Raw genomic sequence first — 71876 nt, 5'->3', positions numbered from 1 at the left:
GGCTGAAATCATCACATATCACTTGACTCCAGGAGCTGGGGCTTTAAGGAAAACAATAATCATGAGACTCATGACAAAATCATGAGAGTTGGCAACACTGCTTTTACTTCTGTTTAAAGGCTAGTTACTTTCCAGAAGGCTCTTAAACACAACACTACAGCGATTGAGTTGCAATTCTCACAGGAGAATATTTAAAACCAAACACCAAGAAAATGCTATATTTAAAGTTGAGAATAAAACAGACTTCTGAGGTATCTCAGGGCCACTGCAGGCAGGAAAGGCAAATAAACAGATACAGAAGCTCTGGGCAGCTCTTCCTTTAGAAAGAAAGTTGGAGGGTCAAATCTTCTAGTCCTTAATCAACTAAAACCTCTGTTGACATCAGTGCCTCCACTCATAGATACAAACATCACAGTGAACATGTGATAACATGTGGGGTCAGTAACTATATACCTCATACTTAAATATCTGAGCCATCTTACCCAGAATCACACAGCTTAGATGCACTGGCTCAGGGACTGGATTTTCTGGCATATTCTGAACAGTGCTAAGCACACAGATAGTGCTCAGTGAATAATGCAAATCATGACAATAATCGTTGACTTTATGGACTCTGTGGTTGCAGTTTCTGTCCTTTGTTCTGGAATTGGCCTGGATACAGCTGAAACCCTAAGAATTTGAGGCATAAACACATCAGATACTCATACGACACTTTCTCATTCCTTCCTTTTCTCAAACTCAGAACAAAAAATGACTGAACAAATTGGTTCTCAGTTGAAATGTAAAATTGCCCAGCAGCCATTGCTCTACAACCCAGCCTGGAGCAGAACCTGCCACCCCTTGGGAGTTGAGTGATCTCCTCTCATCTGACTCTCAGTCTCCAGCCTTCCTGACCTCTGTGCTGCTTTTCATGCTGTCAACCATGACATCCATCCTGGGACCATTTGCTGGAGTCTCAGAGAACTGGCCGCCTTAGTTTTGCTCCCATCTATCAGAGTCCTCTTTTTTTGCCACATGCAGCAGAGAGAGAGGCTGGTCTGCTGGATAGGGAGCTAGCACTGAAAGACCTGGGTTCTACTCCCCCCCATGGACTTTCTCTCTGACCCCAGGCCAATGCTTTAAGGACAGAATTTCAAAGGTTTTTAGGCACCCAAAGATGCAGCTAGGCATCTAGTGGGGTTTACAAAGCACCAAACCTTCTAGTGCATTTGAAAATCTCACTAGGGGCCTAAATACTTTTGAAAAACTGGCCTTTAGTCTGTGTGTGCCTGAGTGCCCCATCTGTGCAATGGTCTAATTGGCTCCCTTGCAGGTGTGTAGGACAGCTGCAGAGCACTTTGCTCTTTCTCGCACTGATGCTGATACATTTGTTGGGTCGCTGGACACATGCTTTGGAGCTGGATTTCTGGGCGGTTTTACATGCAGAAGATTCCTGAGGAATCCAGGCACCCTCTGCTAAGAGGGACTGGAAATCTGACGCCAGCTGCACAGGCTGTGGGGAGGGAGCTGCAGGGATGGGGGCAGCTGCAGCAGCTCATAGTCATTCTGCTTTCACGAGTCTGTGCAAATTTCCCTGCAAACACTTCTACCATCTCAGCTTTGGAGTAGAGAAGGAGCTAAAAACTGAAGCTTTCCCCCCTCACTCAGAAATTCTGAGGCCAGCTGTAAAGTGGTCACCAGTGGACAAGCTAGGGTGGTAACTGCGACATTCTTGCCAGCTAAGGAGACTGTTTTGCTGCCCCTCACTGGAGGTGGGGAAAAGGGATTAACAGAGAAGGACAATGGGAGAGGAAAAGAAAATCCAGGGTGAAGGTGACTTCAAGATTCCTGACCTGGGGAGCAAAGGTAGATGTCAGTGAAGGAGGTTGGAGCAGAGTTAGGGACATGGGACACAGTGGGGCAGGAGCTAAGTCCGGTGGGGAGAAATGGCAGAATTAGAGGGGTTCAGAGACAGGCCAGGAGGATGAGCAGGTGCCTGGAAAACCCCCATAAGGGAAGTCAGTGATTGTTACCTTACAAAGGAGTCTGTCCAACAAGAGGGACATAATAAAAGTTGATGAAATAATGCCTGGTCTAGAGCTGAGAGATTCTGCGCTTCCCATCCCATAAGAACAAGGGGACATCCAATGACATTGAAAGGAGACAAATTCAGAACAGAAGGAAATCTTTTTGAGTGCAGCGTGTAATTGGTCCCTGGAACTCACTATCACAGGATGTCACTGAGCCCAAGAACTGAGCAAGATCCAAAGTGGGACTGGACATTTCTATACATAGCTGGACTATCCAAAACCCATACTGTGTGATTGGCCCCAGGGCTGAGCGCCTCCCAGAAAACCTGCCTCCCCTCTAGGCTGGAAGATTGAAGGAGTCCTGTAAATGAAGTACCAGCTGATACTGAAAATTGTCCCGTTTCCTTCCCCTCTGCCGGCAGGCCTGTTGGCCCCAGGAGCATTCCTGTATCCTGCACCCAGCTACTCCGGAGCCACAGCTGCAGAAATACACGGGGTGAGGTTAAACAGTGAAAAGGGAACAAAAACGACCCAAGACTTTGCTCCCCAATAGAGTAGGCTTTGACACAGTCTAAACATATGGGGTGGGGTTGGGTGCTAACTTGGCTGCCGTGAAGGAGGCAGGGTAGCACGGGGCATGATGAGGCAGGGCCCACAGCCAGCAGATGAACTCACTTCCAGAAAAGAGAGGGCTAGAAACTGATCAGGACACTGGTGCCACCTCTCACAGGTTTGCCTGGGGCATGGGGACTTGTTGTTTGCTACCAGCTCGTGTGGGAGGTGCTCAGTGCCTGCTGATCCCCGGGGCTCAGGCGTGTTCCCACTGAGCAGAGCAGAACCTTTGCTATTGATGTGGGCAGTGGGCCATTGGCTCCAGTGGGAGCTGTGGGCACCCAGCACCTCCCAGGATCAGGCTGGAAGGCACAGAAGGACCCTTTCTCCTTCGCTGGCTGCTGGAAGGGGAAGGGCAGGAAGTATTGGCTCTGGTGATAATTAGGGAGATAAACGAGTTTGGGAATCCGAGCAGCCTCGCCCACTCTGCTCATTGTATCAACCAGGATGTTCCCACAGGCAGAAACACCTTCCAGCCTGTGCAAACCATGCCTGGTTTTGAAAGCAGTTCATTGTCCCCTCAGGCTTTCTGGCAGCCATCTTGGGAAGCTGTGGTGTGATCGCTGCGATTTAGGGACAGTGATGGTGGATCCCACGTCGGAGACAATAACATAAGAACGGCCAAAAGGTCCATCTAGCCCAGTATCCCGTCTTCCGACAATGGCCAGTGCCAGGTGCCCCAAAGGGAATGAACAGAACAGGGAATCATCCCGTGATCCATCCCCTGTTGCCCATTCCCAGCTTCTGGCAAACAGAGGCTAGGGACACCATCCCTGCCCATCCTGGCTAATAGCCATTGATGGACCTATCCTCCATGAATGTATCTAGTTCTTTTTTGAACCCTGTTATAGTTTTGGCCTTCACAACATCCTCTGGCAAGGAGTTCCACAGGTTGACTGTGGATTGTGTGAATAAATACTTCCATTTTTTTTGTTTTAAACCTGCTGCCTATTAATTTTACTTGGTGACTCCTAGTTCTTGTGTTCTGAGAAGGAGTAAATAACACTTCCTTATTTACTTTCTCCATGCCAGTCATGATTTTATAGACCTCTATCATATTACCCCCTTAGTCATCTTTTTCCCAAGCTGAAAAGTCCCAATCTTATTAATCTCTTCTCATATGGAATCTGTTCCATACCCCTCATCATTTTTGTTGCCCTTTTCTGAATCTTTTCCAATTCCAATATATCTTTTTTGAGATGGGGTGACCACATCTGTATACTGTATTCAAGATGTGGGCTTACCATGTATTTATATAGAGGCAATAGGATATTTTCTGTCTTATTATTTATCCCTTTCTTAATTATTCCCAACATTCTGTTGGATTTTTTGACTGCAGCTGCACACTGAGTGGATGTTTTCAGAGAACTATCCACAATGACGCCAAGATCTCTTTCGTGAGTGGTAACAGCTAATTTAGGCCCCATCATTATATATGTATAGTTGGGATTATATTTTCCAGTGTGCATTACTTTGCATTTATCAACATTGAATTTCATCTGCCAGTTTGTTGCCCAGTCACCCAGTTTTGTGAGATCCCTTTGTAACTCTTCGCAGTCTGCCCGGGTCTTGACTATCTTGAGTAGTTTTGTATCATCTGCAAAGTTCGCCACCTCCCTGTTTGCCCCTTTTTCCAGATCATTTATTTACTGCGGTTTGCAAGGGGACACGGTTTAATGCAGCCAGGGTTACTCGGACACCAGGTGCCTGAGCCAAAGCCCACGGGAGCCAATGGGGCTCTTCCACTGACTCCCACAGGATCTGGGCCAGGCCACACGTGACCTTGCTAAGCATTGCACAGAAATGGCCAGCCAAGGGTGAGCTCTGCCCTCAGGCCGCCAGGGGTGCTGGCTGCTCACTGAAATCTCGCTGGCTTCCCAAGGGCATCGTGGTCCAATCTGAAGCAGAGCTAGTCACTGTGTGAAGGGCCCCTTCCAAGCACTCCCGAATATCGGGCCCTTCTGCCCACGCTCCCAGCACCCCCCTCGACTCCCTGGCTTCTGCTCTGTGCGCCCTGGCTTGGGCAGCCTGTGCCATCCCAGGTGTGCGCCTGGCCAGCTGGAGGAGCACGTGGCCACAGGGTACTGCATGAGACGGAGAGAGAAGCCTGGGGTTCTGCCTGGGAGCCAAGCGGCACATCTTGGCTCCACTCCAGCCCACTTACTCCTGGTTCCACGCCAGCAATTCCCCCAAACCAGAGATTTCCGTGTGTGTGTGTGTGTGTGTGTGGGGTTATTGGACTCAGCTGAATCAAATAAAAACGGCTCCTGGAGCGTGGCTGGGGAGTCCACAGGAGCCGAGGCTGCTCCTCTCAGACTCAGTTGGCTGTGGGGCGAGGAAACAGCCGTGAGGGCTGGGTAGGGTGACGAGGGAAAGCAGGAACCCAAGACCAGCCTCAGCCAGGGCCAGGCCACACCCCCCCCTGCTCTAGCCAGAGCAGAATCCCCAAGAGATCTGCCGTCGGCAGGCTGGGGAGGGCTCCCTGACTTCCAGGAGCCTCCTGGGGAGAGCGGGACGTGCCCTGTCCCTCCCGCCTGCAGCGCTTGTGTTGCGTGGCTGCTGCATGCCCACAAGCCCCGGGACATGACTCAATCCCAGACCCCCGGGGGCCGGGACCACCATGGGAGCTGTCAATGAACACACAGCACGAAAGTGCGACCTAGTCCGTAGCCAGCAGGGAGCTCGCCCCCTCCCCGCAGCTCCCTCCAGCTGCTCCGGGGGTCTTCTGAGCGTGTGCGCAACGGGCCCCAGGGGCCGCCCCGAATCTGGCCCCCTGCTTGGATCATTCGCTTGCCCGGCCCGGCCGGGGACTGACCAGGAGTGCGAAGTGACGCCGATCCAGGCCCCCGGGTTGGGGGGCGACGCCTGTGCATGCAGAATCAGAGGCTCATCCAAATACAGGGGGACTGTGGGTGTGGTAATGAAGTCCAGGGCCCCGGACAGCCACCCCTCTGACAGGCCTTGGCTGGATCCTCCCTTAGTGCCTCCTCATCCTCCCTGTCACGCCAGCGCCTGACTCCTCCCCCTCCTTCTCCCACACGTTCAGGCTCTGTCCAAATCCTGCCTCGCCTTTCTCCATGACGCCTCTTCCTTTCTGCCCAGGCAGCTGCCGCTCTCACGGGGCCTCATCATCTGCTGTTGTCCCTGCTCCCCATGACGCCCATTGCCCCTCCAGCCCATTCAGCAGGTCATTGCTCTGAGCATGTCACCTCCTCCTCCGCTGCACCAGGCTGAAGCATCTCACTGCACCGCCACAGCCCTGCTCTGCCCAGTCTCTCATCCCCACCTGCTCAGGCAGCCTCCAACGCCCATGCACCTGCTTGTGCCCAGACCCGCCACGCTTTCCTCCCTGCCACCCCTGCACTGAGTCACATGGGCCACTGCCCGCTCCGCCTTCATACCCCTTGGGAGATTGGAGTGCCACGGACCAGCTGTCACCCCTCACTGTGCCTCAGTGTCCCCATCTGTAAAATGGGGATACTGACACTGCCCTCATCTATGACGTGATTGGAGATCTGTGCCTGGAGAGGGCAGTAGCAGAGCTGGGTGTCATTACCGGGCCAGCTAGGCATTATTCTGCCCCATGTCTACAAGTGGCTGGCTAGCCATGGCGAGATGGAGGAGGCAGGCATGGAGCATTTCTGTGTAATTCAAAGAAAGCCCGTGAAGGTGATGGGACCTGGTCTCACGGCACCCTCTTCTGTATGCCGCTCGCCTCCTTGCTTGTGGCTCTGCGGCGCAGAGACCATCTCCCTGCACATGGGCAGCGCTGGCACCAGAATCCCGTCAGTTATTAGTAACAGCAGGACCTCGCATGCACCGTACGCATGCCGACTAAGAATGTCACGGCCTGCCTGATGTTAGAATCTCAGCTCAGGGCCTCCTTGGGTGCTGCAGGCCTAGCCCTGGCCTCATGGCCTGTAACACGTCACCCCTCATCGCAGTCTCACCTCGTCGGCCGTTTTCTTATACACAACCTTTATTATGTCCCTTTTGATGCTGATGCATATTGATGTCTGCAGTCCCTCGCAGCCTGACCCAGCTTCAGGATGCCATCTCCCTGGGGAGAAGAGCCCTGCCGGCTGGGGACAGCAATGCCAGGAGCCACGGAGTGGGGGATGGGTGTAGAGAAAGCCCTCACTCTGTTTTTACCCTCCTTTGTCTAGCGACACCGAGAAGCCTCCCATGCAGCATTTGCTCCTGAAGCTGAGCTCCGCGCTGTTACCTGATGCAATATTAATGGGGCAGGAGCTGGAGCGGTGTTGGTGAATTTGTTACCCAGGGTCTGCAGCTGCTCCCTGCAAGGATTTCAGCTGACGCACCTGCAGCTTCCAAAGGACAAAGACACGGGGCGTTACAAGGCTGATTGTGTGGCTGGGAAGGACATAGCAAAGCTGACTGTATTCACGGCTCTGCCTGGGGGTGGCCGGCAGGGCTCCCTCCAGAGGAGGTATCAGCAGTGTCCCTGTTGGTGGCCACTCACTGCAGAATTCGCTTTCCATTTCCCAGTAACTCTAGAAGCAGACGAGATGCTCCTGCAGTGGGTGAGACAAGCGGGGAGGCACCCAGGGGCTTTGGCAGGAATCTGCCAACCTGCGGAATCCACCGTAGCAAGAAAACAGCCGCGGTCCTTGGGGGTGGGTTGGGCACGACACGGGGAGCATTGTGCCCAGGACCCCGGTGCTGCTCCTGCTGTGGGGAGACCTGACTCCTCCCCCTCCCCACATCCAAAAATCACCCGGAGCTCGTGTACCCCCATCAGAGAGTGAGCTCAGTGGGCAGGAGTCGGGCTCCAGGTCAGACGGAGAGAGGGAAAGGACTTGCTCTTGCAGCCCCTGAAAGAACAGCTTTTCCACTGAGCTCAACAGAGAAACAGAAACTGGGGCTTGGGCCCCTGCCACGCTCAGAGCGAATGCCTGGCACTGGCCCCGAAAATCAGGGGTGAGTCCTGATCCCCTGCACAGCCAGGACACATCGCTCTTCAGTTACATTCAGCATCATTGGCCCACTGGAACGCAGCCCAATTCACATAGCACCAGTGCACAGGGGAGCGCACAGCTCTGAGACTGGTGGGGCTGCCCCCTTGGGAGACAGCTGTGCTCTGTAGACATCCCTGGGCCCATGGGAGTGAAGGGCTAGGCATATACCATCCCCCTCGGTGGAAAGCAGGCTAAGGAGAGAGAGGGTTTAAATACAAGAGCTGCTGCTGCTCCCAGGGCCGCTGCTACCATTAAGGCAAACTAGGCGGTTGCCTAGGGCGCCAAGGTTTGGGGGCACCAAAAAGCAGTGCCCCCAATTTTTTTTTTACAGCGTTCCTACGCTCCCTCCCCGAGCATGCGGTCGCCGCTCCACTTCTCCCACCTCCCAGGCTTGCAGCGCCAATCAGCTGTTTGGCGCCACAAGCCTGGGAGGGGAGGAGAATTAGAGCGGGGGCGGCGTGCTCGGGGAGGAGGAGGAGCAGAGGTGAGCTGGGGTGGGGAGCTGCCGCACGGGGGGGCGCCTTAGGGCGGGGGGGGGGGGGGGGGGCGGGGAGCTGCCGCAGGGCTGGGGGGGGGGGGCGCAAGGTGGAAGTTTCACCTGGGGTGCAAAACTTCCTTGCCCCGGCCCTGGCTGCTCCCCAAATCCTCTGGCTGCCCTCAGTGAGACAGAGCCCAGCTCAGAGGGGAGCACCAGAAGGCAAAGAACACAACCCATGGCCCCTGGAGATGTTGTCTCCTCAACAGCAAAGCCCCCAGCACCTGAACTGGCTACACTGGCCATGAGTTATGCCCTGAGAAAAGTGGGGCAGGGGAAGCTGGTTTCAGCAGCCTGGAGTCCAGACACATCCTGAGTTCTCCATGCACATACATCACGGAGAGAGCAGAGATTACTGGCCAGAGAGTCACGGCTCGTGCAGCGAGCTGTTTGTATTCCCAGCTGGGCGGATCTCTGCTCTCAGACTGCATGGGATCTGACAGGGATTACATGGCAAACTTCTCTGCATTGTGCAGGGTGCATTGCTGATTAAGGGATAATTTAGAACCCCACCCCCTTGGGGCTCACAGTGCTACTTTATTTAATCCAGCGGATTGGAAAGCTAAAAGCCTTGCCTGGGAGCACTGTAGGAGGGTGCAGAGACCCAGGTTACTTCCTGTGCTCAGGAAAGGGGAGAAGCAACTAGCAAGGGGAGCAGGGAGAGGAACGTGGTCCCATGGAAATTCCCAGCATCAGCCTTCACTTAGCACTTCTGGGCCTGAAATGGAAACACCCTTGTACAGAAAAATCAACCCTCATTTGCGCAGGCTCCACAGTTGGCCTGGTGAAAAGCCACCAGGACTCAGCAGGTGCCAGACAGTCCCTGGGACGAGCTCTGGTGACAAAGGACAAACTTCCTGGCACTTTCCCACAAAGTAACAAAGTGAGATTTACCAGCTGTGGCTTTGCCTGTGCGAGAGAGCGAGTGTGTATGAGAGTGCGTGTGTTTGAGAGTGCGAGTGTGTATGAGAGTGCGTGTGTTTGAGAGAGCGAGTGTGTGTGCACGAGAGAGCGCGAGCGAGCACGTGTGTGTCGTGCCTGCGAAGGGTGAGGACACACCTGCAGCTCCTAGGAGCCCAGGACTCCCCCGTGGCAGCACCGTTTGCTGTCACGGGGCCTGTGCAAGGCCGGCCTCAGTTCACCTTGTGCTTGTTTTCCTGACTTGGTTGCATACATGATGAGCTCAGCTTTGACAGCTCTGCAGAAGGAGGTGCATACTTTATTAACTCCGCTACTTTTTTTCTTCACTAATTAAAATCAAATTACATCCGATGCATGTTGCACACTGCAGCTTAAGCAACCTGCTTTCCCACTCTGCTCTCTTCAGCCTTCTCCGGTGAGCTGAGACCAGCCCAGATCCTTTGCTGAGGTCGCTCAGAGCCGGGAACGCTACTGATCACAAGCCCCCTGGAGACTGATGCTTTAGGTTAGACATTGGGCCTGGACCAGGCTCGCCGATCTTGGGGGTCTGTCCAGTGTTCTGAAGAACAGAACTCCATTATCCCCCTGCGAAACCCAACTGGTCCCTCAGAGAGGGGCAGGACGGGCCCAGCAGGCAGACAATGGTGGTACCACACTGGTTACCACACTGGTGGTACCACACTTCAGGAGTTTCCCACCCATTCACTGCACCCTCTGTCTGTGTGGGAGCCAAGCACTGTCCCCCCTGCATCCTGCGGACCATGTATGGCGCATATGACCAGCAGTAGCTTCATCTCAAGGCTCAAAGTGGTACTTGCTCTTGCTAGAGCATCAGCTCAAAGCCACCTGGAGGAGTGAGCACAGGGCTGGGTCAGGCAGGGCTCAGCTGGATTCCCAGGCTTTCTGGGTGACCTGGGGCAAGTAATTTCCACTCTCCAAATCTCAGCTTCTCCCTCTACGAAGCGAGAACAGTAGCGCTTCCATCCGTCGCTGGGAGGATTCATCAGCTAATACCTGTGCCTTGTGTTGGACATTAGACGTGCTGTAGAACTGCACAGCGCTGTTAACTCTGATCGGCTGGCTCTTGTCACTTTGTGTTGCAGCACACAGCCGCTGTCAGAGGAATGTGGATTGTGAGTCAGTTTGTTCAGTGCTCTCCCGCCTGTTGTGTGTCACTAAGGTTTTAGTAACATGATGCAGGGCGCTAAATAAAAAGATTGCTAAGAAGGATTTTCAATTTCCCGCTGCCGAGCTCGCCCATCTATTACCAGGCACATGTTCCATCTCACCACCGATCAGATATTTGGGCAGCTTCCCATCCATCGACAAATGAACCAGCACATGTAATTTGACAAATGAAGTAGCAAATGATGTTAACATCTGTCAATGTCCTGTAGCCAGGAAGAACGAGCCGGCACAGTTATGTTTATTTTACAGAACGGTTGCATGTCTGAGAAAAATGAGCTGATGTGGCTCTGAACCCAGGCTGAGCAGAGACTGAGCCAGCCCCACGGCAGCTTGGCTGTGTGGGGAAAGTGGGGCAGGGCATTGAGCCCCATAGAGAGAGGTTCAAGAGCTAGGGTTCATTTGGCTTCAGTTTCCCTGTTGGACTGGGGCTAAGGAATGGAAAGGCCCTTGGACAGCAGCATGTACAAAGGCAGAGACCCAACGCGGGGCTCACCCTCTTCCCAACTACGCCTGCATCCTCCCTCCCCACACATGCGCACTCAGGGGCACGCACAGCTCATGTGAGGAACCAGGCAGAGAGGAAAGGAAAACAAAGCTACACAACAGCTAAACCCCAGACCCAATCCCACCAGCTACAAAGCCTTCCTGGGCTCCTCGGCAGCAATGACCCACTGAACACGGCGTAGTGTGCCTGGGAGCCAGTCAGGGGCAGAGCAGCTCACTCCCCCAGCCGGCCCTGAGCGAGCTGCCCCAGACAGCTGGCGGGTGTCAGCTCACTGGGCCAAGCACTGACTGGCATCACTATCACCTGGCTCAGAGAAAGGAACACACCTGCCTCAGGGAAACAGGCTACAGGATGGCAGCATCTCCAGGAACCAACCCGAGATGCCAGCGAGCTGGCAAATGACTGACTTCCCTCCAGAAAGTGGCAATAACGAGACAGCTCCAGAGCATCAAATTTTTGCCAGCCCCTGCTCCCCTTTGCAATTGGGGTACAGGCTGGGCCATGGCACAGAGATGGCTCCAATAGAACCATTGGATGATGTCCTCCTTATGGCTGTGCTCACAGCCGCATTGCTTGGGTGCTTCTGCTTCTGCCTATGGTTTCTCTATTGCACATACCACTATCCACAGCCGTCCCTGAGCATCCATCCTCCTTTGCCTTGCCTTGCCTTCAGAATGGAAGCTGTCTGGGGCTCTGTGCTCTCTGCTAGTCCCCCATTAACTTCTGGTACCAGTTCATAGTCCTGGTCTTAAATGCCAGAGCCCTGAATGGTCTGGGACCTGGGAGAGTGCCTCCCCACCCATGACCCACCAAGACAGCGGCGCCACAGAGACTGTTAGTGGCAAAGGTGTACTGCTGGGAGCCAGAGGCCAGCCATGCTCAGTTCTGGGCCCTAGACCCTAGGCGAGTGGGTCAGAATGAGGCTTGGTTTGTCTGAGCCCAGTGCATACACAGTGTCTCACTGAACCCTGCTCCCAGTTACAGGAGTAATTAGTGTAAATGGCTAATGCCTTGGCTGGCACGAGTGGAGCTGCCTCACCAGTGGGTTTGACGCTTGTCTTTAAATTGTGTTAAATCACATTTCCTACCAAGATGCTGCAGCGAAAGGCAGCCTTTAAACACCCTCATGGCTTGACAGGTAAGAGGACCATGCGCATCACTGGGGGTTGGTGCAAGGGCCTGCCCTTTTAGTGCTGTGTCTCTGTGTCTAGTTTATTCACTGAAATCCTGACCTTTTTGGAGCCCAGACAGGTAGATTCTTCCACTCTCTGACAATCAGGAAACAGTTCCTACATAGGGCTCCGGGTCTTCTGCTAATGCACTCGACAATCGAGTGCCCCATCCTGTCCTCCCTTAGCCAAAATACAAACACTACCACAGTACTACAAGCAAACAAATATTAACACAACACCCAAACGTACTTCAAAGTACAATGCTTTTGTAATATAAAATAGTTTCAACAATTATTCTAGGGTCCTGGCACTAACTTAAGAGTGTGCCCCATATTACATATTACCACTCTGAAACCTGTCCCCATAGTACAGGTATCATACAGAAAAACTAAACAACAACAACCCCAAGCCCCTCTACATTAAAGGAGTTAAAGTACCCATGCAATCCTGGTTCAGTCCCCTTGTGCATATGCATCATGATACAGTCTTTAATTATGTGAGCCCATATTATTGGGTGATAGGGGATGGATCACTTGATGATAACCTGTCTGTTCATTCCCTTTGGGGCACCTGCCATTGGCCACTGTCGGAAGGCAGGATACTGGGCTAGATGGACCTTTGGTCTGAGCCAGTATGGCCGATCTTATGTTCTTACTCTTTTCCCACACAGGTGGCCAGCAGGGTTTGGCTCGAGGACCTTCAGCCCAACCTCTTCCACTTGAGCTAAAGGAGTGACTGGTAGGAGCAGGACGCTGTTATCCTCTGTGTACATTAGCCCACAGTGCAGGACACAGCACTCTTGGCCTATGGGTTACACAAGCCTTTGAGAGTAAGCTGTGGGTGTTTGGTAGGCAGGGTTCTGAGTGCTGTGCCTGGCTCTGGGGTCAGACTGTGGCCTAGTGATTACAGCTAGCTTAGCTAAGTCCATAGCCAGGGCACATTCAATCGGGAAAGCAGCATGGCCGAGATTTGGCTCCGTGGTGGCAAAAGCCTGGGGTTCAAGTCTAGATCTGCTTGAGGTGACCTTGTGCAACCTCTCAGCTACCCTCGGTGTGAATGGGGGGCACGGCACTGGCCTGCCTGCTACAATGAGGGCACGAGGCCTTAGTCACCAGGACTATTTCTGTGCAGTCAGCAGACGAGATAAACCCAGAGCGCCGGCTCCCGGGCCAGTGCGCTTCCCCCAGGCTGAAGTGTGGGAGGCCTGGGGAGGGCACATGAGCAGGTGTGGCTGGGCTGCCAAATGCAGGACTCTTGGTCCCTTCTCCTTTTATATCCCCCACCCCTCGGGGAATCAGGTGACTGCTGCTGCCAGTGAGGTGCCCCAGCATCCCAGAGCAGAGGGCAGGGGCAGTTGGCTGTGGGTGTTTAACCCTCTGCCTGCCAGAGCCACTTTGAGGTCCCGTCACACTGTCACGCTGCCCTACAGACACTGCCATATTTTCTAGGCACATCCCGTGAGCCCCCCCAGGTTCCCAGGTCCCACAGCAGGCTGCTCAGCACAGAGCAAACATCATTTTCAAAGGCCCTGGGAGGGAGGCTGTGGGGCTCCAGGCCAGCCCGGCCTGGCCTCCCTTAATGAAGCCATTAGATTTGAACTTTTTCCTTAGGGGGAAGGGGAGAAAAATGCACAAAAGGAAAGCCTTTCCCAGTGGCCCTTGTGCGGGTGCTGGCAGGAGCCATGTTTGGAGCAATACATCATCAATGGGACAGTATCTAATGATGTATTGCCCTAATACATCACCATAGCAACACTGCTCTAATAATGTATTATTCTAATGTGTTACCCGAGCGCGCATTCTCCCCGATGATGTATGGCTGGGATCACGGTGCTTCGCAGAGCCCCAGACACAGCAAAGACTCTTCTGAGTCCAGACCACCAGGCTCAGGGCTGGGCACGCTGCCTAATGGGACCCACATCGCAGGCAGTGAATAGGTTCACCTGCTCGTCAGCTGCACTTGGGGACATTGCTGGAATCTCTTCGCTTTGTAATAAGCACCTTTTGCAGTCAAATGGGGCATTGGGGACTGGGTGGGCTATTTCAAACCCGTGAGTTGGGTAACCTTTCTAAGGGAGATGTGCTGGCTGGAGGGTGAGCAGGTGCTGTGCAAGTGGTCCCCTCCCCCCGCCCTTCCTCCACACAGCTCCGCTGAGGCACCTCAGCCCAGACCTACAGCACCCACAGCTTCTTCCAGGCCTGGGCTCTGCTGATGCCCCTCAGCCCTGACTTGCAGCCCTCCTGGCACTCCGCACCCTCCTGAGATGATTCACATTCTACCAAGGAGAGAGTCACACCCATGCCCCCTTCCGGAGGCCGATTAACCCCCATGCACCATGACTGGGTTCACACCTGTGCTGCCCACCGCCCAGGCTGGGTTAACCCTCGCTCCCACCCTTGAGGCAGAGCAGCAGGAAGGGGAAGATTTTCTTATTTGTGGAAATGTCAGTCTCAACTTGAAAAGAATTCCTCTCCTGGCATTTCCAAAGTTCAGAAGGGAAACTGACAGGCTGGCTTGTACATTTCCCCAGCCCCTTCCAAGGTATTCAGGGCTGCAGAGCCCTCCCAGCTTCAGTTATTAACAGAGAAAATACCAGCTGGAATTCTCCTGGCTCTGCTGTCACAGGGAAAGCATTGTTTTCGATTCACACTATCTTTTTGACCATTCAAATGCCATTAATTCAGTCACCCCAATGCGTAGGACAGTTATCTGAAATGTTTTCCCAAACAGCTTAGTGACTATAGAGCAACAATTCATGGAATTGCTAGCGGACATCTGTGTAAAGCAATCCACAGCAAAGCGCTTGTAGGGCAGTGAATGCTTTCTGTGTGGACGCTGGATTCCAAAAAGGAACAGCGAAGCCGAGAGACAGAGAGACTGAATGAATGGCAGGAGAAATCATTTCATCTATGCAAATTCGTGCCAACCTCTATGCCCAGCTGTCGTCAGCACGGAGCTCTGCCCCTGCACACTGACATGTCAGAGGACTTTATTGTGGCTTAGACTTTCCTTCCACCAGAACAGAAACCATTCATGGCTCAGTGAAAGCGTCCACTCAACAGTCCATCCAGCAGGCTCCTGCCTTTAGCAAGTTTCCTAGGAGAGTCTCACCACCAGGCTTCTTCCTTATGGAAGGGCCCCACACGGTTAAATGCAGCATCAGGGCAAGAGACGGCTAGGAAGTGTTTGCAGCAAGGTCTCCTGGATGATACAGAGGCCATCTAACAAGGCAGCTCCTCCGCTTTGAGATACAGAGACCCCTGCTGGAAGCCATTGATAGTTTGAGCTCACTTTTAGAGCTTATTTTGCTTATGGCTTATTGCTTCCTTGGCTGGGAAGGGAGCTGTAGAGAATCCTGCCTACCTGGAGCTGCATGAATCCCCATAGACATACTCACTGGTTAGCTGATTGCAACAGTGGAAAATAGAGCCAACTGGGGTCCCAAATCGGAGGTGCACAGCACTCCCTCCGCGAGAAGGCCCTGAAGCCTGGGCAAGGAACAAGCCTGGATGGGAGCCATTCCCAGGCTGAAACCTTTGTCAAGGGCAGTTTGCTGAGCTAGAGAACTGCTGCACAACCCTGGGATGTAATCATAATGGGGGAGGCGACAGAGGCAAGCTGCCTCACGTTCTGAACGGTTATCCCCAAAGTCAAACCCCAGTGCGGTCAGAATCGGTCAAGGCGATGTGCCTCATCTCAGTATTTATTCTCTCTACTACAGCAGCACCCAGGAGCCCCAGTCAGAGATCACAGCCCCATTGGTCTAGGTGCTGTACAAACACGCAGGCTAGCAGCTGTAGTGGCAGGAGTCAGAGGGGCGTGGCACGTGGGAGGATTCTGCTGAAACCCAGAATCATTTCCATGTTATAGCACATGGCGCTCACCTGGTGACATCAGCCATGTTCAGAGAGGCCCTCGGAGAAGTTCACAGCTGCCCCAGGTGCAATTGGGCTGGGCAGAGCTTGGCTCAGCCCTCCTCTGGGGAAACCGCTTAGCCACCTGTGACAGCATCACTGGCACTGGAGCATACCAGATTCCAGATCATTATTGCTCAATATCATGAGATGCCCACATAGTTCTTCAAAAAAGAACTAGAGAAGTTCGTGGAGGACAGGTCCATCAATGGCTATTAGCCAGGATGGGCAGGGATGGTGTCCCTAGCCTCTGCTTGCCAGGGCGACAGGAGATGGATCACTTGATGATTACCTGTTCTGTTCAATTCATTCCCTCTGGGGCACCTGGCCTTGGCCACTGTTGGCAGACAGGACACTGGGCTAGATGGACCTTTGGGCTGACCCAGTCTGGCCGATCTTATGTTCTAATGCCAGGAGCCAGAAAGGGTCTGCTATGATCCAGCACATACCAAGCTGGATGGATTTTATGGCCTCCACTGACAGGGAGAGAGGTCAGGACCAACAGTGGCTCAGCAAGGTGAATTTTAAATGTAAATGCCATTGTGAGAAGCAACATTCAAAATGAAAGGCCTGATCTAAACCTGCCCCCCAGCAAGGAGCCCAGAGTAGTGCAGAAGCATGGCTCTTCCTCCCCCTGTGTCACAAGGCAGGGGTGGCCTTGTACCCTCCGTAGGAAATGCTTTGCAAAGCACCAGCTTAGACATTGGCTGCAGGTAAAAGGCACCAGACACTCTGGGTTCAGTGATCTCCCAGCCAAGCACGGGACGGTGCAACCCGCTTTACTGAGAAGGGGGCTGTTGTCCAGGACACCAGGGTGACCCCCCTTCAGCTTTAATACCCTTCTACAATGTTCCCCCAGAGACGGGCAGAAGGGGCCTGGGTTCCAAAACCCTGTGTCAGGACGGCAGCCAATGCTGTACCACTGCACCCGCGGTGCTGGGCATGCACCTGAGAGGAGACTTAAACCTCCCACCTCCTGACCCTATGGCACAAATGCTGTTCTCGTGGACTAGCCTGGCAAGAACTCTGCCGTGCAGCCCCGTTTACCTGGCAGCCAGGGTGCCCAGGAATGCAGGGGTGCAGAGGAGAGCAGGAGTCCGTCCCAGCCCTTATATCTCCAGGACACCAGCTGGGCTCCTGTTCCCATCATGGTGGTTGCCAGGCGGCTGTGGAGAGTTTTTGGAGATTGCCCAAGATGTGAATCCTGTTTGTTGCCACAATCATGCCAAGTTCCTGGAGCTGCTTCCCAAGCGGTCATTTATTCTCAAGAGCCGTAAGTGGGGCTGGCTGCTCTCGGCGCCTGAGTGTACTTACAAGCAGTGACATTACTCTGTCTCCCCGGGGTCTGTGACAGAACTTTAGTGGGGTTGTACGAGAGCAGAGTGATTTCCAGCGTGTTACAGCCCTGTTCATAAGTGTTAGCTGTAACTAATGCAGGCCGCCTCCCTGAGCTGCATTTACAATGCTCCAGGAATCCACCTGGGCAGAGACTCCAATCTCTCACTGTTACAGGGGGACGGCAGTGACAAATTACAATGTCTGCAGCAGAGAAAAAGGGAAACGGAGGGACCCAAGGAGGAATGATTGCATTATCAATAACACTTCCAATAGCTGATGGATGAGGACACCCAAATGATTTTTAAGAGTTTCAATGGAAATCTTCCAAATGGCAGAGAGGGAGGTAGAGTGTATATTAATCCAAGTCCTGCTGAGGATGTCCTGTGGGGCTGGGCATGCCAGAGCCACCCGCAGGCAGAATGTGTGCTTAGCATCACACTTTAGACAGCACATTTAATAGCAGAAAAGTGCTCGGCGTTCGAATGGTCGGGATAACACAGTTCATGTGTCCTCACTTCAGAGGGAGGTGGAGGTGGAGGGAGGGCGAGTTAAAACTCATGAAGCTCTTTGGCGAGGCTCAGCTGAAAAGCACTTGAATATATTGGTGCCCAGCTGCCAATGTGATTGGGGTATTGCAATCAATAGATAATATAGCGATAACAACGGTAAGACTAAAATCCCAGTATGTGCCTTGGCAATGGCTCCAAACACTCTAGCTGGAGAAACCCTCCATGAGCATGGCCCTCAGCCGCAGGGCCTGTCCACAGGAGAGCGAACAAAGGGGAAGGCGGATATGGCAGATTGGAAACACTTTAGAAACACACTTGCCAAAGGGCCCAAGTCCATCGCAGCAAAGGCACCATGGCCTGCCCCACCGAGTCACGTTAGCAGTAGCACTGAATGGAAGGGTTGTCTGGGCACAAGGACCCATAGGACAAGAATCGGGAGGAAGCCAGGGCCTTGTGCAGAAGGCATGACTTTGTCACTGTTACTTTTAGATACACCAGCATCCAGGGAGAGAGAGTGTGTGAGTGCGCGTGTGTCAGTCATGCCCCTAGGAGGAGAACGTATCGTTAGCAAGCAAGCATACCCCAAGTGCTCTTAATTCCTACAAAGTGGATTTAACCCACCTAGGCCCTTTCATACCAGCTCCATCCCCCACCCTTCAACAAGTGCCATATCAGTGTAGTTGGCCCATCTCCACACTCTGTAGGAGCCCCAGGTGTGTGTGTGGGGAGGGGCGGCGGGGTGGTGGTGGTGTTTTCCTGTGCCACAAATATTGTTACTTGCCAGAACAGCCCAGGAGAACCATTGGCAGCTGGGTGCAAGTTCGTTCAGCCGTCAGGCACTCTAACCTGCCCCGAGGGCTGGGACGGCCGCCTTCACCCCCACACTGCTCCGCCCCTTGTCTAGTCATCAAGCCCTGTTCCCCATAGGCCCTAGCGCTGCAGTCTGTCCCACCAAGTGCAGTCTGCCTGTGAGTTCTCTGGCTGAAGGTATTTTCATGCACAGGCTCATGCTGGTGAAGTCACCAGAGTAGAGTGCCCTCTCCTGTACCCAGCTGCAGAAAGGGAGTTCCCCAGTTTCTGTGAAGGAAGGAATCCCAAGAGCTTTCTGGGAAAGATAAGCACACAGAGAGGTTGTGCAATAGAATTCTGCTTGGTTTATGGGATTTTTTCCCCTGGTCCCAGCGTGACTGTATATGGAAATACTTTCTGGAAATAAACAGTGTCTACTGTATTAGCTCTAGATGGCATCTGATGACTGACAGTTTCATGTTAAAAATCAAGAGCTTAAAGGAGGAAATGTTTCAGAGTAGCAGCCGTGTTAGTCTGTATCCGCAAAAAGAACAGGAGTACTTGTGGCACCTTAGAGACTAACAAATTTGTTAGTCTCTAAGGTGCCACAAGTACTCCTGTTCTTTTTTAAAGGAGGAAATCATCTCTCATGGGGCTGAATTCACAGTGCAGCCTACCATCCCACTATAATTAAGTACAAGCATTTCCTTCAAAGTAGAGGGGTGTGTCCTCTCATAATGCTTACATGGCATGATGTACAGTAGATAAGTGCTATGATGCCATACATTAGACACAGCCTAGTAAAGGCTACCATGGTGGAAATCTAGCAGCCAGCATTGTTTTGCATTGGAAACCAGCAAATCTCCAGGCTGAAGTTTCCAGGGATAATTTGTAAACTGAATGCTGATTAATATTATTGTTACTGGGAAAGGCTGCGCTAACTTTGCTTTCATGCCAAAGAAAAGTGGCCACTCCAAAGAAGCTGAAATTTTCAGCATCCTTTCTCTTAAAAGCAGCTGACACCTTGTGGGAAAGTCTGAGCCCTCTTCTGCCCATGTCTGGTAGCTCTTTATTGCTTAGCATGTTTGCATAGACACAGGAACTTTATTTCTTCTAAAGTCCCATGGGTTCCTCCTGTGAAGGCATGAGCCCCTGGCATCCCACAACACTCAGCTGTGCTGCCATGATCAGAGGATTTGGATGTCAGGAGCAGACACAGATGGACCCGTTGGGCTGGGTGTGTTTTTTTAGGCCATAAACTCTTCGGGGCAAGGATGCTGCCTGGGAAGTAACTGGCATTTCCATAATCCAGATACTCCATAGTAAGGATGAGAATGTGGAATAGTGTGACATGGTCTTGCACATGGTGAATCTCTCACCGAGAGGCTGAAGCTTTATTTACAGAAGGAAAGAACTCCATTGTGTTTCCGTGGCAGGGACCCAGCACAGCCTGACATGGTGAATCAGAAAACTCTATAGCCTGGCGTTTGCGTGTGACCTCTCCACAGTACACGAGGGATGCCTGCCCCGCTCACTGTCAGGCAGATGCACTCTTGAGCCACTTGGCAATGCACTGTGACCCATGATGATTTATGTGGCACTTGTGCAATTGATGTGCTTTGTGCCGGGGGACAGTTAAATGGTAGCGCTGTCATTAGTTTAAGAAGAGGTTAAAGGTGATCAATAACAAGGGTTTCATGCCCAATTGATCATCCTTTGCGATTTATTTCTGGCTTTTGCCTTCCATCCCATGGTGCTTTTAGAAATAGTAATTAAAGACATAACAAATGTTCCACTAAGCAGAATATCAAACACTCAAAATACTGATTCAAGAGTTCCCCTCTTAATGACTCTGAACGGTGCAAGCGACATCTGTCTGTCTGTTCCCCAGCAGTGACGAGGCCCAGACAAATGGGAGCAGTTATGGGTTTTCTCTGCTCTGATGTTCTGCCTTAACGAGCAGCCACCTCCATAAGAATGCTGCTTCTAGCACAAGATGCTACAGGCATCAGTGTTCAGACGCCGGCATAGGAAATCAGCCAGCGAGCCAGTGTTTTGTTGGGGTTCATGCAGGGGGGTGGAAAGTGAAGATAGGAAAGTATGAGGGGCCCAACATGTACAGAAAGCTTCTCTCCACACCAGGTTTTCAGCTTTCATTCTCCAGCCAGGCTGCAGCAAAGACAGAGCTCCCCAAATCCGGCTACAAGACTATACCTCGGAGCCCCGGCTGGAGCCCTAGGCAATATACTGGCAGGCCTTAAAGCAGGTGCAGCTGGCACCAATTTATCCTTGGCTAGCTCAGAAGAAATTGGGCACTCAGCATGCCCAATGGATAAGCAGAATAAGCCCGAGATTACCCCATGGGACAGAAGGGGTTAACTCGTGTAAGTAGTGCACAGTCCCCAAATCACCTCCCCCTACTCCTGTGAGAGACTGCCCAAGGTGTCAGTCGGCTCTCACCTGGGCCTGGCCCTTACGGAGTCCCAGGCCAGCCTTCCACTGCTTTGAACTACAGCCCATCTGCCGGACTTGGCCTGACCCTCAGCACCGTCTGCCCACTCCATGGGGCTCCAGCACTGCAGAGCCAGCAGGAAGCCTGCAGACCTGCCCTGCTGAACTCAGCCCAGCTCTGCCACCTTGCTGTTGGGGTGTGGCCAGTGGAAAGAGGGCCCAACTGGCCTGCTCGTAGGCTCTGGCAATCTGGGGCCATGACCAGCCAGCCCAATTTAGAGCAGCACGAAGTCTCTTCTAATTTGTCCCTCCAGTGCAGCCTGGCACCCAGCAGCCTGGAGATGATGGAATAGGAGGAATGCAGTCTCTGAGCAGTGCCCCCCAGTGCTACGGTAGTCCCTGCCTCAGTTTCCCTTCAGGTGTCAGAGTCTTTAACCAGAATTCTCCCTCTCCTGAGGGCTAATTTATTGCACATCTGGTAGTCAAAAGAGCTCCTCCAGCCTCCTCCCCCATTGGAGTTCAGGGCTCCACACTCCTTCTCAGGACAGTGGCTTGGCTTCCTCAGCCTGCAGATTCTCCCCTTCTAGTCAAGGTTTTCATAGCCTCCCCCTGGGGCTGCAACCTGGCTGTCCTTGACTTGGCTTGCAGCCTCCTTTGTGATTTACCGGCCCAGTCACCTGCCCACTCCCTGACCCTCTGCAGTTGGGTCTAATAACCCCAAACACCTGTCTGAGCTGGCTGGGAGAAGGGAACCGGGCCCTGCCCTCTCTACAAGGATCCTGGTCCTGGGCTTTTAAAGGAACAATGGCCTGGATTTTCCTTCCCCCTCCCCGACACTAACTACCCCCAGGGCTATCTTTCGCTCACCCCAGTCCTTCAGCCTTGGAACGAGGTGACCGGCTTCCCAGTCTGCCTCCTCCAGACTTAAATGGCCAGTACCCCTTATGTGGGTAAAGCCCCACGTCCAATGAGCTGCACAGGCCAGAGGGCCAGTCCTGAGGTTGCAATCCCAGTTGGTTATGTACAAGCTGTGACAGCTGCTGGTGATGGCAGGAGAGCGTCAGCTGAGCATCAGGAGACACATCCAACTGTGGGCTCCATTAAACTATTGCTGTTCAAGGGAGCCAGCCTTAGCAGGAACCTCGGGGATCCCACTGATTGGTCCTTTGAATATAAAGCACCTTCAAGGTCAAATTCACCCTTGGCATGAGCAAGTGTGACCTCAGGCGAGTTTCACCTTGTCGTTCTGGTGGGGAATTCGGAGCAGTCTCTGGGCTGCAGGAGTTGGGGCTCCCGCGAGTTCTGCTCCAGTAGCTTAGAGAAGACTGTGTGCAACCCTGTGTGTGTGGGGGGGGCACTACTGCAGTCCTTAGGCATGTGCGTAGGGGCTCAGAGGTTAGGATGTGCTATGGCCAGTAACCAGGACTCAGGAGGCAGGAGAATTACTGAGGAGCCGGTCAGCGTGCTGACAAAAACCAGGGAACATGCAGTCCCTCCCATAGGCGAATGCAGGACCTTTCAGGAGAAACAGTCCAGAAGCTCGCCAGCATTGGAAGCTGCAGGTGCTGCAAGTGATGAGTTCAGTGGTTTTTATAGTCTCTGTATGAAGACAAAATTGCATGTAGCTGTGGCGGATAAATGAAGCAATTTCAGGAAAACAAAGAGCCTAAGAATTCTGCAAGCTGGAATAAATCCCATGAGGTTTCAGTCCGGTTCCGAATGAGCTGGGAGCAGCATTGAGTGAGTCTCACCGGTACCCCAGCCCCAGCAAGGAAGGCGACAGTGACAATTACTCCGGCACAGCAAATCCACGGAGCGTCGTGTGCCCTGGTTGGCTGAAGAATCCAGGCTCCTGCTAGAGAAGGCTGGCTGGAGGGCAGGGAACCTGCCAGGTATTTTCACAGCGCTCACCAAGAGGCTTGTTTCTGTTTTGAGCAGTGGGGTTCTGGTGACTCCAGCTGCATTCACAAAGCTTATAAAGTTACCAAACCCGCCTCAGTGCCTCTATGGGCTGTACAGTATGATATGGGGGCTTATTTGGGATGGATTGTTTATTTAGATAGAGGACTGTGTGTTTGTTGTGTGTACAGCACCTAGCACAGTGGGATCCTGGTCCATGACTGGGCTCCCAGGCGCTAAGAACATGTCATAGCAACATAAGAGTGGCCATGCTGGGTCAGACCAATGTCCATCTAGCCCAGTATCCTGTCTTCTGACAGTGGCCAGAGCCAGGTGCTTCAGAGGGAGTGACCAGAATAGGGCACTTTATTGAGTGATCGCTCCCCTGTCGTCCAGTCCCAGCTTCTGGCAGTCAGAGGTTTAGGGCACCCAGAACATGGGGTTGTATCCCTGACTAACTTGGCTAATCACCATTGAGGGACCTATCCTCCATGAACTTATCTAGTTCTTTTTTGAAGCCAGTTATACTTTTGCCCTTCACAACATCCCCCTGGCAATGAGTTCCACATTGTGGTGTGTGAGGTGAACAAGGATTATGGCGTCATTTTAGTGCAGGGTTTGGAAGCAAAGAGAGAAGTGCTTTGCCCAAGATCACCCAGAAAGTTAATAGCAAAACTTGGAATAGAATCCAGAAGCCTTGATGCTCTGGTGATAGGCATGGTATAAAATTCAGATAGACTGCCAGTTTCTTGTTCCAAGCACTAGATCACACTTCTTTTCCATACCACACTCCCTTCTGGGCCCCATACTTTTGTTGACTCATTTTAAAAGTCCTCCCTTGTTTTGTCTTTACTCTATTTGCTCCTTGATAATTGTGTTTGTGAAACAGAAAAAAAATCCACATTCTTTTAAACAAAATCTTTAATAATTATTCAATAGAAAAATAAGAAGCCCAATGCAATGGGCAGGCCATTTAAATTAATACAATTATCATCGTTATTGATATCAGGACAAAAGAATGCAAACATACAAGTCTATAGCTTCCATTTTCTTTCTTTCTTTTTTTTTTAATTGACCAGTTGCAAATTAAAATTGAATGAGGGTTTTAAATGGCTCTTTATTCTCAGCCCCTAAATTGAGGAGGATTTTCAACCACATCTCCCAAAATTTGTGTCCCCTGCATGGGTGAGAGAAATGAACATGAGGTGATGAAGAACCACAAACAGGCCAAATTTCCATGGAAACACTATGAAAAACTGAAAACTTCCATTGGCTTTGGAGCAAGCCCCCGGTGAGGAGAAGACCCTGTTCCAGATTAGCAGGTTGTATTTAAACACGTACAAATACGATGATATGTAGAAACAGAATTTTGTGCATTTACTCATTCATATAATTCAGACACACTCGGGATTAAGTGGTTCCAGCCGCTCGAGACAGGGCCCTGAGATACTAACCCTAATCTCACCCAAATTACTTGCAGAAAGGTCAGTTTTGAAAATGTTAAAAGAAATACTATTCTGCGGCTGCAAAGATCATTGTCACAGAGCAGCTACTCTGTGGGGATTAAATAATAACAGAACTTTGAAGGATAATATGGGAAACGTTATCAGGAGTGAATCACTATCTGTAGAGTTCTGTGAAATCAATGAAGAAAATAGGACAGTTCATAAAAAGGCAAATGAATTGGGTGCTGAAGCTGGATCATAGGTGTCTTTATTCCCCAGAGGCCTCTGAAATGAAGATGCCAAATAGAAAAATGAAGAAAACATCTTAAAAGTATGATTTTTAAAAAAATGTTGTGACATAGGCAGCACACTTCCCAATAGTATTCGCAGCAGTTTGTGAACCTATAGCACAAGTGTAAGTAACAAATGCCTCCTTTGCAGGGCTTACAAGAAATAACTGATTTTGACTAACACCAAAAACAATGTGATATCAAGCTGCATGAATTATTCATGGGGTCTCATTTAACATGAACATTATTTCTTGTGTACAATATCATATGCTTTAATGCTGCCTTTGCAACCTCATAATTCCCAGACCTGGCATGATTACTTACACAAAGAAGCCTGGTCTTATTAGTTCTAATTGAAACTACTGGGAACTTTCACAGGTAGAGTTTACATGAATCACAAAGGAAAACATTTGATTAGCTACAATTGGCTAAATTTAAGAGAGAGCGAGTGTGTGCGCATTTATATACCCCAACAAATGTTAAAAATCAGCCTGAGACACAGAGTTTGATCCTAGAGCTGTACCCCAACTTTGCAATGCTCTATGGGACTCTGGATCAAAGGTTTGGGATTTGTATCTCTCTGAATTTTTTATGTATATAATATGGCCCGATTTTAGTTCTTTTACACTGGAGTAAAGCCAGGGTAATCCTGTTGGCTTCGGTAGGATTACTTATGTGGATAGCGTTTGTTGGGTCAGGCCCTTGTGAGCAGAGAAGTTACCAAATCCAGACATTCGAATTGCCTGGTGTACCTTTTAATTCTCTCTCTCTCTCTCTCTCGCACACACACACACAAAATCAGAGCTAATCTGCTCTCCTGTATTCTCTTCCCCTTCAAGGACCAATAGAGGGCAGTCAGCCTACATGGTATTCTCATGGCAGCAGGGAGGCACCAATGTGGTGGCAAAGAGACGCAGAGCACACGAGTGCCACAGCTGGACATGCATTGTTTCTCTAGCCCACATAACAAACTACAAGCCAAAGCAATTGAGTCTGTTGGTTATTATTACTTGCTAATTTCAATTTACATAATTGTAAAAAAAGAGGCAGATAAATTAAATGTTTTTATAATTACTGGCTTCAATTCTGATGCATGATCCCAGCACAATCCTGGAAAATTATAAGGACTCAACTACAGGGTATAATCCAGCTTCTATTGAACAATGGAAGTTTTGCCATCAATTGCCACAGAATTTACTGATGGAAAAAAAGACCCGTAAAATTAGCCATTCTGTGCCCTAGAGCAGTGGCTCTCAGCCTTTCCAGACCACTGTATCCCTTTCAGGAGTCTGATTTGTCTTGCATACCCCCAAGTTACACCTTACTTAAAACCTATTTGCTTACAAAATTAGACATAAAAATACAAAAGTGTCACAGCACACTATTACTGAACAACTGCGTACTTTCTCATTTTTACCATATAAAATAAATCAATTGGAATATAAATATCGCACTTACATTTCAGTGTGTAGTATATAGAGCAGTATAAAGTTATTGTCTGTATGAAATTTTAGTTTGAACTGACTTTGCTAGTGCTTTTTATGTAGCCTGTTGTAAAACTAGGCAAATATCTAGATGAGTTGTCATACTCCCGAAAGACCTCAGTATACCCAAAGGGGTACGCATCCCCCTGGTTGAGAACCACTGCTCCAATAATACAGAGTTAAATGTATATCCAGTCACGCACAGCCTAATCCTTCAATGGGAGCCGGAGTGGGCCAATGGAGGAACTGTCATTCACTCCTTCAAAGTTTCATACCAGGGCTGAATTGACCCACGCAGGGATTATGTTGCTACTGCTGCTGCTTTAGTTTGCCGAGAGGCAGCTCATTCTACCAAGAGCTTAGCAGGATCAGGCCCCATTGTGCACTGGATCTAGGCGGGACCTACAGTTAGTGGCATAGCAGGACTCTGTTGCTAAGATAAAATAGGTTTCTGTGGCATCAATAACTAAGGGTGTCTAATAAGGCAAATTTCCCCGTGTTGCAACACTCTCCAGTCACTTCCCTGGATGTGTGCGTGCGATTAGCACAGGACAGGTTTATTCCTCACAGACAAGGTCTTCCTCCCTTTGCAGGTTGCTGCCATAACATTCTTAGACAGGAATCCTGAGTAAGATGATGTTGTTCTTGACGCCCCCTGACCTTTGGCTAGACAGGCAGGCGGGCAAAGCATCCATTGTCACCAGCAGGCTCTCCCATCAGTTTCCTACCTTATTAAAGACAGAAGAGAAAACGCGCACCACTCTGCTGGAAATTTCCCCTGCCTCACAGAACAGAGCCCGTCTCTCTCCCTGAAATCTCTGGTAACAATATCTAGGGCAACAGCTTTTGGGAACCACTTCCCCCTCCACGCTGGCTAGATAATCACGGCAGGTTATTCCGCTCACAGACGAGCGTGACCTTCCCTCCTGGCTCATCAGGCTTCCAGCACTGCTGTGCATTGAGCAGCACGAAGGCTGGGGAAGGGGTGGGCTGGTGACCAGGACATATTCACTTGGCTCCAACTGTCCCAGCTGGCAAGTGGCACTGAGGGATTGTGGCTACAACTTCAGCCCCTGGGTGAGCCACTGGATTTTACCTCCCGGCCCCACCACCCCTTGGCTGCACAGAGCCCCATTACTCTGGCTTTCACCCACTGGGGCTACGCCTGTGAGCAAGGCAAGATGGATTAGGCCTTTACTCCTCTGAAACCAAACAACCTGGAGCTCCAACGCAAGGATTGATTCCTTGGTGAATTGGGGAATTTCTCATAATGCAGTTTCATGTTAATTAAAAGCCTGACTAGTCCTAGTGATGAGCACCAGGGGGGCTGGAACAATTTGTATAGTAGGGGTGCTGCTGATAGAAACCAGGTATTTGGTGTTTTTATTACTACTTCAAGCCAGGGGGTGCGGCAGCCCCCCAGCCCCGGTAGTTCCAGCACCACTGATGAGCGCAGTAGACAAACCTATGTAGACTGGAACCGAATTTGAATGCAGGTGCAATGCAAACCCCTTCTGTTTTCTGGGCATGTACTGGGCCCAACCACTGCCTCTGGGAGCAGAGTCTAAGTTCCCTTTATACCTCGTGGTAGAGGACAGTGTTCTCACAATTGTACTTTTTCTGACCTACTAAAACTACCTCCCCATCTTTACCGGTGTTATGTCCATGTAATAGACTGAATGCTCATGTTAACACACACACTAGAGGCTAAAAATAAAACCCAAAACAAAACAAAAACACCTCCACAAAAATCCCCCAACACCATATTGTTATTTACTCCTGGCCTGAGAAAAGTAACTGTTCTTCTAAACGAGGCAAACCCTGGAGTATTTGGTTTTTAAAAGGATTGAGCATTATAGAATTGCACAAATAAAGCGTCTTTTATCTTTGCTGTGCAATAGCATGAGAGCGCTAATGCAGTGGGGCTGCAAGTGCCTGATATATTCTGACAAACCAAACAACCCAAGGGTGTTCGTCCTCAGCAGAACTCACTTCACATCTTATCCATTATGGGAATGAAATGTGAAAATTGACCCCTCTTTTTTAAATAGCAATGTAATACTGTTTGCTACATAGGCTAGTTAAAAGAAGAGAGACTATCGAAATTGCTCCTGATATACACAGGCGCTGGCTTCAATTCTGTACTGTTAATCCCCAAATGCAAATGGGAAAGACTTCCCGCAAGTACACAGGGGAGTTTCTCTCTCTCTTTTACTTATCTCTTTCTTTTCCTTTATGACTTAAAAAAAAAAAACTGACTAGGTATCACCAAAAGGTTTCTAAAAATGGCCTCAGTGTTACAAAAGTAAAAGCAAGTGTCTGGGGGTGAAACAGAGAAAAAATAAAAGCCATAAAAGGATTTGAAATTTGGAAATGTTTCCATAGTTTCATAATGTATTTTGGATGATAATAATTATAAATGCATGCAAACCAGGTTGTTACTTTATTTTTGATGAGCGTACACTATCCAATCCATTGCATACGCTCAGCAAATTCTAAATTTATAAACACACACAAAAATTTTTTGTATTCAGAATTCCACACCCCATTTCATGTTGCTGAGCTTCAAGTCCCTGCATTTTTGTGAAACAGTCACATAAGCAGAAAGAAATTAAGAACATGAGCATGTAATCAAAGCTGACAAAATGCTTTATTAATCATGTGTGCTGAATCTTTTAAACAATACTGTGTTATGTTTTTGCTATAGAGGAGTTATTAGTATGGTCTTCTGCAGTGTTTGCCAGCTTATTTGTACTGCAAGGTGAACCCATTTGCTGGTGTGCTAACTTATGGGTGTCAAACATGATGTTTAGTCTGATAATGGTCCACCAGCGTGACTTTTTTAAATTAAAAAAAATCCAAAGCAATAGTTGATAAGAGTAGGAAAGCTGTAGCTATTAATATCCTTTGTATTAGCCACTACACAATAACTACATTTTTGAAAGTGACAGAGAAAATAGGATAATTAATTTATAGTAACATGGCTGATTGTGACATTTGCCTGAGCAATAATGCATTTGCAAACAAAACACTGAAGGCACAAAAATACAATAAAACCAAGCAGAAGATTTTTGTGGAAAACAGAAAGATTTTTCATGTTGGGTGCAAACTGCATTATTCACACCTAAAAAAATAAATCTGTGAACTGACATACAGTAATGCCCAATCGTCAACAAAAATTCCCTTTACACCCGCTGTTTCACAAAATGTAAAATGTATCCAGAGTCAAGAAGCAATGTGTCAAATATTATAGACTGTGGCTAGGAAGTTTTCTAGCAAATTAAATTAAGTATCTGACATTTTACCCACTTTATGCGATTAAACATTTTTCCAGTGTGTGAGTTCCACAGACACAGGCTTCAAAAGTTCTCTCAACATACAAATGCTGCTGGAAACAAAAGATCTGTGAAAGTGAAAAGAATCCACTTATGTGACTTTTCCTCACAAATTCTGAGAGAAAGCAGACTTAAAAAAGATACAAGTTAATTCTTCTAGAAATACAGAGAATGAAATAAGTAAGTATTCTCTAGACCCTGGTATAGGCATAAATATTAGGATGGGATACTATATAGAAGGATCTGGTGACATCAAAAACCATGAGAGCACAGCTTGAGTGCTAAGATGGACTTTTCTTGTATTACATTGTTGCATATTTATTATTTTCAGTAATGTAAGGTGAGAAAATTCTTTAAAAAACATTTTCTGTTTGTATTTTATATTCCAATAAGGCATATTAATCTCAATGGACTATCATAGCACCCCAAATACAATTTATGCTATTTTCACTGGTATTATACATTTTAAAGCTCTGCGTGTGTACATATAAGTGTATGCAGACACACAATATAAATGCCTAAGCCATGAAGATGGAGTTTCCCAGAAGTGTAATTAACAGGAATAGTGAATGTTGATGAACAGTATTTGTAACAATTATAAACAAGGGTGAGTAATAGATTGTTCACATGTTTGAGTTATCTGAAAGCAAAGATAATATTAAACAGGACAAAAAATTAGAAAGCTGAATCTGAAAATAAAATTACAGGTCTTTTACTTCTAAAATAAATTAATAATGAACGTTTAGATTTAAGTCTCTGATAAATGAAAAATAAGGAGAAGTTTTTTCTCCTTTTTCAGGTAAAATGTACGTTACTAGACTAGTGGCTTCCGCTTCAAAAAACCAAAGGCGGGTTTCCCTTTCTCTCTCAGGTAACACGGGCATATTTGGCCCTTTCTGCACATCTCTCTCACTGCACTAACTGCGAATATGATGGGGAAGATATTTGCAAGACACATTTTTTTGTAATTCTACCTTCTGTATAGGGAACCCTTTGGAATGAAAAAAAAAAAAAACAACCCTGAAAAAATGCAGTGTATGAAGAACAAATTAGATCAGATTCTTTACCCGAAGCTGGGGCATGCGATACATATTGCAGCACAGGATTTATCCTTTTCCTGAGATCCCTGTGGACAGCTCATCTCTTCCAGAGACCCTTGTAAGTTTAAGAGCTTCCACACATTTGTTTAAAAGATCTTGACTTTACATTTACCTATTTATGGAGTCCACAGCTCCTGTAGTATCAATAGCAAGTGGCACACACTGCAGAATGGAGAAGAATTTTGGCAAAACGCTGCCTATAAATCGTAGCAGTTACGGGATGTGATTTATAAGATTTTAGAAGGATGCAGCCAGTAAACATGGACTCTGAATCTCAAATGTGCCACATTCCCCTGGGACCAAAAGTGAACACCCGAAGCCATGATTTAGGATTAAATTCCCCACACGGAATCAGCGGCTCTCCCCTACAATTTTAAATGCCAAGCGATCAGCCCGGCAGGTGCCCGGGTCCCGCAGGTGCCCTGCCCCGAGTGGAGTTTATTTGCCTTTGTTTAAACAATCGCAGTCCCGGTCTCTCTGAAGCTGCCCCGTTGTCATGCAGGGAGAGCACGGGACGCCCTTGCTGCTGGGAACAGGGGCTTGGTTCCTACAGAGCCAGGCGAGGCGGTGGGAATGGCCCTTGCAAAGGAAAATCCCAACTTGCCTCAAACTTTCTACGGGGATGAAAAAAAAAAAAAAAGAAAAGAGTCAGCTGAAGTGACGGAGCCCACCTTGCCCGGACTGAAGCAACGGGCAGCTCCGCCTGGCCTGGGCTGCAGGACAAGGGAGTGTCCTGCCTGCTGGGGCCACTTCCCTGCCCCCTCCTGGCCCTGGCCCTGGCGGGGGTTGGTGCCCAACCCAGCTCCCCTAACTCCAAGCCCTCGCCAGCTCCCCGCGCGGGCAGGGTCCGAGCTGACTCCAGCAGCCTGCAAAGACGACACGAGACCGGTTCCTGGGGGAATGGTTTATGTACGTAATAAAAATATTTACTATAAACATAAATAGAAACGTAACTTCGCGGGCTACATATTTTTTTGCGATTAAAAAATAAAATAAACCTCCGAACCCAACGCTGCGGAATGAGCCGAACGCGGTTAGAAATAAATAGAAACGGGACGGGAAACAATATTAAAATAGCCTCTCGGGATCAGTCCGTGTAAAAAACCGGCTGGGGCAGGAGCGGGGATCCGGGGCGGCGGACACGTGTGTACATATCTCACATATTTACAGCCGGGCTGGGGAAGTGACCGCAACTCCCGCCCCCCTCCGGCTCCCCAGCGTCCCTCCCAGGCCCCGCAGGGCCGGGCCCGGGGCGTGGGGAGCCGGGGACACTCCTGTCCCTCTGGGGCGAGCCCTGGGGAAACTCCCCGCTCTCCGGGAAGCCAAGAGCCCGCAGTCTCCACGGGGCGGTCTGGGGCCCCGGGCACGGGGAGCGCAGCAGCCCCCCAGGAGGAGGGGGAGATAAGTGCCATCGGAACCGGTCCAGGGGCCCGCGGTGGGTGGGTGCGGGGGGAGCTTCGGCCCTCCCCGACCCGTCCCAGCCTGAAGCGGAGGGGTGGGGGGCCGGGCCGGGGAGCTCCCCCCGCAGACAGTGTCAGTGACACGGGAGCAAACGAAGAATAAATTAGATCTCAAACCTTTGGCTAGTTCTCCTCTCGCGGCGTTTGCAGAGCCGCGGGGCTCTGGAGCGCGCGGTATTTTTGGAAGTCAAATAAATACAGCGAGTTAAATTAGAGACAAATTCAGGTGCGAACCAGTCTGAGGAATAAATTAACGAGCGTTTTCCACGCGCCACCCGGCGAGTCTCGGCATCCAGGGCCCGAAACCAAGCGGCAGAAACTAAGTCCCGAGCGCGGCTTCCCGCCGGGCAGGGACTGGGGGCCGCTGGCGGGGTTCGGGCTCCCTGGCCCGGCGCGGTCCCTTCTGCCCGCCGTCCCTCGCTCCTGGGCCCCCACTGTAAACTCCAGCGCTGCCCCTGCCCCTGCCCGGCGCCCTCAGCCCCCGGCCCCGCCGCCCAGTCATTGCACAGAGCTCTGCAGCGGGTGGTGCAGCGGCGAGGTCTCCGCCTGCGCGTAAACATCCTCCATGGGCGGGTGCGGGACCCCGGCCGGCGTCATGCGCTTCTCCTTCTGCCGCCTGTTGCAGAACCAGACCCGCACCACCTCCTTCTCCAGCTGCAGACTGTCCGCCAGCGAGGTGATCTCGTGGGCCGAGGGCTTGGGGCACTTGAGGAAGTGGTTCTCCAGGGCGCCCTTCACGCCCACCTCGATGGAGGTGCGCTTCTTGCGCTTGCGGCCCTGCGCCGCGATCTTGTCCAGGTTGGTGGGGCTGCCCGTGCTGGAGTCGGTCTCCTCCAGCCATTTGTTGAGCAGGGGCTTGAGCTTGCACATGTTCTTGAAGCTGAGCTGCAGCGCCTCGAACCGGCAGATGGTGGTCTGCGAGAAGACGTTCCCGTAGAGGGTGCCCAGGGCCAGGCCCACGTCCGCCTGGGTGAAGCCCAGCTTGATCCGCCGCTGCTTGAACTGCTTGGCGAACTGCTCCAGGTCGTCGGAGCTGGGCGCGTCCTCGTCCGAGTGCTCCTGCGGGTGGCCCAGGTGCTGCGGGGAGGCCTCCAGCTGGGGGTCGTGCAGCCCGGCCGCCTCCTCGTGGCCCAGGGGGTCCCGCAGGCCGTGGTGCAGGGCCGGCGCCTGGGGGCCCAGCATGCCGTTCAGGTTCGTGTAGGCGGACTGGGAGTAGAGCAGCGGCTGGTGGCTGCTGGACGTGGGGGACATGGGCGCCAGGTGGTGCCCGCTGCCCTGCGCCCAGGCGCCCGGGTGGCTGCCGGGCGCCTGCTGGTGCACCAGGTGGGAGCGGGGGTGGAAGGCGCCGGGCAGCTCCTCCCGGCTCGCCCCCTGCACGCTGCCCTTGCCGTGCTCAGCCTGGCCCAGGTGGGAGCCGCTGCCCCAGTCGGTGCCGGCGCTGGGCAGCCACTGGTGGTGGGTGAGGCTCATGGGGTGGCCGGAGCCGCTGGCCAAGCCCTGCAGGTACTCGTGGTGCATCATCTTCTGCACCTCGCGGTAGGTGGTGCCCTGGTGCAGGCGGTCGGAGTCGGGGTGCAGCAGGGGGCTGCTGCGGGGCAGGTACTGAGCTGCGGCGGCCATGGCTCCCCGAGCTCACTGCGGGCACGGCGCGGAGCGCGGCGCTTTAGAGCCAGGCTTCGGGGCGCCGGTGGGTGCCGGGCTCCCGGCCACTCCCCCCCGCGCCCCATTGGCTCCGCTGCCCGGGACTGGCAGCCGGCTCCGCGCCTTCATAGGGCGCCCCCGGCTCGGGGACCTGCCGCACGCCTCCCTCCCCGATTGGAGGACGGGGTGCGAGCGGCTCCCAGGGATTGGCCGGGGGATGCGCTCGGGTTGGGGAGCCCGCGTGCTCCTGGTACCGGGACGGGCTCTGATTGGCGGGAGGCGGTTCATTCATGCCGGTTTGCAGTCGCCACGTGGGGAGGGGGGTTTGGGGGGCACCTGCTGCGGGGCTCTGTGCCCCGGGCGCGGCGGGGCTTGGCCGGGTCCAGGGCCCCTGCCCGTGGGGAGGGGAGGGGAGCGGAGCGGGGGCGTCGGGCTGCGGGCGCTGGAGACTCGCCCTGCCCCGGCCGTCGGGCTCAGGCCCCGCCGCGCAGGCCGGTTGAAGGGAGATTCCCGCTCCGCGGGCTGGCAGGCGAAGGACGGAACGAGGAGCTCCCGGGGCAGGCCGGGGAGTGTCCAACACCCCCGGGCAACTCGGCCAGGGCAGCGCGCTGGGCTCCCAGCGGCCCCTCCTGCCGAGTGCCCGGCCCGGGCTGGAGCCGCTCCTGTCCCCCCGGCTCCAGATTCGCTGGTCACCCCTGCGCCGGCCGGGGGTTTCCCTTCCCCGGGGAGGGTCAGGCAGGGCTGGCTCGGTCGGGGCTGGCAGAGATTCAGTGCCAGGGAAAATACTGGTTCAGACTCGAGAGTCCCCACAGGCCCTGTTCTCTCGGCACTGGCGGGCAGGCGACGAGCAAACCTCAGGCCGGGGGGGAAACCAAGCGAGCTCCGGGCGCCTGACGCCCAGCACGGCGCCCAGCAGGGAGAATGCCCCGGTACTTCGGTGACTTGTTCACAGCTTCCCCCGAAGGGGCGAGCCGGGCCCGGCAGTAAAGCTGGTTTAAGTGGCCAGATGCTGCCTTTTGTGAGGCCTGTGGCCTTGTGTGGCGCTGGGGCATTTTCACCAGGATGCTGCCGGTTGCCATGGAGAGGGCACTACAGGGATCACAGAGCCCCATTGAAGAGGGGAAAGAAAGGCCTCGGTTTAACTTTCAGTCTCCAGCTTCCCCAACCTCCTCCGCCTCTTCCAGCAGCAGCCGGGGCGCCGCGAGGGGCCCCTGGCTGCCTTTCCTCCCTCCGCGGAGCCTGCAGGAGGGACCCCGCCGCTCGGGCCCAAGCAAGGGGGTCCCCGCGGCTGGGCCTGACCTTGCTAAAGTGGGTCCCGGCTGGAACAGGCTTGGGCGCCCTGCTCTGCTGCTGCTTTGCCGGAACAGGCCCTGCCTGGGCGCTCTGCGGTGCGGGGGGCTGGCCGGGGGGAGGTGGCACCGCCCCCCGAGCTTTGGGGCTGACCCCCGCAATCCAGGGGCCCACCCAGAGTCTGACCGCCCGGGGCAGCCCCTCTTGTCCCGTAGCCGAGCCGGGGGAGGCGGGTCCTGGCCCGACACACGGAGGTGCAGGCCCGTCGCGGTGCAGGATGCTGCTCCGAGCCGTGTAGTGGGGGGGGGGGGGGTTCTACAGCCCCCGGCTAATGGAGCTGGTGGCACTAACAGGAATAGCGGAGTAGGGGGCGGAGGGCTGCGGGGGGGGGGGCTCCTGGGGCTGGGGCTCCCCCCCCCATTGAGGAGAGGCGGGTGTCAGGCTGCTGGGCGGGGGTGCAGAGCTCGGGGCTCGCTCTCAGCCCCAGCACGGCGGTGGCTGTTTCCCGCAGGGCGAGTCCCAGCACAGAGCGGCCCGCGGGCCTGGGCAGAGGCCGAACTGTCCGGATGAAGCGCAAGAGCCTCTTTGAACCCCACAGCCCCGGGGGAGTCGAGTCCCGGGGAGCCTGGGAACACCAGGAGCCAGAGGCGCAGGAACAATTGGTCTAGTGGGTGCCCAGAGCCACTGAACCAAACCGTGAACCCTGCGTAGGATGGACGCGGCTTCAAGCCAAGCCGGGGGTGCGGCAGCTGCCCGCACCCCTAGTTCCAGCACCTGTCAGGAGCTGGCGGCTCCCACATCTCACTGCAGGCAGCAGGGCTGGTACACGGGGCCTGGCGGGGCACCGGGCTGACACTGAGCTTAGCTGCGGGGTTTGCTGGGTGCGCCTCACCTCGCAGGCGGTGCCCGCGGTCAGTGTCAGTGTCCCCGCAGTTAAGGCCAGTCTGAGCCCGGAGACTGGCTCCCCGCGTGCCTCCATCCAGGCCTCGCCCGGAGCCGAGCCCAGACCCGGGCGCACAGGGCGGTGGCAGCGCCTGTCACTGACAGCCCGGGACCTGCGGGCTCCGGGCTCCGGGCTCAGCTGCCCGCTGCAGTGCGCACCAGGCGGGCGCAGGAGCCTAGCTGGCTGGCACGCCCGGCGGGGAAGCCCCGCGAGGCGGGGGCTGCGGCTCCAGAGGGCCGGGGTTGCTGCGGCGGGTTTGCATGAAAATGTTCCTGCGCTCTGCGCGCCTGAGCCGGGGAGCGCCGTGGGGCAGGATTGTCAGGGGCGGGTTTGCACAGCCCCCCGGTGCTTCCCCGATACACGGTCAATAGTCGCAGACCTGCACAGGCCAGGGGTTGGGGCTGGTTGATCCTGGCAAAGCCAAGACCCTGGAATCGCCCAGCCTGTTCTCTGCAGCTCCGTGTCCCCTCGGCTCTCTTCGTTGCCCCGGGGACTGAGCGCCCCCCGGCAGGGCAGTGAGCAGGGCGCCCAGCAAGTCCCACGCCCGTCCCTCTCTGCGGTTCTCCCCGGGGCTTGACACCTCAGCGAGCGGGGTGTTTGACCAGGTTTTAGTAACTGTGCAGGTGTGTCTGTGCTGTATTACCCAAAGCAAAGTGAACACAAGTGCGCCCAGCGTCTGGAACAGAATTGGGGGAGGCTCGAGGCCTTTCGCCTCCCCCGCCGTGTCCCGCTCCCACGCACCTGGCAGGAAGAGACAGGTGTCTACGGTGCAGTTGTTGCAGGCTGGGGCCACGACCCTGGAACCTGTCACTGTCGCTAAGCCCAAGGTGAAAGCAGGTCTGTGGAGAGGTGGGAATGTCGCTTTAAGTCGCTGGCTGTTGACAGGGTTAATTTAATCTAGCCGGGATCTGGCCACAGCGGCTGCAAGGATGGTGGGAAAAATCCATTGCCAGTGAAAAGCACGTGTTCAGCAAGCTTTGTTCATGACCCCTGTGCGTTAACTTCCTGCAAACATTCAGGGGCCCAAGTTTTACTAGCACCAATACTTGTGAAAAATGAATTTGAAACTGGACTTTTCAATGGGAATGAATTTTGAATTGTTTATTTGGATACAGTAACTGAAATTCACAGCGAAGGCTGTTAGGTACAGAAATCATCCAGTCAAGAAACAGAAGCAATTCCATATGATTTACCTAACTAGCCTATCAGAGTCGAATTTTTGAAGCTTGAATTTTGAATATTAGCAATGAACACTTCTATGAATTGCTATTTGTACAGGGGAAAATATGCAAAGAAATTTATAAATAATTTTCCATTATGAATGTCATTTTGCTTTCCGACCTTCACAACAACCGCAACTCCCTAAAAAACACAACCCAGAAATTCTACTCCAGGCAGAGGCTTTATTATCACCTGAAAAGGTAGAAGAGCCGGAACACCAGGACGGCCAAGAGACTTTGCCATCACCTCTCTAGTTTGCACAGAAGATGCCCAGATACTAGTGATGGGCAGCAGCACAAAGTCCTAAGGTAGGATTTTGCTGTCTGATGGGAAATAGAAAAAGGAACCTAACATAAGAATGGCCCTACTGGGTCAGACCAAAGGTCCATCCAGCCCAGTATCCTGCCTTCCAACAGCGGCCAGTGCCAGGTGCCCCAGGGGGAATGAACAGAGCAGGGAATCATCAAGTGATCCAGCCCCTGTCGCCCCTTCCCAGCTTCTGGCAAACAGAGGCCAGGGACACCACAAACATGATGTATGTGAGTGTTTCACTGAGCTCTGCATTTCACATCCTTTCACACCTTCCAGGCCCTGTCCATTGAAAATAACTATAAACATATACAAGGGCTGGCTACTGCTCTCCAGCCACATGTACAACTCCCACTGCTGCCAGCTGGCTTTAGGTCTTGTGCCTGAGTAAGGACAGCAGGATTTGCCTCCTGTGTCTTTTCCCTACTCCCCTCCCACTGCCTGGCTCCTGCCTAAAGCTGCAGCAGCTCCGCCAGGCTCTCTCCCCCTCTCTCTGTACATTTTTGTTTCTGCTGTGTTGCTATGGCACTTAGTGTTGCATTCATCCGTAGAATTTCATATATACCTGTGGGAAAGAATTAGTGTAATTGCTTTATACACCACATGGCAGTTACAGGTATAGTTTTTGCACTATTTCTCATTAGATTTTATACATTGACATGAAAATGACATGAGATATGAAATCTTTTTCCTTTATTTGTGCGTTTATTGATATGTTATTTATATAAAAATAAAGAAGCTTGTGTACATGGGAGCATTCCTTCACACGCTGTCTCCTGTGTAATCATTTTAGTAGCTTTCAGCTGAGCCAGGTACATCACACGTTAAACCTTATACAGAGATATGCAAATAAAACAGGTTTCCTGATGCGTACATTTAGAGTCCAGGCTGTGAACACAGGCTCAAACCGAAACACGCTGCACGGGGCAAGCGAAGCCTGTTTTTTCTTATAGTTGAGGAATCCCTAGTCGTTAAATAGCTGTCAGCCATTCGGAGCTGTGGGGATGACCCCAGCCCTGGTTTACTTCGTGTCATTGTATTAATAATGTAATTTCAATATTTCTGGGCACTGTGTAATTATAGGGCAAATGCCTTTTCATACGACTATATCTAAGCCAGTGGTTCTCAACCCAAGGCCAGCATGCAGTTTGTGGCCCAATCTGCACACAGCTGCAGCCCAGGTGACATCCTTAGGGCCATACAGGAGGTATATATATTGGGTGGATGCGGTCCACATAACACACAGAGAGCTACATATGTGGCCCACAATGGTAGGTTGAGAACCACTGGGCTAAGCAGATATCTCAATATGACAAAACATCACACACTTCCTTCTATTTTGGAGTGTTAGACTGTAGCCCCTGCTGTCGCAGTTACATTTTGCTACAAGAGCGAAACCGTTTTTTACTCACGAAGGTTTGTTGGCACCACTTGTAGAATATGGCATTTATCTTGAAATAAGACTGGCCTTCAAGTGAACACTGACATACAGTGAATGCTTCCAACACCACCGCCAACCCCCACAGTACTTAATGGCAGTTTTGTCATCTAATACCATCCATATGAGGCCTGTGCTCAGAGGTCTGGATCCGGCTCAGAGTCCTGCTGTGCTGGGTGCTGTACAAACAGAGGAAGATCCAGCTGCTTCCCTAAGGAGCTCACACTCGAAGCAATGCCAAGGTTACAGGAGAGGCAGCCCATCCAGTCGATAGATTTTAATTTTAACAGATACAAAATAGCCGAATGGAATTTGCTGGCCCCAGTTGCCGCTCAGCCTCATCCCAAAATCCTAGCTGAGCTCTTGTGGGTGCTGTGGGAGCAGCGAGCCTTGAGGAGGAGAGGGGATCCAGTCTGAGAGGGTGTTCGCTGTACACGGGCTGGTGTGGGAGGGTATCAGCAGCAGCTGGCTCGCCTGGCAGAGCGGAAGGTGCGGGGCAAGGCAGCTGGAGCCAGGGGTGGATAGTTAGGGAGGTGCATGGCGGGGAGGACAAGAAGGGTCAGTGTGATGTGGAGGAGAAGGGGGCTGGTGTGCTGGGAGTGGCAGAGGAAGTGGCTGCAGCTGGGTTTTGTGTGGAGCCAAGCAGAATGAGCTGGGCATGGGGTGGGGAGGAGGCTAGCACTGGAGACGGGAGGGGATGCTGGGTTGGGTGTGAGTTTTAGCTACAGGGACAGAGAGAAAAGCTCTCATTGACTTTAACTGGGACTATGGGGCACTGGGGGTGCTGCAGCACCCCCGGTTTGAAGTGGTTTCCATTATATCCAGGGTTTACAATTTGATTCAATGGCTTTCAGCACCCCCACTCTACAAATTGTTCCAGCACCCCTGACTATGGGTGGTCAGTGCCAGGGGCGGTTCTATGTTTTTTGCCGCCCCAAGCACGGCAGCCAGGCGGCCTTTGGTGGCATGCCTGCGGGTGATCCGCTGGTCACGTGGATTTGGCGGCGTGTCTGCGGGTGATCTGCCAGTCCCGAGGCTTCGGCATGCCTGCCGCCGAATTGCTGCCAAAGCCGCAGGACCGGCGACCTCCCGCAGGCACGCCGCTGAAGGCTGCCTGACTGCTGCCCTCACAGCGACCGGCAGGCTGCACCCCGCGGCTTGCCGCCCCAGGCATGCACTTGCTGCGCTGGTGCCTGGAGCCGCCCCTGGTCAGTGCCCCTGAAAAATCAGGCCCAACGTGTCCCAAGCCAAGCCTGGCACCTGAACTCACTGGTCACTTCTGAAGAGTAACCGCTGTGCCGCAGCATCCCAACGGCAAGGCCGGGGCAATGCCACTGACTGCCTCGGCAGAGCTCTGTGTATCAGTACTGGAGCAGGGGCTCCTTTGCGGGACATTTCAATGGCTCGATAATAGATATTAGCCATCTATGGGGCAGAGACCCCATACGGGGATCAGCCTGTTCCCTTACACCTAGCACCGACACTACCTTCCCGTTCCTAAAGTGTGTCACTTAGAAAATAGCTCAGATACCTGCTCCTATTAAAGCTGCGTTTTGGGTCCAGCTCACCATTGCCCTGCACCTTAGGCACATAGGAATTGCCAGAGTAGATCAGACCAGAGGACTATCTAGTGCAACATCCTGACTGATGGTGGCCAGGTGCTTCCCAGCAAGGTGTAAGCACCCTGCAGCCTTCCAGTGGCAATGAGTTCCACAGCCTCATAACTTCGTATCCTCATTTACACCTCTGTAAAATGAAGCTGAAGCTGAATGGCAATTTTCACAGCCACTTTGCACCGCCTTTGCCTGAGAGCGAATGACACCAGGTGTAAGGCAATGGTGACTCAGGCGCCTTGTGTTTACATCGGGGCTGGCTAGGATGTGGAAGTTGGGCCCAGATGTGAACAAAGGCACTGTCTCTGTCTGCCTCAGTGCACACATTAGCATACCGAGAACATTCAGATCACCCAGTGTGGCTGTTCATATGTCCCATGCCTTCACACTTGAACCGCTACTTCCCCTGGCCTTGTGAGCAGCTTTTACAATCAGCTCACACCAATTTGGAAACTTCTGTCTTTTCCCTGAGTAGTTTTTAATGGACGGTAGCCTATCAGGATTAGAAGAGGCAGAAATCACCTCTGTCCCCTAATGGCTACAGGCAAAAATGTGGGCGGCTAGGACTGATTGGGCCCTTTTCAGAGTCCTGAATATTGTATCCCATGACTGGGGAGTTGCTAGCTCGTTTCACTGAATCACAGGATAAACAGTTACAAAAGCGACGTACCTTGCTGCTGGCAGTCTTTAGCTTTGCACTCTCCTCCTTGCCAAGTTTGGGTTTGAACATGTATATTTTTGGCTGCAGGATGCTATGTAATTCATTCCCACCATGGACCCCAGTTTCTGCTCTTAAGTTGGCAGCCCCAGAAAGAGGCCAGAGTTTGCAGTGGGAGAGATGTGCTTCATAGATCACCACGGAACATATTTCATTTGGAAAATAATGCTCTGTGTTTCCCCTGAAGAATCCTTTGCAAACGCTGCATACATCTGTAATGAATATAAACCTTTCAGATGACTCAGTAACATGCTGTAAAATATCATAGTTGGATAAGCATTTCCTATATATATTTTTTCTCTGACCCAGTCTCATATTCATGTCAACTTTCCATGATGCAGTGGCTTAATATTCAAATTTTGGATGGCCAATTGCTTTTGATATTTATATCCATTTTTAGGGGAATTGCGATGAATGAATGTCCCTGGCTCTAACTTTATGCAGAATAAGCTCTCTGCAAATCAGTATATCATTCATAGAAATTAATCACTTCTAAAGGCTGAGGATGGACTGGATTTCATGTAAAACTTCTATCTGTATGGTTTCAGAATGCACCAAAGAAGAAAACAGATCATCTGTGATAATTTAAGATCCTGTCACCATCTTTTTAGACAGTTATATGGGTTTATGTTTGATCAAATGATATTTTCAAAATGAATTATTGCTCAAAAAAGTTTACAGGGGCCTCGTTTACTTAGTATCAGTTAAATTTAAGCAACAGAGAGAGCAAAACACAGGGAAAGATCATGAACCCTCCCCCAGGAAACCCTGTCTTTTAAGAACTGAGAGCTGGGTTGCAAATTAGCTCATTTGCAAAACCTTGTGATGGAGGTGAAACCAAAGGAGCATATTGAGTCGCAGTAAAGCTGCAAGGGAGGGGGAAAGATTTCTGCATATACACAGTAGTTTCAAACGTTACATTTTCATGTGCCCAGTGTCCCTGCACCGGCCGGGGCTTTGGCTCAAGGAGGTGGTGTTGTTCCATAGGTCCCTGTCCATTTTTCAGTGCCTTGAAAGTTTTTCTTTTTAAAAATGTACAGTGCTCTTTTACAGCCAGACCATCCAGCTAATTCTTCTAGGAGGGTATTCAAGTCTTCTAGCAAAAACAGGTTCCTTCATTACATCCTGCCAGTAATACTGGCATGCAGGCCATTCACTGTACAACCAAGCCCATGGGCAATGTTCAAAATGATTCATTTTCTGTGTGACTGACAGCATCAAACCTGCCTTATGTAACCAGGCTGAGGGTTGGTGGGACAACAAAACTAATGAGGTGAGCACAGTGTACAAAAGAGCTAAGCCTGCATCATGTGCCACCAACCCTGCAGGCAGTGACACATTGACTGTAGCCCACATGTTGTATTCTACAGGGTGGCATCCAGAGGAAGGACATGGACCAGTCAACTCATCACTTCTGAAGATGGATGATCTGCTACAAAGATGCCATTCAAGGCAATTAGGCCAATGTTTTCAGGAGGGTCAGGGCACCCACAGTGGGGAGCAGATTTTCAAAGAACCAAGCACCCAGTTGGTCTCATGAAGAACCTGGCCGCTTTATTGAAGTGCCTCCCCAGGAGCTTGCCCTAGATGTGATAAAGCACAGCAGGTGTTTTACAGGCAGCCTTTCCTCAGAGCAAACCGCAGTGTATGTTATCAAAGAGCATGAATAGAAGAATTCCTCCTGGAAACTTGCACTCAGGTGCCCTACTCTTCCCTCTGGTCCATGGGTCAATGCTGAGCTGCAATGTTGCAGGGATGCATAACCGCAGATATGTGACGCCGGGTAGTGGTCAGCCATACAGGCGGGTTACTCCCGGCCACAGCGTGTTCTATTAGGCAGGAGCGTAGCCCCTCTCTGCTCCACCTCTCCACAGAAGAGCCTGGAGGTTCAGCTCCCTAAGCCCAGACGTCAGGGGGCAGCTAGTTGGGCTCTTACAGGAATTGCTCTGCCAGAGGCTCCTCAAACCGCCGCTGGGCCAGAGCCCTCCTCGGGGCAGTTCCACAGCACAGTGGGGGAAGCCGCACAAGTTACTGCAGATTCTGGGTCTGATTCTCCTCTCCGGGCTCTGACCCTGGCACAACAGTCACCAGCTGCTCTAGCAGTTGCTCCTTGTTCCCTCCAGTGTAAGAGAAAGGGGGTTGCCCATCAGTTCTGTGCAAGAGACTGCAGTGAAGGCCTGCCCCCAAACCTTGCTCCCTGACACTGCCCCCACCGCCACACTGGGGCTAGAGATTTGGGGGATAGAGAGGGAGCAGCATCCGCTCTGCCCCGCCTCCACAAGCCAGATCTGCTGGTTACCCTGGTAGCTAAGGCATGGGCTGAGCTGGCAGTTTTGCCCTTCACCAGCTGAATGCCTCTATGGTGCAGTGAGCATCCTGCCCATGTGCCATGTGCTCAGTACACATGGGCTGGCAGCTTTTTCTCCAAGTAACGGTGGACATTCTTCCCTACGTCAGGCTAGGATGTCCTTTGCCCTAGGAGCCTCTCCCATCATTCCTGGACCTTTCCGGAGTTCATTTCTGCGCCTCACTCCCTGGCAATCTCTTACCTGTGGCACTGAGAGGAAACGGAAAAACAAAATTCAGATTCCTTCCAAATTAAAGGGGGTTTTCATAAGCGGCACCGAGTTTCATTCAATGGAGTCAATGGCATATCATTAGGCAGAGCCCCAGTCAGTGGGTCACATCACTCCATGTGATAAAACAGCTCGTTCATTGTAGCATTGTCCTGACATTAAACCTGAGTTCTCACCCACTGGGGCCAATTCCATCTTGACTCCGATCCAGAGCCTTCAGCCCAATACGAGTGGAGTTCTATAGGATGTAAATTGGGCCAGATTTGGCCCTGTCTTCTTCTATGCTGTATCTGCCAGTGAAAACACCACTGTTTCAACCTGCAGGTTACTGAGACGACTCCTCTCCCCCCAGTATAAAGCAAAAAGGAAGCAGAGAAGAAAGGATGTAACTGGTCTCTGCTAATGGGCAAAGGATGGGTCCGTGAGTTACTTGTCACTGGAAAATAACAGCTGAGGAGTGGGGGGGGGGGGGGCTCCATAGCTCTGCTGATGGGCAGTGGAAGCCAGTCCCGCAAGCTGTGCACTTGTGTATTTTCTGTGTAACCTTCATTGGTTACCAAAATCCCCGTTTTGGAGTGGAAGCTCTTTGCAGTAGGGACTGTCTCACTACCTCTGATGTTTGCACAGCTCTGAGCACATTGCGAGGGAAGAGAGAGAGGGGTTCGATATTACTGATATGTCGTCTATTGGCACCCGGCTTTTGCATGACCTCTAAACCAGTGCCTTGGCTTTGGGCCTTCCCAAGCTTGGTGCCATGTGTAAAGCAGCTGCTGTTCCTGACGGGGCTTTCCTGTCAGGTGGCAAACCAAACCATTTGGTCAGATGTCAGAGCGGCGGCCTGAAGCTACAGATATTGTCTCCTGAGATCCTAAAGTCCAGTATTTCCAATTCACCTCTCAAGAGTGTCAGCTGAAAGGTGGTCTTGCCTAGGGGTTAAAGCATTTCATTTCATTTATAGAAATGCTGGAACCTGGCATTCAGGAGTGCAGATCTCACACTCATTCAGAAAATCTGCCTCTTCTTAGAGAACCATGTAAAATGTTTTTCCATTATTGGTAAAATATTCTCTTTATTGTGCTGATGTAAACACTGAAACATGCTCTTAATTTAGCAAGTGAAAATTAGCAAGTTATTAGCCCAGAAAGTAGCATAGTCACTTGCAAAATTAGACAGTCAGAGACTGAATTTGGAGAGTAGCTAATATGAATGTAGATGGGCAGCTATCCCATGATTAGCGTTTCTTATTACATACAGTAACGTATGATTTGAAAATTGTCTAAAAACATCTTTTCACAATAGGCCAGAATAAATGCAAAAATTGCTGCTATGATCTAGTACTGAATCAAGGATATGCAGAATAGACAGTCACTAAATTCCTATTTACACAATAGACCTTAATGGCTCCAAAGGAAGCACTGAAATGTATTTGGCAAATAATCCCCATTTATGAAAGCCCCATAATATGCATTTACATAATCCCCACTCTAAAAAGCTCTATCAGCTCTAAAAGTTTCTCACTTTGGAGATTTGCCCCCAAGGAATTAAAAATACCAAACCACACAAAGGAAAGTCACACACAAACCAAGGTTAAGCCTAACACAAACTTTCTAAAGGCAGTAAAGAGTGACACCCCAGCCTGCTTCATCCCCTTCCCCACTTTGTGCCCTGGTATTGATGCGATCTGGGATGAGAGCTTGATGCTACAGTGTCACAGTGGCCAGCAAACCATGCTTGGGTTTTGTTAGTTGGTGTCATAAATGTTATTTAAACTGTGCGTGCCCAGATGTCAGACACAAACCAACCATTTGTATCAGTGTCCTGAGAGGTGTTGATTTCGTCAGCAGCAGACTTGGCCTGAAGCCAGCGGGTCACAGGTTTTCTTCCTATTCAAGAACACTTGACACGTGTTAATATTCCCAGGTGATGGATGGGGCGTTTTGCTGTTGGAGGTGCTGTCCTTGAGATAAGAACTATGACAGGGTGTATCCCTGCACTGAGCATGTTAATGTCCTGAAAGGGTTTGAATCAAAAAGCTGCTCTTTATTGTGGAAAACAGGCTCTAAAATATCTGGCTGGTCCCTGAAAACTCAGTTGTTGGAAAGAAAAATGCAAATTTCAGATGTACTGATTTCTTGTATAATTTCATCCCAGATGGGATTAGTGGCTGCCCCTTTGTTTAGTAACAAAATGCTGTGACCCTGTGTATGGCCCTCTATATGGTGCAACAGTTCCAGACAGCGATCTATTCCAGCTGGTGCATGTTTCTGTCTGCTGGGTACAGCACAGGCCAAGATCTCTCAGACCAAGGTACAGGAAACAGTGCAAGCTCCAGAGAGAGAATTCTGCTGCCAGCACTTCCTTAAAGGAGACAGTCTTTGCTCTAGCCCGCTCTCTCCTTGGTGTGAATTTAACAGAGTTACACCCGTAGAGGCTTTGTGCAGCTGAGCAAGGGCCGAAGAGTAGAAACGCTGCTGTCTACCCTCGAATTACGGCAACATCCTGGGGTTTAGCATTATTACTGCAGCCAATGCCCTGGAATCCAGTGGAATCTCCAGGCTGATTATCCAAATGGCTAAGGCCCCTGCTCAGCCTTGACTGCAGCTCTTGTGCTGGGAGACCCCACCACAGTCTCTTGTTGACCTACGGATACTAGGGTTTCTCCCAGACCCTATTCCACATCTCCAGCCGTGGTAGAGATGGCCGACATGCCTGTTTCAGCTTAATACACAGGCCCCAGGCCTGCTCCACCTGGAGTCAATGGGATTTTCCCATTGGTTTGATTGGGGGCAGGGTAGTACCAATGCTGCTGCATGCAGCCTTCTGTCTTAGGAGACTGCCTGAGACCAGCCCACACTGGGACAGAGCCCACACCCAGCAAGCCCCTCGGCAGTGTTCAGCTCACACTCCTGGGCTCTTCTCGTCCACTCCCTGCACCCCTCTCGTGTACATACCGTTCAGGAAAGAATCCCAACCCCAGAACAAGATCCACCCAATAGATTCCAGACTCCTTCAGTGGCATCAGAGAGACTCTTTATTAGCAGTCTGCAGAGTCCTTTGGTTCCACCCAGACTAGTTTTTAGTGATAAAAGGCCCAGTTCTTCACCACTAAAACTGGGGGCCATTTTGCCACTGACTCCAATGTGAGCCTCTGCGAAGTGCCCAGTGCTTCCAGAGAGATGCTGAAAGGCCACTGCACTCAGCAGGAGCCGCGGGTGCTCAGCGCTGCACTGGATAAGGCACCTAAGGCACTAAACTCCACTGCCCCAAATAGAACTCACCGGCCTAGTACTTTCACAAAGCAGCCCTGGGTGGCCTGAATTCAGTGCCACCTTAACAAGGAAGCTCATGAGTTAAGGTTTCCATTTAATGAGGATCTTTACAGTTTACATAAAACAACCACATGAATAAATACTGAGTCTTGAAAAGCTAAGACCTGAGGATGAGTTTGGCTGGCATTCAGCAGGGAGGATTATGCACTGAGCAAATAGAAGTGTCTCTACAATTGTGCTGTTACTTGATCTTGTCAATCTAACGTTCGCTCTAATAAGGAGAAGGAGCCATTATTACACCAGGGTGCGATGAGTGACAGGAGACCCAGGAATCACCACACTCAGAGTTTGCCAAAATTCATCAGCGCTCATATAATTATTTCCCACACTGACTAAGCAGAGATTACAGCTGGAGTTTAGCAAACTGCAGAGCTGGATTGTCGAGAAACTCAGAATGCAGCAAGTGCTATTTTATTTTCATTCTCTGAAGAGATCTGGCACAAGACGTAAATTCCTGCATCCTCCCCAAGCTCTCTGGGTTATTCTAACCAGGCATGATTCCAATGGGCGCCTTTCAACATTGACGGGCTATGACTTGATCGTTATCTACATTTCCAGGTTCATTTTTGTCTCTCGGCTACCAAAACAGATTCAGTTTGGAAGGTTTTGAAAATGCCCAGAACAGGTGACTCCCTCTGAGCTGAGTTCCTGGGAACAGTGAATGAATCAGCACCCCCTATGCTCATTGTTTGCTGAGGAGTTTCACTTCCTGACACTGATGCCAAATCCAGAACATCTCCACACACTTGGTCGCAGATGCTCCAGATTGACAGTGGTGCATCCAATCCCGCTATCCTCCCTCACCCCTGCTGGCCTGGAGCTGAACTATCACTTTTTGCGATTATCTGCTGGCTGCTGTGGCCGAGGTTTGTAATAATTCAGGCAGAGAGCTGTGGCTCAGAGGGACGAAGAACAGCGGTTTCTAAAGTAACTCACTTCTCAAGAGAATCTCCAATGGACATTGGCTATAGGTGCCTCTTCTCATCCTTATTCAGGCAAGTTTTATATAGGTCACGTCAGTGTCACTGAGTAGAGGAGCAGACGATGTATTTACCTCACCAGAAAGTGGATTTCGTTTGATGAGTTAGATACTGAGGAAAATCCCAGCCGCAAAGGGAGGGAGATCTGCTTTTGGACTTTCTCCCTGATCATTCTCTTGGGGATGGAGGGGTCCCTCACAAAATAGGCCATGAGACCCACCCAATGCAGCCTGGTGGATCCAGGGGAGGCCTGCATGGAGTCTCCATGCCTCCTCACGATCTAGGTCCCCAGCAGAATCCCAGTCCTTGGAGTGTTCCTCCTGGGAGCAGCTCCAGGGAGAGTGTGGGGGAGAGTGATAAGGCAGCCCCCAGCTCTAATATCTTCTCAGGATTTTTAAGGCCTGCTGGGTGGGAGAGAGCGTGGGATGAAGGATGTACATTCCCCCCAGCCTGCCCACTCCTCCCCACTGCCCCTGCCTCCTCCTGCTGCAGGAACCACAGATCTGTAGAGAGCCCTCGACAAGATCTGCAGGGGGCAGTGCCATGAAGCACACATGGTCCCCTCCACATGTGAATGGGTAGGGCACAATCCAGGCCCTGCCAGATAGACATGCAAGCAGCTTCTTTGTTTAAGCACGTATTACTGAACTGCTGGAAAGGAGCAGACCCTGTGAGGCAGAAACCCTTCCATACATGATTCTGGACCAATATTTACTGTTCCCCAAAGCCTGTTTGGAGAGGAGGGGCTGAGAACCAGGATTCTGCTCCATGTTCTGGCAGGATGCTCAACGCCTCTGAGTCACAGCTCTACTGAGCAGGGCCAGGGTGTGCACACTGGAGCTGTGCCAGCCAGACAAGCTTTGCCTTTATTAACTCTTTCTTACAAGAGAAGCAGGAGTCAATTCATGATGCTTGAGACTTGATGCCATCAGCTTAGGGGAGCAGCGTGCAGATTCTCCTGCTGCTAGTGAGGTCACTGCAAAATTCCCAGTCTCGGATAGGAGCAGGAGCAGGTGTGTCCCTTGGGAGATGGACATGCTAGTTCATCTCCAGGGTGTTGTCCCTCCTGGATACAATGCCCTGATCACCAGCAGAGGTGATGATGTCAAAGCAGGGCCATCTCCACTAGACCAGAGTGAGGCACTATGGGAGTTCTCATAGGAGCCAATATATGGTGGGCACCATTAAAACCTGTACACATGCCACAGGTAACAGGCAGCACCGCTGTGCCCCCGGGGCATCCCCTACACTGAGAAACACTAGCTACATGAAAAGGCAATGCTGTATTGCTTTGCAGGGGGCAGGGGTAGAACCTAGGAAGCAGTGTTTCCATCAGCAGGGCTTGCTTCACCATCCTCATCTGGGAAAATGATGCTTTCTCTGATAGAAACCTGGGAGTTTGTACAAACGCCTGTTTATCTACCCACATCCACCTCTCTCCCAACAAAGTTTCATTGGTTCAGGAGGGGCTGGAGCCTGCAAACCTCTAGCACACACAATGCTTCAGTCATTTAAGAATGACGTAAAAATACAGCAGAGAGCAATGCTCCTAACTAGGGCACTGACAGACAATGGCCCATTGTCCTTATTAAGAGGCTGGTTAAAGAAGTCTGAGAAGACGCCATAAAATATTGTAGTGAAGAGAAATAAAAGGTTAAACAACAGACACTGATTTTTATCTTTATTTCTTTTTTCTGTCCATCTTTTTGTGGCAAATTCTGTCCCACGAGTCCACGGTTTGGCCTTTCAGAACTGTTTAAATCCCTGGCTGAGTAAAACACTGCAGGAGGGTTGTTTAATATTCCAAGTCAGATTTCCAAAGGCGCCTCAGCTCAGCTTTGGTTGTTTGTGCACAACTTTGAGCTTGCAGATAAATTTATAGGTGCAAAACTCATTTGTGCTTGATTTCCAATTCTGTCAGGTTCATGCACTAGTGCCAGTGCACAAAAATTGAGCACACAAGTGATTATATGTGCACAAATAGCGGCTACCTTCTGAAAATGTCTCTCTTAGCAGTCAGATGCAAAAGGAACTGGTGCACAATTTAAACATCCCCTTCCTACCATGAGTTCATACAATAATCTGTGTGTTTCACCATGCATCTCCTGGAGCCTTTGCTTGTGTCTCATAATGCACCACAGCCCACTTATGCATCACCGCCTGTTTACAAAGGCCCTGCTCCTAATACCCAAGTACATTTTTGTTGTTGCAAACAGATTGTATGATTTCTCAGATGCTTACTTCTTCCAGATGTGCATATTACTGCTGACACTTTGGCAGACAAACCACACATGTATTTGAAACAAACAAGGTCGGACTCAGGATTTAATGAAACGCAACAAAATTGGTTATGAAAAAGTCCCATAAAGAACCTTCAGCCTAAGGGTTTTCATCCTTCTGTCCCTGAACCAGTTTGACTGATCTGATCCGAAACTTATTTTAAATACTTATTGTATCAGAACTGTATATACCTCCTCTCCAAGGGGCCGTGTAACGAACACTCGACAAGAGATATGTGGAACTAAGCTTTAAAACTACCAAAGTCCAATTCCTCTAAACCTCTCTGGTATTATAAGTTTGGCTTCGAGCACTGTGAGGCTCTGCTGTACACACGGACCACGGGGCAGTATGGACTCTGACGGGCAGTTATTGGCATAATGAGCCCTGTGCTGCATCTTTCTGTCGTGCAAAACCCTGCGGCCGTGCCTCTGTTTTCACTTAGTCCTTTCTCAGGCAAACTCCCAGAAGCGCCAGTTTGAGCCAGGCCTGATACAAGCTAAAAGAAAGGATGCCATTGTTCACGTGAAGTTGTGAGAGAAGGATCCTCCCAGTGATAGCAGGGGATTAGGCAGCAGAATGAGAGACTGGCTCTCCTCCCACTTACCCCATCAGGAGTAACTCGGTTGGTGTCAGTTGGTACAAATGAGAGGAGGATGGTGCCCTGGAGATTGAAAGGGATAGAATCCTAATTTTCTTCACACTGTCCAGACCTCTAGCTACCCAAACAGCTCCAAGCCAAGAATTACTTGGCCACAGAGCCTTAATTTTTAACTCCTGATGCTCTTCCTCTCCCTCGTATGGTCGCAGAGGGTTGAACACAATCTAGTCTGTAATCGTGTGTGTGTGAGGAGACCAATTAAAACAACAAAGGCCTGTGTTCCGTTCTGTCTCTCTCCGGTGGGTGTGCACTGCTCTGACAGCCTAATGAGATGGGACAGCTAGAAATGCAGTGCTAGGAAATGTGACATTGTAGGCTTAGCTGGCTGCACTTATTGAAACGGAGAAGGCTGGCAAGACATGAAGAAGAGGGACTGTAAAATGTGGTCGGGTCAACGCAAAGCGTCTGAGTGCAAGTGGGGAGAGGAAAGCAGCACAGAAAACAATCAGAGAAACAGAGAGCATGAGAGAGAGAAAGAGACCTTAGAGAAGAGACGAAGTTAAGCTGGGAGAGATGCCCCGATGCCACTTACAGCAGAGATAGAACAGATATTTGGTCTCTTAGGGCTGAGGTCTTCTTAGAAGAAGCCCTCACCTGATCTGATCATCATTTTGATTTCAGTACTGTTAACTCTGTGATTCAGGGTCCTCTTGTGGAACTAGGTCATTGTCCACTGCTAGGGATACCCCCACCCTAACTTTAATTGAAATTAAAACAAAACAAAAGGTGTAGTCGCTTCTCTCTTCAGTGTGTTGGAATTTGCATGTGTCTTGAGCAGGCACACACCTCTTCCAGGTAGAGTATTTATCTAAATGTTGGTTAGTGTTCAAAGGTTGTAACAGAAATACAGCCTCCCCAAAGTGTAACATGGATGATTGTTGAACCAGCTTTAAGCACCTGCCTGTATGTCACAAGAACTGTGGGATTAGTCGGCCCTGTTTTTTCCTGGGAGCACAGGGAATACATTTCCTAAAAGGATTAATTATAATCAGGTCTGGTGCGTGCCTGCCAGTTGTTACAAGTTGGAGACACACAAACTGCCTGAGACCCCACTGTTAGCTCTGCACACATGGACAGAGCTATGTGCATTTTTTTTTATTTGGGTGAAACATGGCCAGTTAAATGCTAACACTTGCAATTACAAATTTAACCGTCTGGGGGAAAACATCAAGCATTCTGCCCCAAGACAGGCATCCTGTGCAGATGAATAGGTGGTGTATCGATAAGATTCACAGGGGAACTGCCTTCTAGCATCAGGTACTGAAAACACCCTTGGGTGTTGGCACTTAATTCCTCATGCGATTTTTAAATTCCTGCCCCTAGCATCTGGTCTGAACTTGCCGTGTAACGTGCAGAAAGTGGAATGGCCTCAGGAGTTGCAGAAGCTCGGAAGGGTTGTATGCCCCCTCTGTCTGCATCATTTAGGCGCTACGAACCTCTGTCTCCTGCACTAGGTACCATTTCCACTAGATACCTGACTTCTGGTTTTGATTTAATAACTGATAGAATCAGACTGCAATGTCTTCGCATCCCTAGGGGCAGAAATCCTTTTCCAAATAGGACTAAGCCTGATGTGGTTCATTACCTCAGCTGTATTGTTTTAATACAAGACATCTGGATGGCAAGAAGTTACGGAACCCGCTTTAGTCAGTCGACATACAGAATACCTTTGTAAGAGGTATTTTAGGCTCAGGAAGAGGGCATCTGGCCCAACATTCCCCTCCTCCTCTCATCCATCTCAGCACATGTCCTTTGCTTTGGCTGATTAAAATATCCCAGGTTTTCACTCACTTGTTGAATATGGGATTTCCAGCTCTTTGTTCTACCTGTGGGGATAATATATTCCCCATGATTGTTACAAAGCAATGCATTCTGGGATTCCTGGGAGTAATTAATGTTTGCAAGGTGCTTTGAAGATGAAAAATTCTGCTTCAGCACACAAATACGATCTATTGGCATTATTGCTATTTGTTAGTGCATTTTCCAGAGCCAATGTAATTCACTTAGAAACAAACAAAGGGGCACACGGGCAATCTTGGAGGGCACAATGTGTGCTCAGATTTACAGACACATTTCCTTTTGAGAGTGTAAGGCTGAACATCTGCATCCAGTCCATGGGTGCAAATTCATCTGCAGGTGCAAAAAGGGAGGCTTCCCCTTTGAAAAGATGTACCCAAATGCATGAACTTGCCTCTGTTTCTCCAGGTTTGTCTGACCCACTGAGAAAAGAGCCCAGGCAGCCCCCAGAGGAGAAGTGCCACATTTAATCCTACAACAGAACGCTACATGCAAATAGATGGGCCCAGTTTATGGAGGTGTGTTGGCAGATGTTTAAAGGCAGTGAAGGTTGTGGGTCTTGTGTCAGAGTCACACCTAGGGTAGGTGTAGATGACGCAATCCAAGCCAGGGAGTGTAAATCACCTTCTACATAAAACCTGACGGGCAGTAACTGGAGATGGAGGGATGATTATGAAGAAGAAGAGAAGGAGCAGGAATGTCTCTCAAAATCCTTCTGTCCAGAAAGACAAGTCAAAGGATTGGCTTCCTATCTGCTTTCTACAGGTAGGTCCCAGGGAAACAGGCTCAGTTCCAGTCTCTCAGACTCAAAACCCTACTTTTTTTCTTTTTCTAGGTCAAAAGGTGACTGAAGGTTGGATTATCTCCTGGGTACTTTTCTTTCCTTGTAACTTTCACACAGAAGCATGAAATATAACTGGATGAATTTCAGGCAAGACAATGGATTACCTTGTACAGACTTGGAGGCCCAAGGTGTCTATTATTTATAGTTCTCATTTTCTTGTAGTAGATTTGCATAGATGAATGCCTGGTGGCTGACAGGCCTAAAGCTGAGAGGCTCACAAGTCAATTCAGATACTGGCGAGTAGGATAATTTAGCAGCCAGACATCATCTTGTGTTACATTACATCACGGACTCACACAGTGTGACCTATTGGAACGGTACCAGCCAGACCTCAAACCCAAGGGAAAGGGGCAGAGGATGGTTTTCCCAGAAAGCCGGTTAAAGGTATTTGGGATTTAACAGAAACAAATATCCTTCCACTATACATTGCCTTTCAATCTGTTCTGGTGGGGAAATGTAGCTATTCCTCCTCATGTCACCTAGTTGTTACAAATGCTTAGCAGACGGAGTATAAACACTCCCGTACCTGTGAGCTGTGTCTCTTCACTGTGTTGAGAGGGATCCAGACTCCTGTCAAAGCGCTGGCAGCGTCTCTCATTTATACATTGTCACTAGGAGTAACTTCCAGCAATGACACGTCTTTCAGGCTGAGAGAAAGCAAACTGCCTTTGGAAAGTTTGAAACCGAAAAACTGTTGCATGTCAGCGGGGTGAATCTTTTCCTGTTGTCATCAAATAAAATAGAACTGTGCATCTGTCAGGACATCAGCAGCACATGCTTAATGGAGACTTTCCCCCAGCACTTCAAAACCTGCAGTTTCCAGCGGGCAGGCCATGGGCTCGTACAGCAGGAGAAGATCCCATTGGTGCCAGGACCTGTTGCCCCAGTCTTCAGCTCAGCCCTGGGAAATGAGGGAAGAGAGCGTTAAAACAGCCACGAGTTCTCTTGGGCCTCACTCAGGGAAGAGTTTTTAAAATTCAGCCCAGAGGAGAGAGGGGCCATTGCTGCAGGGGCTTATGGGGCCAAAGGAGAAGGAGATTTCATAAGCCGCCTGCTGGAGAATGTTAGTTAGCAGTTAGGTATAAATGATTCATCACCATTAAATAGCTGTAAGAATAAATACTGAGTTATGAATAGAAGTTTGGGGGAGGGAACTGACTAACTCTCCTAAAGCAACTCCGTGTTTTGGGTTTTTTTGTAATGCTAAAATACGACAACTCACCCAGAGCCCACTGGCATGTTGCAATATTTCTAATCTACTCCCAACCACTAGTTCATTCTGCCAACTCCCCCGCCACTCCCGGACTGAAATGTGCTTCTCTGGCTCCTGTTAGCATCTAGCTCTAAATGACCAGTAAAACTATGGTCTGTAATGGGCTTCTCACTCCCACCAAGGCTTTTAGAGCCAGAACTACTCCTCAGCCGAGGAGTTTTACACACCCACCAACCCACCATGTGATGCTTGAATTCTGCTGTTCCCTGCTGACTTGGCTTGCCTCAGGCAGGTGTGAGTGTTGCACACTGCGTTTGAAAGGACCAATGGTTTTGGAGCTATTGTCTTGACAATAAGGCATTTGCTTCCCCCCACTTTGCACATTTCTGCACCCAGAAATATAGCAGATTTACATGTCAACTTTCACCTTTACATTCTTTTACAGACATTATTCTAAACCATTCTGCAGTGAATAAATAATAAATTGTGGTCTTGGAGGCCTGGAACGTAAATTCATCACAGATTAATGTTGCAGGCAAACAGCACTTTTAACACTGCTGAAGAAGTCACTATGCCCATAGGAAAATAACCACTGGCAAACATCCAGCTGTTGTCAGTGACTGTTGGACTGTTGCCAGATATGGCTTCTGTAGCAATAAAATTTCTTATTGATGCTGATTTTCTAGATTTTCCATAGTAAACAAACAATTACAGATTTCAAATAGAGCTATTTGGTCTCAATTCAATAATCTTTAAATTCAGCGGAAGAGAAGAAAATCCTGGGGAACTATGTTATATTATATCCTAAACTACATGAGTCTCAGTCACTGCTTAACTAAGCACCATGAGTCGGATAAACCATAAAGAACTATTTTGCAAGGATTAGAGAGCTCAAGCCACCCAAATCTAAATAGAGTCGCAAATATAAGGATTGATCTGTGCAGATGGAGTCGCATTTTTCCTCCCAATCTGACTGAGGTTATAATTGCACATTGATCGGATTCTTTGGCAGAGCCCGAACTTGGTTCCTCAGAAATATTCTTGTCAGCAAACATGAATAGTCCCAGAAACTTCCTGGTTTAGCTCTCAAATTTGTGGCAATGGTGAGCAGTGGTTATAGTTTGGAGACGGTATTGGGGACGGAATTGGCACTGAGAAGTTCAAAAGAATAGAGAGAAAATGTAAAGCTAATTTTAAATGAGAGCAGAGCTTAATTTAAACAGACTAAGTTGTTAAATTCACCAAAAAGCAAGATAGATTATACAGAAGTCTCTATTCATACATCAGGCATTTTCTACCTTCAGAATGATTAAACACAGGTGCAGACTAGAATATTAGTTGCAACTATTTCTCATCTTTTGTCCTTTCCCTGGCATTTCTAGCCAACATGAATACAGCCTTGCACGTGTGAGGAACTCCAGAGAGACCTAAACAAGCTAGGTGAACGACCAACATGATGGCAAGTGAAATTCAATGTCAATAAAAGTAAAGTAATGGATGTTGGAGGGGAAAAAATTAACTATTCTAACAAGGTTCTAAATTAACTGTATCAGCTCAGAAAAGGGACCTGGGCATCAATATAGACAACTCAGTGAAGGCCTCTGAAATGTGCTGCTGTGGCCAAAAAAGCAAACAAAATGTTGGGCTGCATATGGAATGGGATGGAGAATAATATGGAAATTAGTATAATGCCATTGTATCAGTCAGTGGTGCAGCTTCATCTGAACTAGTGTGCAGTACCGGTCACCCCGTTTGGGATTGGGTACTTTAAAAATGAGACGAATAAGAAGGGACATGATAAAAGTATGTAAAATAATGACTGGTATTGGGAATGTCTGCTCTGCCTGGCCCATAACACATGAACAAGGGAACATTCAATGATTAAAAGGTGGGAAATTCTAAGCTGATCAAAGTTTCACACAAAGTGTAATTAGACCGTGGAACTGAATGCCAAAGGAAACTGGTGAGGCAAAGACCTAAACAAGAGCCAAAAAGGGATTGGATATTGATATGGATAACAACATGCAGAATTATAATAACTACTTATAACACATTTTATGGTAGAGGGATAATAAATCTCTTGCTTCTAACTATTAGCGACCAGGATGAGACCTACTGCGGAGTGGGGGGGGGGGGGCAGATTATCTCACATCTGCTACCGCAGGGGTCTGACACCTCCCTTTGAAGCACCTGCTGATGGCCACTGTCAGAGCCAGGACATGGGACTAGACTGACAGAGCCAGGCTGGCAATTCCTGTGTTCCTCTGACTCCAGCTTAGCCAATGTGATACATTTGCAATGAGAAAAATAAAGCATTAATTTAGGAAGAAAATACAACAATGGAATAAAAAAGTCAGGTACTGAACGTACATTAAATAAAAGATGTATATGTGCAGCCGCCCACCCACCATTGTGCATGTGTGTAAATAAAACAAGCAAACCAAAGAGAAAACTTATTCTAAAAAGAATAAAAGTTAAACCTAAAAGAAAAAGCTATGAGAAAGAAAATTAGGAAAAAATCACAGAGAATAAACGTTTTAAAAAAGAAAAGCAAATGCCACTAGAGAGAAAAAGAGAGAGAAACAGCAATGAATGAAAAATATCCCCTGGGAGAAGCAGAAGGGACCACAAGCAAGAAACTAAGGGATGAAAGACAAATTGAAAGAAAAGTCAAGGGAAATATCATAAAAATGCCCAAAACAGGAAATGCCACGTTTGGTGTAATGGACAAAGAAACCCTCTCTCTATACTGAGAAGGGTGGGGAGAGATGATTAGTGTAGTTTATTGCTTGTATTACCACAGCACCTGGAGCCCCAGGCAAGGACCAGGCCCCCATTGTGCTAGGCGCTGTACAAACACAGAACAAACTGTCCTTGCCCCAGGAGCGTACAATGTAAATATAAAGACAAGAGGCAACAGATGGGAGAGTACAAGGAAACAATGAGACAACATCAGTCAGCAGAACAGGTGGTGATCCCTGCACACCAACAGTCATGAGACCATAAGAATATAAGAAAGACCATACTGGATCAGACCAAAGGTCCATCTAGCCCAGTATCCTGTCTTCCGACAGTGGCCAATGGCAGGTGCCCTAGAGGGAATGAACGGAACAGGTAATCATCCCGTGATCCATCCCCTATTCCCAGCTTCTGGCAAACAGAGGCTAGGGACACCATCCCTGTCCATCCTGGCTAATAGCCATTGATGGACCTATCCTCCATGAAGTTATCTAGTTCTTTTTTGAACCCTGTTATAGTCTTGGCCTTCACAACATCCTCTGGCAAGGAGTTCCACAGATTGACTGTGCGTTGTGTGAAAAAACACTTCCTTTTGTTTGTTTAAACCTGCTGCCTATTAATTTCATTTGGTGACCCCCCTAGTTCTTGTGTTATGAGAAAGAGCTTCCTTATTTACTTTCTTCACACCAGTCATGATTTTATAGACCTCTATAGGACTCACCAGGTATTGGAACAGTTAAACTATTGGGAAACCATTCAGAATTTCCCACACTGACAAACGTTCTGGAGTTCCTGATTAGATTGCTTTCCACGTGGTGGTATGCCCAAGATCACAGGTGAATCTGCAGAACATGTAGGATGGAAGCAGCCACTCTGGAGAGGCTCCCAGCCCTTCTTGCTTGAAGGATGCACCCAGCTAGTCTGAGCAATCAGCTCCTTCGTCACCGAGACTCCCGTGCACATGGGCTAATCAGCACCTCTGCCAGCTGAAGGATTTAGTGCTCCAGATGGTGCACCGTGTTTCTTTCCTTGCTTTACTACATATGAAATACATGCAACCTTTTTGCTTCACTTCTGATTGCCAGGCTTCTAAGGTTTCGGGTTGGTGAAGCGTGTCCTGATGCCACCTTAACTGTCACGAAACAAAAATAATATTAACACAAACAAAAATTAAGTGCCAGCAGCATGATCAGCACTGTACCTGGCAGAGACATGGACCCTGTCCAGAGATGTTTATAATCTGGCCAATACAAACCCTGGTCAGGTGCCTGAGGAGCAGGCGGTCCATTTTAGCACTTTCAGTGCTATGGTAATATTTTAGTAAAGTCACTTCTGCAAGGCGAATGTCTGTTTTTTGTACAATTTAATTTACTCCTGGGGAAATTCTGCATTACTGTGCGTGCACAGAATTCATGTCCCCTGCAGATTTCCTTGCTTCCCCACAGAAAAATGACTTCTGATGAGGAAGCAAAGGGAAGGCACAAGAGTGGTCAGGCACCTCTCCCCAGCAGCACAGGCAGGTTGGTTTGGGTGCCCAGAGCATCCAGTAGAGACGTAAATCACCGCCAGGGGTGGCAGTCATGCGTGTGAGAAAGAGACACTCTGTGTCTCTCTTGCTCGCTATTGCAGCAGGCTCAGCGTGGAGGGGCAGGGCTTCGGGGTGTTTCTGAGGAGGTAGGCGTGGGGCAGACTCTGTTCCCTCAGACAGAGCAGAATGTAGCAGCCTGCCTGCTTACTCAATTGTTTCCATTATCTTTGTGAATTCCCCCAGGAGTATAAAACAGGTGTAAAAGTTTTAAGGCTCCTTCACATTGCCAGAGGGTATAAAGGATAGTATGGCTTTATAAATGCTTATGGTGTTTTAGTGAGTAGCACTGGTCTAAATTTTTGGACTGAAAAAATTTCCTATCAAAATGTGCTCCATGAACTGTTTGCTACTGACCTTTCTGGAGATGGTCAGTAGCCAATATAAATTGTGAGTTTATTTCCCCAGTCCTCACTTGCTCTTCAGTTGCCTACGATGTAACACTGAGCATATGGCTACATATATTTGTTGACTAATAACTAGAAATAAAGGGTCAAACCTAGCTACATTATTATTAGGCAAGGGGGTTTGGGGATTTCCTTCAATGCTCCCCACTCCCATTCTCCATCCATTGTATTGTAGTTTAAATAAATGAAAGCAGAGTGATTATATTGTGATATTTTGACAAATAAAATATGCGGAATTTTAAAATATTGTGAGCAGAATTTTTAATTTTTTGGTGCAGAATTCCCCCAGGAGTACAATTTGCCCTGCTAGCCAGACCTAGCCCTTGCTGGGCAATGCAGATATCACTGCCATCCTCTGGAACAGCGTTTGGATCTGCAGTTGATAATCCTGATAAACAGCCCCAGAGGGTACAGTGTGCCAACTCTTAATTCATTTTTGGCTGGCCTGGCCTCTGGTGCCTGTGGAAGGCCCAGTCCAATGACATTCTTGGACGGTTGGAAAGTGAGTGGCTTTGGACGAGTGCAGAGCATTAGGCATCCCATTATGGAAACTGCCATAAAGGCTCTTCTCCCTTACACTGCCTTCCCGATTCCCTTTCAGAAGTGGCAGGGTCTGTCTCTCGTTCTAAGCTGATTAAGCCTGTAACTCTGGACATTTGGAGCTGCCATCAGGCCCCCTTGGCAGCTCAGTGCTTTGGGGAGGGGTGGCCTCCAATCCTGAGAGATTTGCTAGAATTTCTCCTGGCTTCAAGGCTCCTTGAATCACAAAGGTACATGAGCAAGTCTGATCGTAATTAGGTGCCTAAGCAAATTTAGATCCAATTGCATAAAGCAGGATCATGTATCATAAAACCAGCTTTGCTTAGTTAATCCTTTGATTGATTTTAAGGCCTTACAGGCACTGAAAGACTATTAAAAGATTTGTGTTGGCAATGCTTCTCTGCACAAGTACACTCTCAATTGCAGCTCACCTGACATTTATCCAATCACACTTTAAGCCGCTCCTGTGGGAAATGGAACCAGTAAAGCCTTCATTTAAATTGTATCAACTTTCTCCAATTATTTGTTAAAAGTCTGTTTCCAGGATTAACACTTAGATGTAATTAAAGAGCAGATGCCACATTAGAACACAGCACCGCACGTGGTACCTGCCGAACACAGGCCGAGATGAATGACCCGCTGCACCAAGTGATTGGTGTGAAGCAGTGAGCGTGACAACCCATTGCTTGTACCTTAACCCGAGAAGTAAGATTCTCACAAGGTCTCAGAATTTCCCTGGTTTATTAGTTTTGTCCTTCCTGGCACCTGCATTAGCTTCTATGTTGGCAGGGTCACCTGGAGTCTGCTGAGACCCCTTCTCTCCCAGCTATTTCTCTTCCACTGAGGTGGCTGGAGGTTTTGGAGGGGGAGGCTGGTGCCATGCAGATACTGATCTCAGCGATGCCCCACATGATGTTACATGGAGCGTACTTTAGTTGCCACTGACCTGCCTTCTGACTATGGGCAAGGCCCTTCCTCTCTGGGCCTGGGTTTCCCCTTCACCCTCGGGCCAGACTGAGCTGTTTGGGGCAGCGACTGCCTCTTACTTGGCAGAAGTACAGCTCCCAGCCCCAGGGGGCCCCAGCCTCCTTTGGAATTTCTAGGCATCATTGTAAGGCAACTTACTGGCAATAAGAGAGAGTCACAACACCAAACCCCATTGCTGACCTCACCATTACCTGTCACTTTCATCTCCTCCAACTTCAGATCCCACCAGCCTCAGCTGTCTTCATCCCCTCCCTCTGCACCGGTCGATTAGCACTCAGAGCCATCGGGCAGCCATCCATGTTGGCTAGTAGACCAGGGCCGCAGGGACCAGCAGTACCTGTGGGGCTGGCGGGGACCACAGATGGTCAGAAGAGTTTTGCAGCTACTGCAGCATGACTGCCGCACATCACTTAGCCTATCTCCGAGCAACGTTGGCTGGATCTCTCTGCCGGGAAATTTGTCTGCTGTTATTTCTTGCCTTCTGTGCTGCATTCTCTCTTTAATACCCCCCTTTGGCAGAATCTGTGGTTGTATGCTCTATTGCCAAAGCACCTATTACCAGGGTATCTGAGCGCCGAGTGGCTGGGCTCACCACTGCAGGAGTTGCAGCAGGCTTTGTTCCAGACTGCTTGCTAGCCTTGCTCTCTCTAAGTCTTTCCAACCATTCCCAGGTGCTCTGCAAGGTGCTAAGTGAGCAGAGCTGGGAGGTTCACTCCTGCCCCTGCGTCAGATACTGGAACCCTGCTGGCCAGGTGCACTGGGGGATGGGCTGGCCCTGGAGATTCAGCACAAATCCTTGGGTTTTTCAGATCGTTTTAGTGGCTGGATTGAGGCTGCAGCCTCACCCTTCAGTTCCAGTTGGGCCACGTTTGTACCAGACAGTTGGGCTCAGTAATTGTCAGACAAACTTGGCTTATTCTAGGATTCACCATTGCTCCGAGGTATTTTTTTTAGACAGCCTGGTTCACACACATGCTAGAACAGCACACAAAGACGGCATACGAGCAGAGGCCAATCGCCTCTAATGCCTCCCCAGCCCAGGCACTGTGCTGGCACCTCAGGCCTGTCTGCCCAGTGAGATGCAGCAACCCTGGTTTGGATATGTTACAGTGACAGACGCCAGAATCTCCGATTGTGCTCCAGCCACTTTCTGTGCCTGTCTGAACACCCCCCCAAGCAGCTTCAGTCTATTCGTGGGAGAGGATCTCCCATTCTGACAGACATGGGGTGTCGCACAGAGCCACAGGCTCCGCAGGGCTGAAGGCTCAGGGGGCCGGTAATGAGCTGCAGTGCTTTCCAGCGGGAGGTCACAGCTGCCAACCCAGCTCCAGACAGGTGGGAAGTTGTCACACCTGTTTTCTGTGATACCTGGGAGACGACCTTGGTGGTTCTTTGCCAAGTTCCCAGAGACGAGTGGCCAAGTCACAGTAAGAGCCACCCCAATCAGCACTAGTTGGCGCCATAGAGGGAGGTTTATCCCATCACCTTGGAGGGGGGTGCGAGGCTCTGGGGGCTTTTAATATGACCTAAGAGTTTAAATGAAAAAGTCAATGAGCAGCAATAATGCACTAGGGACAAGAAAATAAAGGGCTTCCATCTTCAGAGTCCTTTCCTTTCAGAGCTCCCTAAAAATGGAATCCCTCCCTCCCAGGCTGGGAGGCTTGCAGTTCGCCAAGCCCATACTGGACTTTCTGTTTTGACTCTGAGGGTTCCTCAGTTCCCTCCCTATTTCTGGTATTTGCTGGTTCAAAGGAAATAAATCCCGCAGGCAGAGGCTGCTGCCACCCTCCCCCATCCGCGCCTGTTGACAGTCTCTGCAGAAAGGCCCAGGAGACCCTGAACTGACATGTGGAGCAGGACTGAGGCCCACTAGCTGGGAGTTCTGCATTGCCACTGCTTGACAGTGCCCTGCTCAGGGCCTGAGGAGAGGCCATGGGTCTGGCGCCTCTCACGGCCTTGTCTTACAGAACATTCTAATGGGCCACAGGGGACTGTTTATGTGGATCAGACACCAGCAGTTATAGACAGAGCCCATAGCTGAAGAAATCCTGGTGCCTTTGCAGATTCCTGCCTGAGTCCTGGAGCGTGTACACGGCAGAGTCAGCACAGCTCTTCGGAATGGCCGGGAGAAGGGCGAACCAGGGAATTCCTATCCAGTCAGCCTGACACCTGTTCCAGGCAACATACTGGCACACAGAACAAGGGAGGCAGTGGGCAAACATCTGGGAATAAGGGCTAACAAGTGCCATGCAGCAGGGGCTCATTAAAAATAGGTCATGCCAAACAAATCGAATAGACTTCTTTGCCAGAGTCATGGATTTTGCAGATAAAGGGAATGCAGCTGATAGCATCTATTTAGATTCCAGTAAAACAGTAGCTGTCATGCTACATAATAAAGGTAAAGAAAGCAGATAAATGCTACCCAGAGGAAAGCCCACAGTGCACAGCATGGAGTATCAGCTGGCTAGCTGAGGGAGCTGAGAGTCAATGATCATGAAAGGACCTCTAGGACAGGGCACTACATGCACTTCCACACCCTGCCCAGTCAGACAGCAGTGTGGGGTTAGGTTAAACTTAAAGCCATGCAGGAGGTTCAGAGTTCCTGCTAGGCACCTTCCCCAAGGCAGAGACAATTAGACAGCTTTGCTTTGCTAGGCTAAGAACCTTAAAAATATGCTGGGATATTCTCTTTTGGGCCTGCTGAGCCCAGAGCTGGGGGCGCTGGAGCCATAAGAACTGCCTTCTTCCTGCTGTTGTACATGGTACGGAAATTGTGAAGCTGCAAGACAGGAACGTGGCCAGAGACGGTACTGTTCCACCCTTGCTCAGTTGGGCATAGCTGACCCAAGGGGAATGGCTGGGGGAGGGGGCGCTCTGTGGTGTTTTCGCTTAACCAGGGTCTATAACATTGATTATAACATCAAAAGAATTTCATATCAAGAACGAGATAGAAAAGCGAAGAGCAGTCCCAGGAAGACCTGTCCCATCTCGGTGGGGTTTGCCACACGGGGACAGGATTCAGACCATAGTCTGGAGAAGTGAAGACTCAAGGAAACAGGATCAGAGTCTCTAATTAACTTCCAATTAACCATGTGAATGAACGGAGAGATTATGTACAGAAGATAGTAGCACAAGAAGCACTGGCCTGGAGCTAAGGAAGGAAATGTTTAGGCTAGACATTGAGGAAAAGTTCTTACAATAAAAACAATTGGCAGCAGCTCAGACTCCCGCAGAGAGGTGAAGATGGCACACTCATGGTAAAGCCTCAGAAATAGGTCAGATAAGACATTAATGGGACGGGTGTAAGAAGTAACTGTGATGAGGGGCAGAGCATCTGAGTGGTCTTTCCCGGCTCTGCTTTGAGGATGTAGGCTGGGTTGTAGCCAACTGACTCCCACTGTAAATAAATGGAGATTCTTGGGTGACATTGACACCTCTATTAATTTAACAAACACTTTCCCCACTTACCATATGACCCTCTCCAAAAATAACAGAGGAACTGTACTTGCAAAAGATCCTAAAAGAAAAATAAAGCCTTTTTCTAGCAACCCGGATTTCTTTGGAATATATTTTGGCAGCAAGCACCAGGTGCTGTTGTGTTTTAATCTAAGTTAAGTGACTCCTGTTCCTACTCCAATACTGAATACTCAATTATACCCAATAAATCATGTTCAGTCCCACATCCCCTCAATCATATTATGGCATTCGCCCCCTCAGTGAGCATATTCAGTCAGACTTCTACTCAATTGATCATACACAGCAAGGCTCCAGCTGCATTACTCTTCACTCCTCCTTGTTGAATTTCATCCATTTCCAATAACCTTAAACTCTGAATGGAAGGTGATTCCTGGCTGGGAAGAAGGCTTTCAGTGCCATACGTTGTGGCCTCTAGTTATTCCCCTTTCATCTTATTCTTTATTTACAGGCCAAGATTTCTCCCCACAACATTGGGCTGTACCAGGGTGTAAACCTCAGAAGAATGTTGGTGATAAGGCAGCGTATAGACTTGAAAGCTCCTATGCAGCCTGCCAGAGACAAAGGGCCTGTTTATGAGACTGCGTGTGAATCTCAAACATGGCACTTCACAGCTTCAGCTGGGAACTTCTAGGGTCACCTCCCTTGCTGTGGCATTTGGTCAAGTGACCAAGTGAATTAGTGGTGGGGTTGGGGGGCTCTGCAGGCCTTCACATCGGATATTACTATGCTGTATTGCCTCTGAAGCATCAGCCACTGGCTGCTACTGTAAGCAGGACGTAGGACTAGATGGATCGGTTCTTAGGATCCGTCATTTGCACTGGATTTCTTTGTGAGGTCAGGCATCTCTGCAGCCTCTGTCAATGTACAGCTTCATAATATCATCTTGGTAGGGCTTTATCAGCTGTGCATTGACAGAGGCTGCATAGACGCCTGACCTCACAAAGAAATCCGGTGCAAATGACGGATCCTAAGAACCGATCCATCTAGTCCTATGTCCTATTTACAGTAGCAGCCAATACAGCTTCATAATAGCATCTTTTAGGGCTTGACCAGCTGTGCATCTGAATGGGCTCTGAAGCATGGAGCTGGCTAAGGGGATCCTGTGCTGTAAGGGTTTCATAGAACACTGGCAATCCTCATCCTATTCACCCTCCTGAGAGCTCCCTCCACCAAGAACATGTCACATTGAGTGTTTGCGATCTCTTTGTGCTGCTCATGCAACCATTTCTAACATTCTTAGTGTTTCTGGCACCTGATCTTCTGTTGTCAATGTGATTTGCACATCCACAAGGGGGACGCTCTGGGTTTACACATTTTATATGCAGAATCCAAAAGAAGGAACTGCTGCTGTTAAATGCCACAGTTACTCTGAAGCGTTAGAGATGAAGAGTCCAAGAAAGCAGAAGAAGGAATAGGATTCTGCACTGTTCAAGGGAAAATGGGCAAAGTGAGATTTTCTCTCGCATTGGCTGAAAAGTATTTACAGGAATACAAATAATACACATGGCAGCTGCTGTGCAATGGCATTGGCGTGAGAACTGCCCAGTGGCATTGGTACAGCAGATGTCTAAGAGCACAGGCATATGAGTGACATATTGCACAGGGTGCAATACTGCACATCTATCGTCTTTTCATATACAGGGCATATTGGTCAATAAAGTTTTGGACAGCAGATTTACAGCTAACCTGGAGATTTAATATTTATGCACTTTGGCACTGTAAATGTGATTATTTCCAAAACCTACATTCATAATCTAAAAAACACGAGCAACATTAAGTGTCTCGAAATTGAGATGGCAATATAGATTCTTCTGCACACAGACCGCTCCTTACTAATACTGTGGATATTGATTAATTGTCTGGCATTTCACTTATATTAATAGGACTGAATGAGCATCTTTAAACAGTTAGGAATTAGAAGTTGGCTGCACTTGTTATGGATGGAGCCAGACGGCAAGAACAAGTAAACCAAATGGTAATGTAAACTCCAATGAAAACATAATTCTGCTTGATAGTTGATTAATGATTTTGGCTGAAAGCATGCATTTGCCAAACTGCCCCTTGTATCACAATGAGCCAAATCCAATTTCCTATCAACTTAGAGAAGGCGGCCAACACAATTCTGTTTAATTGGATTGAATTATGACTCTGAATTTGTAGTTTTGCTGGACGTGGAATTTTGCTGCTCTCCAGGTTTCTCACCCTGTCGGAGGCTTTACATCTATGTTGCAGGAATTAAGCGAGAGACAGGACTAGCAAGGAGGCACTTTTGAACGAGACTATGACAGAGCAGGAATAGTTAGAGGAATTTAGATCCAAAATATGGACTCAAGAAACAGTCTCAGGAGAAGGCACAAGGTGATGATTAGGGAGTGATGTGAGCAGCCTCCACACCCTGCCCTGGCTTCATTCACAGTGAGGAATGATTTTCTACACAGTGATCAAAGCTGCAGTAACACCACCAGGTTCACGTGGGACCGAGGAACATTTGGGCCCGAGCCCAAGGCCATCGCTGATCCCAAGGGACAGCTCAGAGGGTTCCTTACCAGCCACATATGACAGTGAATTATACACGGTAGGGGGCTGTTACATTTATAGAGCCCATACAACATAGTCCATGGTAACTGGTGTAATCTAAACTCACACAGATGTGTGTGTTGGAGTTCACCACTCCCAGCATGTTATCGAAGGAGCTGGGGCCATCACATTCATTCCTGGGGAGGACATACTAGCAGGTTCAAAAATACAGTAGGGCTGTTCTGACATGGACTATACGTTATTAGGATTGCACCCAGCCTTTCACTACGGTTATAGCAGACTCCACCACGTGACCACTTTGGATCATATCAGTACCACAGTGGAGATGAGCTGCTTGTTCACACATACCTTCTCATTACAGCAGTGATAAGCATCTTCTTACCACGGCACCTGTCCTTTGACTTAGCCATCCTCTGCAGTAAGAATAAACTGGTAAACTGGTGTGTGTCTGTACCAGAACCCCAGCCTTACCACGTGTTAGCTTTTCAGTTTGGGTTAGAATAGGCCTTCTCAGAGCTGTGATAAGTCTTCTGGTTTCTTCCCACCATGAGCCTTTCTATGGCAGATCTCAAAGGGTTCTTTCATACAACTGTAGTTAATGTCTTCCTGTGTTCTTTATAATTCACCTTCATTAGGCATTTTACAGTTGAACTCCACCATAAGCCATCCCAGGTCTTTATTATAACCCAGGCAGGCCATATTCTCTGGGCAAAGTCCCTGTGGGTTTTTCATTATAGTTTTGATAGGTCTCATGCTCTGGTTGCTTTCGCCTTCGGACTGTATGGCAGCTTTTATTGCAGGCCTGGATGACCTTGCTTTAAATCACAACGAGAACGGGCGGGCTAGTCAGTCTAATTGCTATGGACATTTGAAAAGTCAGGCTGGGGCACACATTCTTTAGTTGGAAATTTAACATTTTTACAAAACTTTTTTCAACCCCCCTATCAAACAGTGAACCACGTTTGCCTCAAGCAAAGATGACCTCAAAATCTATAAGCAAGTAGCAATGTGTCCTGCTATTGGGAGTGTCCCTGGCAAACACCAGCATTTGTCATGTGGAAAATGTCTGCACCACACAATCAATAGGAAAAATGTGTAAAACAGGGGCTGAAAGTCTAAGACCTAATGAAAAAGGCCCCATTTGAGGAAAAGGTGACATGTAGCATTTAATTATTTATGGTCTATATAAAGGGAAATCTTTAGGTTCTGGGGAACTATTTCTCACTGCTCAGTAACAAACCTTCGGGCTTTTATATGAGCGATTAACAGCTTTGCAGCAAGTTTAGGGGCAGAAAAGAAAGACTAACATTTAAGTATAAGCCCAAAGTTTGCTGTGTGGTTAGAAAGAGCAAACGAACTTGTGGGTTTAACTCCTCTTGTGTTTCCTCCGCACACAGTGTCTCATACACTTGGACGATAGAGCACACAGCCTGAACACGGAGGCTTCATGTATTATTAATGGGGTCCAATTCATTTCCTGTTTTCATGCTGATAACCCACTGAAGGAGAGGAAGGGAATTCAGGTGGCAAAGTCTCGGCTCCATTTTTCTTTTACCCATGAACAGTTCACAAGTGGATATTTCACTAGCAAAATCTCTCAGTTGCATGTGTTACTGCGTTATCCTGGGGGCTTAACCCAGGCTAGCTAGCTCCACAGTCAATTGTATGCACTTAGGAAAGTTTTGCTGTTTTCACTGGGACTTCTCTCCAAGGGGGCGTTTTTCAGTTTTCTATTCCATAAACTCACAGTAGCTGCTTTAACAATTGTCCTTTCTCTAGGGCTGCACTCTATTCACAGATATACCAATAATTAAGGCTGCATGTCTGTCATGGAGGTCGTGGAAGTCACGGATTCCATGACTTTCCGTGACCTCCGTGACTTCTGCAACGGCCAGTGTGGCTGGCTCCAGAGCTGACCAATCAGCTTGGACAGCCCCTGGGCCAGCCACATTGGCCGCTGCTGGGGCAGTCTCAGGCCACCATGCCCCCCCCCCCCCAGCAGTAGCAGTAGTTTGGGTGTGGGAGGGCCTCAGGGCTGGTGCAGGAGGTTGGGGTGCATGGCGGCACTTACCTCGAGGGGGCTTACCTCGGTTGGCATGTCCCTGCAGCTCCTAGGCAGAGGGGCTAGGGGGCTCTGCACACTGCTCTTGCTTGCAGGCACCACCCTTGCAGCTCCCATTGGCTGCAGTTCCTGGCCAATGGGAGCTGCAGAGCCGGTGCTTGTGGCGGGGGCAGCGCACAGAGCCCCCCTGGCCTTCCCTTCCCTTAGGAGCTGCAGGGACATGCCAGCTGCTTCCGGGGAGCCTGCCAGCCCCACCAACCCAGGCCTCCGCCCCCAGCACCAGCAGAGGTCCCAGGCTGGCCCCCCAGAGCACCTCCAGCCCCCCAGCCCAACTTTTAATTAGTGGTACCTAGTACAAGACACGGACAGGTCACAGGCCATGAATTTTTGTTTACTGCCTGTGACCTGTCCATGACTTTTACTAAAAAATACCCATGACTAAACCGAAGCCTTACCAATAATGTAGAAAATCTCACTTTGTTCATAGCAGTGCCAATTAACTCCCCTACAGAGACTTTGTCATGGGGTAAATCAGGGAATGAGCCCCAAGCCCACCACTACAGTGAGCTTGCATTTTGGTGGTTTGGCCTGAAATAAATAGCATAACAAGTCCTACAAAACAGGAGCAGATTTTCCAGGCACAGATGGCAGGGAGGTATAATGGAGGAAGGCACCTCATTGCCATCTGTGTCTTTTGAAAATTCCCCCCATCACTTTACCCCTCAGCATGTCCCTCTCTACATACAATATTAACCAAAGTTGGAGTGGGGCCCTTTATCAAAGGGCCCTGCATTGGGAATAGACTGAATTTCAAACATCTTTGCTTTGGTCCTTCTGCAACTCTGTACTATCATTTTAACACTTCAATGCTGAATTTCTTTGCAAAAAGGACTGCAGAATGAGGTAGGAGTGCAGCCAGAGGTGACCCTGTACTGGAGTCCTGCATACAGGGAGGAGATCTCTACTGGCTGCTACTTCAGCCTGGCAGCTTGTTTACACTGGGAATTTACCCAGCTCCTAGACACACCACAACATACAGGTGGAAAAACCTCATTGTGTGTGTCCAGTCTGAAGTGCACACTTCAGGAAAGCCGGCTTTGTGCTGCTAGTAGGCAGGCCGGAAGGAATGTTACTCTCTCTGCGTTAACATCTAGTCATTTCCCCAATGAACTTTGGGTCTGGGCAATATCTTCAGGTGTCATCTGTGCAAAACTGATACAAAAGAGTGCAGCTAGGTTAGTGTGCAGCACCAGCAGTTTGTATGTCCCTAGCCATCCCTGGAGGCTGAAGCTCAGTTCACTGGCCATGCTGAGGGATAACTTTCTTGTAATATTTTTCCAGGAGCTTTTGTCTGCCTCCCTCAGCCTCAAGGATTCTGTATATTAAAGAGAAATAGGCTATTTTAGTGCATTCATGGAGTCTGTCCTTCACTGCACTAGCTCCCCCAACAGTGTAAATAGTCACTTTACCTGCCCTTGTGCCTGGACACCTCAGAAATGCAAGCATCCACGGTCGCTGGTTGTAGGCACTATTTGTGATTCAGGCTAAGGAATGGCTTGTGGGACTGGCTCCATTCTTGCTGCTTTGGTTTTATGTCTTGCTCTGTTTGTGCTTTACCTTGTTAATAAACTGGTAGAAATACTTTCCTTGCTCCCTGCGGGTCTGGGCAATGTGGACCTATGTGACCCTAACACTGGATCCCACCACTTATTTTCTGCAGAGAAATTGAGAGGGAAAACATCAGCAAATAACTCCCTCTGTGGATGTGGGCTGAGCAGCAATTTCAAGCCTCAGTTTGTTTCTTACTTATGTGCTCTCTGCTCACCTGCTTGCAATCCATCTCTAATCTGCCTTTTCCAGACTGTGGGTGGTAGCTGCAGGGAAGGAGCAATGAGACAATTACAGAATCAGCAGCATCCCTTTGGCCTGCCAAGCACCCCTTAGGAACCCCTGATTTTCCCACTCTTCCTGGAACAAACCTCACCTTCAACCGGAGCCCACACTAGATTGGAGAGGAGCAGAGAACATACGCCTTGGACACTGCAGGGAGCCAGGCTACCCAGCATTCTCTGCTGTCCTTGTGCAGTCAGCTTGCTGATAACAGACCTTAGTCCAAGCTCTGGCTTTTGCACTACTCTGGAGTGGGACCATGCCACAGGTATTGTGGGGAGAAGACTTGGTCTGTGGTTGATGGTTTTCCTTCTGCTTCCTAATCTGGCTGAGGAAGAGGGAACAAAGTACAGGTAGAAGTGGCCATAGAGAAGATTATATCTGCAGTCGGTACTAAACATAGGTTGCTACAGATAAACAATCTGAGGCCCAGGTGCATTTATTCCTTCCACTGCTGCATTTCCTTGCTTGTGCCTGGGAAGTAGCATTAACATGGACTCTGTAAAAACAGGATCTAGCAAGGAAAACAATGCTGCTCATTTGGATTTATTATTCCAGCTCAGAGTCTGAGTTTGCAAATAAACCTGCCACTAAACCAAAAGCACAAAGTTCTGATTTAGAAGCTGTTGTTTTAAATACCAGATACAGACTGAACCGTTGCCTTCTTTCCAAGTCAACAAAACACATTTGAAATCCTGCTGCAGATTCCAGTGACATTGATAAATAAATCCAGAGTGAAAAGTCTGAGCTGACCCACCCCTGGAACGCTCAGCAGCTCTCCCACTGGGGTCCTGACTCTTTTCACCTGTTTTACATTGAATTGCCCCCCCTGCTTACCACAAATCCTGGGCATATTCACTGTGTCT

At 49.7% G+C, this 71876-nt stretch overlaps 1 protein-coding gene across 1 annotated transcript; it reads right to left on the bottom strand.

The window, feature by feature from the left end:
• Positions 1 to 32433: 32433 nt before the first annotated feature.
• On the bottom strand, positions 32434 to 33555 carry POU3F1 (POU class 3 homeobox 1). Its single transcript, XM_065421763.1, has one exon. It carries the CDS (start codon positions 33553 to 33555, stop codon positions 32434 to 32436), a length of 1122 nt encoding a protein of 373 aa, XP_065277835.1.
• Between the last annotated feature and the right edge of the window lie 38321 nt (positions 33556 to 71876).

The sequence above is a fragment of the Emys orbicularis genome, chromosome 23 (genome assembly GCF_028017835.1).
Source record: "Emys orbicularis isolate rEmyOrb1 chromosome 23, rEmyOrb1.hap1, whole genome shotgun sequence".
NCBI classification, from domain to species: Eukaryota; Metazoa; Chordata; order Testudines; family Emydidae; genus Emys; species Emys orbicularis.
Note: the sequence above shows the minus strand (reverse complement) of the source record. Positions and strands in the feature narration are given on the sequence as shown.

Coding starts and splice junctions, on each gene's coding strand:
- POU3F1 (XM_065421763.1), bottom strand. CDS start 33,555: ATGGCCGCCGCAGCTCAGTACCTGCCCCGCAGCAGCCCCCTGCTGCAC.